At 40.6% G+C, this 72,089-nt stretch overlaps 1 protein-coding gene across 1 annotated transcript; it reads left to right on the top strand.

Moving 5' to 3' along the window:
• Positions 1-16,266: 16,266 nt before the first annotated feature.
• Positions 16,267-51,209, top strand: dab1b (DAB adaptor protein 1b; the record flags this gene model as incomplete). The annotated part of the gene is made up of 13 exons (XM_079243870.1): positions 16,267-16,336; positions 26,727-26,866; positions 34,838-34,936; positions 36,657-36,788; positions 38,781-38,900; positions 39,376-39,414; positions 40,958-41,023; positions 42,481-42,540; positions 44,487-44,534; positions 44,750-44,858; positions 45,797-46,438; positions 50,208-50,335; positions 51,147-51,209. 13 exons carry the CDS (start codon positions 16,267-16,269, stop codon positions 51,207-51,209), a joined length of 1,716 nt encoding a protein of 571 aa, XP_079099996.1.
• Positions 51,210-72,089: the final 20,880 nt, after the last annotated feature.

Raw genomic sequence — 72,089 nt, 5'->3', positions numbered from 1 at the left:
CTTTACGTAATATTGGGCATTATAGCAGCAGAATGATGGTCTGGCTACTGTGTTGTTTTTTCCTCTATGAAATGAAGAAAAATGACAAGCAAAAAAAAAAAAAGTTTTATACATTTTTTTGTTTTCAATCCACAAAAATCAGCAATATCCGAGAATTGTGAGAATTGCAATTTAAATCGAATTGGCACCCAAAGAATCAAAATCGAATCGGGACAAAATCATATCGTCACAGCCCTACAGTTAACCCTACGATGCCCGCTCACGTAATCAAACATCGCTTTAAATATTTTATTGCGTACAATTTGGGACATGTTTCTACGAGGCGAGAGGTACATCTGGACAAGTTTGCCACTTGTGCTCACGCTTAGAAAGAAAATTTACTGATGCCAATGAACCCAACATGCATGTCTTTTGGCCTGCGGGAGGAAGATGGCATAACTGGAGAAAACCCACAGACGCCATACTGAGAAACCTCATTTAAATGACTTATAACAGGCAACAACTTGTCTAATGTATCTTATAGATGCTTACAGACACGTCCTGGACTTATTTGATGACACAATGACGTCTATCATGTGCATTTCTTGAGCCACTGCTACTCAGCAGCATCCCGAGGTTGAGAGACCGCAGTGTACAACTAAGTCATCCAGGACGCTGCATGACGTTGCAAAAGTTTTGCTTTACGCTAGAAAACGCTGTTTTGAACACACAACGTCGCTGATTCAGAGCAGAGAGCAGAGAAACACAAGAAGATTACAGAGAAAAAGAGACAAAACAAGAGTCATCGTAAGATCGTCTTCTGCTGGCTGGAAAGAGCGAACAGGTCAGGTAGGATGCTAGACAGATGCTGAATTAGCCATTTATAGGAGGCGCCTGATAGGAAATGTTTCTATGCTGAAATAGCTACGTTGCATGTTCCTTATTATACCACGTAGTAAAACGGCACGCCGCGGATGTAAAAGTTTTATCGTGTAGTTTCTCAGCCTCGGGACGCTGCTGGGCGACACTAGAAATGCACATGAAAGAGTCATCAAACAATCCGGGACGTGGAGTTTTAGAGTAAAAAAGTTACTGAATACATGTTTGAGCTCCTAAATATGACATTTCCTACTATTGAGATCACAAGATGTAATTGTGTCAGACCTTCTTGTTCTTTAATGTTTTCTCTTTTTAAGTTGGATAAAATAGAGCTGACAGACTTGCCTGGTTTTGGAGGATGTGGAGTGTTTACTGGTAAATGTTACACCTGGTGCCCTGTCTCTATCAGTTGTTGTGTAGCAAATTATTCAGTTGTAAAAACCCAATTAGTTCACTTGTGTTGTTATGTTTCATTCTAAGATTGAAATTAAATCAAAATGATCCATGTTGCACACACGCTAAAGCCATAAATTCCCACATGTGATTAACACATGGTCACAAGTTAATTATTTCATTCCACTGTGTTAGTAATCCATGACCACCATTTAGTAGCATGTGTTCAGAGATTAACTTATTTTCTGTTCATGTCACCAGACGGGGTCCGTATAAAACAGCCCTCTGAGTGGTTTCCTGAACTTTTGCTTCCAATGATGCACGTTTTCCATAAAAAATGGTCAGAATTTGTTGAAATTCTATTGAGAAATTTCATTTCATTTTTATGTATTTCATTCAAAACCACATAAAAATAAATACAAAATAAGACTGCCAATTAAATATGGCTTGAATGAAAAGAAACAGAAAGAACAATCTTATGAAATCTGCCCCTTAATTTTAGAATCATCCTATGTCCATTCTTATTATACATTTTACAACATTCACATACAACATCCAGTTGTTCCAAAATTTGCATTAATTGGAAATTGCTGAGTACTTCAACCACAGAGAACAATGTGGCAGACATATTCAAAGATATTGGAAGGTTTTAAATCTCAAAAGCAGGAAGTTGTCAACACTGAAAGCGTCTTCTGGTTGCTATGCTGGTTGCTATGCTTGAGTCTATGAAGTAAATGATGTGTCTGGGACATGGACCTATGATGATTCTGCATGGTTTGCAAATAATACAAATGTATCGTTCTGGTCATAATTTACAGGACTTTTGTTTTTTATTGAAAGAACATTAGAGATCCTGGTTTGACATTAATAGACTCTCAAAAAGGAAAAAAAATCCTGTTTTTTTTTTTAGAAATTGAAAGATAATCAAGAGTTCATTAAATTATAATGTAATGATGAAACTGAAAGAGTGGCCAAAATCTGTTGTTTAGGGTATTTACACACTATAAATGAACATGGAAACTAGAGATCTCCAATATTATCGGCCAGTATCACCATTAAAATGCATTATAGGAAATTATCTGAATCGGTTTTTTCTTTTTTGATGACAAAACTGTGCAGCTACGTCTCCTCTAACTCAAAATGACAAAATATAAGAGATGTCGTGTAGAGTTTTCCAGATACTTATGTTTGTTTGGCACAACCCATTTAGAAAAAAATTGGTATTGGGTGATACCAGGTGATATCAGTACTGTAAATAAAGAGTCAGTGAAAAGAATTGTTATACTGTTATACTGGACACTGGTAAAAAATAAAATAAAATTTAACCTCCCTAATGGAAACCACATTTTTATTATATCAAGGAAAGATTCTAAGACAATAAGAATCTTGTACAAACAATAAATTAGTGATCATTTACTGATCACTTACACTTCCTTACGTATCACATTGTGTGAAAGTCCGGGGGTTGATGAATAAAACAACTATTCATGCAACAGTTCTACAAAACGGGTCATACAGATTGTTAATATAAGGCATATTATTATGCACATACTCACTCGCTGATTATTATGTCATGTTGTAAAATGACTTGGTGAATCACAAATAAAGCAAATAATTATAGACTTAAATCAATTTTTACTTTTTACACCTTTCAGAGTGTTTTTCCATCTAAAAAGATAAAGAATGATTTCAGAGATGTCTGCACATTTTCTCTGCCAAAGACCACAACAGAAATGAAAAAGAGATTTTATTGTGGAATGATGTGAATATAAACTCAAGAACTTGTGCTACAGTCTTGGGTTTCAAAAGAATTATTTCTAAGGTGATTTTTGGATGCTACAAGAGTATAATTAGTGAATTTTTTTGTGTTTTTTCATCTGATGATTCTGCCTCATAATTGTTCCACTTTGACCAACAGTTTATTAGATGCTTCCGTTTTGCTCCTTTTCTTTCTCACTCTTTTTTGTTCAACATATAGCTGTAGACGAGTAGCTTAGTTTGTTAAATAGGACAGAATTAAACATAAGCATTATGTTTCAACGTGCATTTTCAGTCACTAACATTTGTACATTTGTTGCTTATTGTGCAACTGAATAAAAATCTGATGATTTTTAAGGATTTCTTTTATACCCAATAAAGATTTTAAATATGACTTTTAGCCCGAAATGGGCTGAAAAAGTCTAAATATCTTATATTCTCTTCACATATCAGCACCTCAGTGTTCATTCTCTGCCCATAAACAGCCAAAATGAGGGGTTTCTTTCACTCAGACCCAACGTTCATCCAGCATGTAAACTGGGTCCAGAAAGGTGTCAGCGGGGTCCAACAGAGCCAATGGAGAAGGCAGATGTTCACAGTAGCACCAGATGTTCCCGCTGCGCTACACATAAACTACGTGGTTAATGTTGGACGTTGAGCAGAACTTAGATGAGGTCAGGACAATAATTCTTTCCAAGCCGAAGACTAAGGAGGACGGAGCGCCGGTTCCAGTCAGATCCTGCAGAATGAACTCAGTGAAAACAGGCTGTGTGAAAGTTCTGGGTTTATCGTTAAGTGCTGCTCGCCGTTATCGGATCCGGGTTAATTAGGAGGAACTAATGATGAACGTGGAGCGTGATTGACTAATGGGTAATTAAGATCTAATTGTTACCTATTGATTCATTCATCATTCATGGTCCTTGATTGTGAGTTATTAGTAAAACGTTAGTGTTGACGGTCACGTTGTTCCAGATTTATTCCTCATGCTTTCTCTGATAACAACGTCCATTTCTTTTTTTTTTTAACGTACTGAACTGATTTTAAATTACTCCAAATTTATTGTTATTTGTCAATTCTGTTGTTTTTTTATGTTGGTATTTTTATTTGATTTTTATTATCTTTATTAATTATTTTTTTGTTTTATTTATCAATTATTTTATTATTCATTCCTATTTTATATACAAGATTATTTTTTAAATGTATTAACTTTATAAATATTGTGTTATTGATCAAAATATTCAAATGTGACAAGTCAAAGCAAATGTATTTATATATATATATATATATATATATATATATATATATATATATATATATATATATATATATATATATATATATATATTAATTCAAACAAAAGGCAGCTGGATGTGCTGTGATGGAGGTTGCGAGTATTAAAGTATCACTGGTAGCCTGGCTTCCTTTGCTAGTCTTAATGACGAGCTGAGAGATCCATTGTGGACTTAGTGGGTCTAAAACCAGTAAAAAAAAAAAAAAAAAAGACTTTAAGCTTACTTTTAATCACACTCATTAAGAAAATCCACTCCAGCAGCCTGTGATTGTGTGTGTTTGTGTCACAGCGTGACAGAAAGCAGATAAACCAAAGCTTTACATGTTAAGAAGCTTAATTAAAGCCGTCTTGGAGACTTCAGGTAACATTTTTGTGCAAAGCAGTTTGGATGACGGTGACTTTTTATGTCACATTCCCTGCTGCAGTTCTTCCAAATCCAATCTGTGGCTTTCACAACACAAACAGTCACAACAACTCTCCGTGAAACAGTTACTCGCAGTCGAGTTTCATGAGAGAGCCGCCTGTGTGACTTCATTATATCCATGACCCATGCGCGATTGGGGAGGACACCTTTTGGATGTTTATTTAGGTCGTAGAGAGCTCATTGGGAAGAAAAAAAAAAACCTCTAATTGTCTTATTAATTACTTTCTGCGTAACATAATGATGAAACCGTAGTGTTCACAGTTCTTTGTTACTCACAAATGAAGGCAGAGGTGGCATGGCAGCAGAACAAAACCAGCTTCAACCTTTTTTCACAAACAGGCTGGAAGAGAGAGAGAGACAAAGAAAACCAGGGCAGATGAGAACAAGGGGTGAGGGGGGGGGGGGGGGGGGGGGGAGGTAACGAGGGATGAAAGAAAAGAAATGAATCATAAAGTGAATCAAAAAGAGGAAGAAAGAAAAGAAAAGCTTGGCCATGAAATGTTTGCCAGGCTTTCTGGAACCCTCCCAGTTTTCTCGCCCACCATCCCAATGTGGTGAATAGCCTGTTTAACACACCAGTTAGACACTGAGACGCAGCACAGCAACAAACCAAATCAAGAGTGAATTAAAGACTCCTCAGGGATGCGTGAGTATCATCAGAGGAGGTGCTTTGGAAAGCCAAAGTCACCAATTAGCTGTTGTGAGAGAGGTCCAGGAGTCTGGCTTTCAGGCCCCGCTCTGTGCGCCTGCTGTGATTAGAGAAATAAAAGAGGGGAATGTACCCTACCTTGTTTCTGTGCTATTGTTTGCTGTTACCATGGGGAGCTGGTGACACTTTATTAGCCCGAATATGTCTGTTAGAGCAGCGCGGCTGCCTCAGAAATGCAAACTTCCAAACTAAACACCATTGATTTTTGTGTCTTGAGACCTCTGCTGTGAGTATATTTCATTTCTGTCATGCATCCCACAGACTCATCCCCTCTTTACTCCTCTTCAGTTTGAATTGGGCCCCAGTTTTCCTGCAGCTGAGCTGGTAGGAAGGATAATGCAGGAGCACTTCAGAGGCCAGCTCCTCACTGGCCTCTTGCCTGCAGTGGCCCTAGCATGTTGCAGACACACTTAACACACACAGCTCAGAGGCCTTCGCTGACATAAATCTGCACAGCAAAGCAACTGTGTGGCAATGCTTATTTCGTTTACCAGCTGTAACTGCTGAACCTGAAGCAATGAGGCCTCTCTTTGACTCAGACAGTAAATGAGAGCGCATCAAATGCCTAAAGTTGTTTCTTTTTTTTTTTTTTTTTGGCATGCATTTTCTCTCCTTCACCGTCCCGCTTGTAAACTTTACTGTTCCATCATCAGAGGTCCTCCATCTTGTCAGAATGAGGCGAACTAATGGGCCGTGGCTGAACAGCCTGAGCTGCAGAGGCTATCAGTTCCCCATGGAGGCCCGGGGAGGCAGAGAAAAGGAGGAGAGGCCCTTTTTCTTCTGACTACCAAATTTCAGGGTTGCCATCCATGCAGAAATCAAAGAGAATTGTTTAGTTTATCGCTCCGAGTTCACATAAAACAGCCTCATTCTTCAGATTTCAGTTTTATGTTTCATGATTTGTTCACTTTTTTTTTTTTTTTCCCACTACATATATCCTGTAATTTGCTCATCTTTTAAATATTTTCTCCAATTTGATCATTTTTCGTCACGATGGAGCAACAATTCGCATGTGAGATAGATGGATCGGAGAGTTACCGCAAAGGCCCACATGCCAGTCAGACGCTCTCGAGTCGGGAATCTAATTAGTCCAACAAAAGCAAATTAACCTTATCATAGATTTAATGGCTATTAGACACTTGTAAGGCCACTTAAACGTAAAATGAACTCATGGTCGATTATGAGGCTGATAATAGCCGATGTAGAGCAGAACAAAAAGCCTAAATGAAGAATTTTACGACAGCAAAGATAAAGAGCTTTAGGTGTGAGCGGATATAGCTGTCTGCAGCCATAGGGGACACAAGGTAACACAGCAGGGTTGTTCAGAGAAAGACTGCTGGCCCAGGTTGTGACAGACGTGTCCCATTCCATAAGCTGGGAGGCATTTTGTAACAAAGATGACCAGCGCGAGGTGCCAGAGCCGGTCTGTCGAGCAAACACTCCAGCAGCCCCTGGGCCAAGCCAGCCAGACTGGAAGAGAAAGGGATGACGGTCCGTGGGACGGTGGCACCCCGCCTCCTCTGCACACGAACACAAGCTGCAGCCGACTTCTCCTTCCCGTCGGGACCAGAATGAATGGAGGTGTAATTGGCCATATCTGGTGATAGATGGCTGTTCAACCGTTGTTACTCATCAGCGGCAGGAATGCGCAGAGGCTTGCTTGTTTCACAATATGAGGTTGATTGTGCAGTCTATTAAACATTGGTCTCAGGAGGAAATCTTGCAGGAGATCAGAAGAATCTCGAGGATGATCTGATTTAAAAATCAGCACATGTTCGCTGATTGCCCATTATATCTCTGCGATGGTAAACATGCTTAAAAAAAAACTGATCACCCTTAATGAATCATCTTTTTCCTCAGAGACAGACAGGATGAGGCTCGGTGCAATTGTCATAAATTATCACCTTTTGTTTGCCCGCAACATAAAATTCAGTCATTTTTCACGTAACTGCAAACTAATCAACATGTCAAGTATATTTCTTATTAAATAGTGCATATTTGTTTTACACAATAACTAGGGACACCTCATCCTAATGTGATATTATTTGACAAGGTAGAAGCTGCTTTTTTTCCATGACTGTGCAGCTATTCTTGTGAAATAAACACTCCTTAATAAGCTTCTCGCGATGCTTTTAGATGATTGATGAGCAGCTGTACATGGGGCTTTAGTTACTTCACGCCTGGTTTTGTTCTGTAAACAGTTTTCTGCTGGGTGGCAACTCTGACACGCAGTTCGGGAAACTCAGAGCAGCGAGAGCAGCAGGACGGTGATGGAAGAAAATAAGGAGCGCGAGCAGAAACTGAATTGACTTTGCTCAAGGAGGTTTTCCTCTGCACTTCAGAGGTAGCACTAAAATGAGCAAATTAATAAATAAATGGCAGCTTTTGTTGAGAGCTTTTGACATCCCCCCCGAACAGTCGAGAGTAGCTGGAAAAAAAATGAGTGATGCTCGTTAAATGTGACCCAAATCCTAAGAGACAGTGGGAGCTGTTAAAACACGGAGCAGATTGGGGAGTCTGGGTGACCTAGATAGCATTGGTTTTGAAAAGCAGCCATACATCACATTAAATCGCTCTTCCGTCTCACACAATGAGGCATATCTTTCTCATTGGTAATGAAAATTACATTCTGATAAGGCTCTTTGTGACATGGAAAATACCTCTCCAACCACTGACACTCCAGTGCTCTGTCACGGAGTTACTCTTGGGCACATTGCTCCTTCGCCGCTGGACTTGGGTGACATTATCTGACTTACAAGCACACATGAATTGTGACACATGGACTCGACATCCAAAGTGGAAATAGTGGTGAAGAGACAGCCATCTGTTGATCAAGGAAATGAAAGAATTATGGTCCATTTGTAAGCAATAAGAGGCCTGAAGGACTCGTCCAGGAGAAGTACGGTCAACACTGTGAATGCACTCAATAGTAGTCACTGAAATCATTCTAATACATGTATAATTAGGGCTGGGCAATATGAAGACATATATTCTTTGGACGATAGAAAATGTCAATCGTTTTATATGAGGTTATATAGTTTACGCCACAATAAAGCGCTTTACTGCAGTGTTTCACGTCAAGATGTGCTTTACGGCATGCACGCTGCAATACATAAACAAACATGAAGAAATACGGTAGCAGACGTGTTTCAGAGCAGGATAATTTACTAAACGATGACTAGCCAACCAAAACTGGTGAGCTTATTCCTAAAAGAGGGGAAATTTCTGTTGCATGGATGCGGTTTGGATAGGGTTAGACCGATGTGGAACCAACAACAGACTGGCGCACCGTCCCAACAACGGACTCCGACACAACTACTGGTAACTCATTTTAGCACCTGCACAAGAATCAGGATAAAGAATACAGAATAAAGAATAAAGAACCGAGTCAACAAGTAAAAGCAGCGCCAAGTGGTGGTGAAAACGCTCGTAATAAACTCCAGACGCAAACGCTGCAATGGGTATTTACCTGTGAAACGTCATACGACCATAGTTCCCCCAGATGGAAGGAGATCACTGCTGCTGTTGACAAACACATCTGACACATTACTGATATAAAATGAGCAATATCGGGATGTTAGATTTCTGTCATATCGCCCAGTCCTACTACCAATAGTTTCCACACATTAACATCTGGATATCATCTTTAGGGAAGCAGAATTGTAGTTATTCTGCGCTGCACCCACTGCAGACCTTGAGAGTTTTGTCCTGCAGGTTTTAGGAAGTAAGTAAACTTTATTTGTACAGCGCTTTTCATAGACGCAAAGTCACAGTGGTTCACAGAAATAAAAACATAAAACACAGCAAAACGCACATTACAAATACAGAAACATCAACACCGCTGAGTCTGCTTGGAACTAAAATCCCCGCCTAAACAAGATGTCTGTAAGGGTTAGTCTGAAGGCGTCCAGGGAGCGCAGGTCCTGGGGAAGCTCACTCCAAAGACGAGGAGCAACAGCTCTGAAGATGTTTTAGGTATTTTCCTGCTTTAACACACCTGATTCTAATGAAATAGTTCTTCACAGCTCGTTCTGCACAAGCCTCCCAATGAGCTATGTGTTTGAGCTGTGTGTGTTGCAGCAGAGAAACTTCTAAAACCTGCAGGACCCTTGAAATCCAGACTCAGTGACCCCTGATTTAAAGTAACACCATACAAACCAACTTTAAAACTTTGTGCTCCTCACTCATTGTGATGGCAAAGTGACATGCATTATGTGCATTACTGGAGCTGTTGTTACCTTGCAGCATTCCAAAGCTGTGTAACAGAACTTGAGCACTTTTCATTTCCCACCAGCAGCATCTGCGGTTTATTTTATGACACCAGCAACTGCCCACGTTTTTCATGCAATTGTACGGAAACAACTGCAGATTTACATTTACAGCTTCTACACGCCCAAGCAATGTGAGGAAGCAGCAGCAACAAGAAGCTTCCTGTTGGGCTTTGCCAGCATCTGAACAAATTAAATAGTGTTTGAATACACTGCAAATACCTTGTTGTGCTCTGGATGGACTGTCTACACTGGAGCCAGATCGAATGGGGTGGTTGTGTGTGGAGCAGTGTGTGAGCTTTATCTTTTATAACCTCTATCTCAAATCATGACTAACCAGTGTTTATTGGACCACTTAAAGACACATTCCATAACTTTCTGACCCTAAAACTCCACGTCCTAGGCTTGCTTGAGCACACAGTGACATCTATGTGTTGATCTACCCAGCAGCGTCCCATACTTTTACATCGGGTCGCAATGTGACGTTGCAGCAGAGTTTCACTTCAGGGTGTAATAAGGAACTGGCTTTTTTTAACATACAACATCGCTGATTCAGCAAAAAAAAAACAAAAAAAAAACAAAACACAAGATGATTAAAAGAGAGAAAGAGACAAAACAAGAGTCATCGTAAGATCATCTTTTGCTGGCTAGAGAGAGCAAACAGGTCAGGTAGGATGCAGGATGGAGGCTGGATTAGCTGTCAAGAGGGAGAGCTTGACGGGGAAAATAGTAAAAGTTCTGCAGTGTATCTTTAAAGCTTTTTACTCTACAAACCACATTTATCCATTCACAAACTCAGAAAGCATTTTTAATCACCATATGCAGTTTTTTTTTTTTTTTTTTTTTATCTTTCATGAACACGTGCGCTTACACATCAATAACACATCAGAGGCAACATGGGATTCAACATCCCAGTACATTTCAACATGCCATCTAGAGAAGCCAAGGGATGATTCATAGACCATCAGTATACTAGACGACAGCTCTTCTATCACTCCATGTGTCCATGTTGTGGTGAAAGTGTTGCTTGTTTGGAGGAATGATGATGACAAATTAGAAGAATTGGCCTTTTGCTGTCTGTCATCTCTGCTGCTCATCACCTGACTCATTCATTCACTGCATCGAACAACCAATCAGAGTGAACGCTTTCATCATCAGACCCGACACAATTCCTCATGTTGAATCAAATGAAATTTTATATGAGTACAAAAGAATACAAGAGAAAAGCTCCAGCCTTTGAAAACCCACAAAATAAGAAAAAAAGAAAAACAAAACCTATTTAGAAGGTTTGACAGGCTGCAAATAAAAAAAAACAACCAAAGTTTATATTCTGGTCTCAACCATTTATGTTTTAAATTAACTTATTACAGACTGCTGGGATAGGCTCCAGCTTCCCCGCAACCCTTCATTGAATTAAGTTGTTAGGATAATGAATGAATGAATTAACTTATCACATAAGTTATATCTTTAAAATGTAATTTTTGCATTCAGTCAGAAGTTTCCGTTGCAGTTTTTGAATCACATTACAGGCATTATTTAGATGGGTTTCAGTGTATAGTTCATATTTGAAAGAAATAAAAAATGTAAATGGAATAAGTATGCTGGCGGCCTGTCCAGGGTATACCCTGCCTCTTGCAAAATGTTTGCTGGGATAGGCTCCAGCTTTCTGCAACCCTTAATTGGAACAAGCGGTTAAAAAAAGGATGGATGGATATTCCTGATCTTTCCAGTGAAGGAGTTATTCCCAAAAACCAATCACTCTAATCTCCCTTTGTGGATGTCCACCACAGTTGTTTTTTTTTCCTTCTACGGTCTGGCAACACTTTTTTTTTCTTTTTGTTTTTTGCTTATAACCTGTCAACAGAACATTACTTGATTCATGTTTATATTTTTATTTATTCATTTATTTTGTATCTGTATGTTGCTTGTGAAGGGAAACCAACATGTTTGCACTTCTGGTTTCTTTTTCATTTCTGTTTTACATGTTACAGGCTACCTGGTTAAAGTTATGCTTTAACTAGCTGAGATTAGTTATTAAGAATTATTTAAGCTACAATGGTAAAGCAAAGAAAGTATCACAATATGCTCTTCTAAAATTACTGGATCACTGTTGGCTCCTGCCACTATTATAAGACCAAATAAATGAATATAGATCTAGTGTTTAGCATTATTAATGCTTTGTGGCTTTTTTGTGTTTTTTGTGAAAGAAGATGGCCTAGGAAGCTAAAAACAGGTGTAAAAACAAAATGATTTTCCTTATTTTCCTGCATTTTGCATTCAAATAGACAGGCATTACAATAACTCTCAGACTCCCGTGTTTTGCTCACCTTTACTTGTTCACACTAACCAAAAAGGCATGGCGCAGCTCTTGCCACTGTGTTTTCAAGAACACCAACACAGCAGAACCAGAAACATGACACGACAATATAAAAGTGTCTCACCGACTTTTGGCTCAGAGATGCAACAACCTTCCTCGCAGTTCTGTCACTAAAAGAACAAAAGAAAAAACAAAGATTCTACTGCCCTACTTTCTACAAACTTTGTGAGATTCTGGTGTCACTTCAACACAATTTAGGTACCAGAAATAGAGTTTAGGATGTATATGCTGGTATTTTGGAGTAGAAGCAGACATCTGGAGGGATTTTTAGACTAAATGCAATGTCAGTATGAAAGAAATGTCAGTAGGAGGACTCATATGAGCATAAAGTCTATGTGGGAGGTTCAAATTTAAGCAAAAGAAAAGCTGCAAAATGTGAAAATTTGTGTTCATGTTTGTGTTCAAGTACACACGTTCAATCTCATTATGCAATGTTTCAGTGCTCAACTGAAGAGCTGTAGACTCCCCCCCCCCCCCCCCCCCCCCCCCCCCCAAAAAAAAACCACCAAAAAAAAAAAAAAAAAACATTTTTGGCAAGAAAACAGCAGTCCAGATGGAACCTATAATGCACCTTATCTTTTTCTTAATACATTACCTACTTGGTTAAGATTAGGCGGCGTATATCAATGTACTCTGCCTGGTCAAAGAGTCGCCACCTGGATTTACCAAGCAGATAGGTCGGCGCCTCCTATTAGGTATTTACTAGGGGTGGGAAAATCGAATCAAAAAATCGAAAATCTGAATTTTTTTTTTTTGCTTCACAATTTTGAAATCGATTTTTGGGTTAAAAAAAAATCGATCTTTTTTTCAAACAAAAAAAAAATCCATTATAAATTTTTTGTCAGTTTTATTGTTTTTATTGATCTTTTTACTTGTCATCTTGGGCATTATAGCAGCAGACTGATGATCTGGCTACTGTGTTGTTTTTCCCTAGCTGAAATCAAGAAAGTAGACAAGCAAAAAATAAGTTTTATACATTTATTTTGTTATTAATCTACAAAAATCAGCAATACTGAAGAATTGTGAGAATCACAATTTAAATCGAATCAGCACCCAAAAAATCAGAATCGAATCGGGACAAAAGCATAACGTCACAGCCCTAGTATTTACTGCATGGGTGCTTATCTTTAAGCTGACAACAAGTTATCTAACTGATGCTATGAGTAGCTTCTCATGTCTTAAACAACCAAGTGGAAAGATATTAATATATTATTATTATTCATATACTAAGATTAGTCAAATCATTGGTATAAAGCAGAGAAAAAATCTAAGAAGATGCAAAAGTCCAAATCTAAGAAAATTAGGTTAAGAACTGTTAATGGTATTACTAAAAACTCAATGATCACACACATGAAATGGGATTGGAAGAAAAGCCTTAGTGGTGGTGATCAGTGGTCATTTAAATGTTTGGTGAAATCAAATCAAAGAAAAACAACAGTAGAACTCAGGGCTATGTTTAATAGTAACAGTGAGAACATTTCCACATGAAAAACATGAAGGGAACTCAGGGGACTGGAACTGGACTGTTTAGCCAAAAGAAAACCATTGATCAGTGAGGCTAACCAGAGAAGAAGGATTCACTTTGGTAGGAAAAATAAAAAGTGGAGTCTGGAGCTGGAAAAAGGTCATGTGGTCTGATGAGACCAGACTTACCCTGTTCCACAATCACAGCATCAAGGTCTGAGGAGAGACAGAGAAAGTGATCCAGCTGTACAAGTTTGTGGTGGCAGCCGATGATCTGAGGTTACAGTGGTGTATGTCTATGTTCAGGTCTACGTTCAGGTCTATGGTCAGGTCTCCATCCATATTCACTCATGATGCTGCTTTACTCTTTTGGTTGTCCGTTTGCTTTTGCTTGTTTGCGTTTAGGATATAAAGGCCAATTAATGTGATTTATTCATTCAAGATTTATATGGAGAACGCTACAGTACAATTTCCAATGATGTCTTTGAATTATTATTACTTAAAGAATTGATGATGGTGCATTTCTGTCAATAAAATGTAGAATCTTCATAAATCCTCAATTTCATCTGAGAGTAAACCTGCATCCACCTCGCAGCCTCTTAATGTGGAATTTGACCTCAGAAATAGTGTTTTTGCCTGCATGAAGTGATTACAGCTCAGATATTGCTTAATAAAACAACTATTTTACTTTATATGGCTGCAGTTCATATAGGAGAATAATTTTAAACCATTGGGCCTACTACTTACTTACATTCCCCCCAATGTTTTTAAGGTGGAATTTGACCTCAGAGATAGTGTTTTTGCCTGCCATAAAGTGATTACAGCTCAGATATTGGTTAATAAAAGAACTATTTTACTTTGAATGGCCACAGTTAAGAAAATCCTTTTAAACAGTTTTTGGGCCAACTATTTACTTACATCCACCACCATATCTTTTTAAGGTGGAATTTGACCCCAGAAACAGTGTTTTTGCCTGCCATAAAAGGATTACAGCTCAGATATTGCTTAATAAAACAACTCTTTTATTTTCCCTATGGCTATGCTATTGTGCAACTTCTGTTGCTGTCGCATGGCACTACAACCAATAATTGAGCGTTTCAGTGACTGAGCAAGTACAACATGAGTTTTTCTTGATCCGCCTCGAAGTCCACCATAAAATGAACATATTCACCAAGGTTTTTCATTCATTCATTCATTCATTATTCTAACCGCTTTGTCCGAGGAGGGGCTGCAGCGAAGCTAGAGCCTATCCAAGTAGTTTTTGGGCGAAAGGCTCTGAACACCCTGGACAGCTCGCCAGTCCATCGCAGGGCACCAGGGTGTTTCATTGTTGGCAAAATCTCCCAACTTTTCATCCTTCATGCTTTATCAGTCCCATGGTACCTCTTTGAAAATGCCCAAATTTCCTCCAATCAAATGTCTTGGAGACAAATGATCTGAGAGCGTGATGCACAACACTACTCTTTATATGCAGAAAAAAGTCTCCAGAGTGTATTTTAACAAGTTATTTCAATGAAAAATGATGATGTGGGTCCCTTCTATGTGCTGTTCAAAAATAAGACGGCTCAAAGAATCAACTCTTACTAGTAAACTAAAAAAAACTGCTGATGGGGAGCAGTGACTTCATTAAAAAGGCAGGACTTTATTTTGATGGGGTCGCCATGTCAACCAAACAGTTTAATGGAAAGACAGCCTGACGTGAAACAAGCATTCAGAAGATTTTTGTGTAAATTCTTGTCTTTATTTAGTTGTTATTCTTTGTTTTGGCACTGTGTTGAGTTGCTCATTTAAATGTGTGATAAAAATGGATAATTGTTCTTTCAGTAATGTAAAAAAATACAGATTTGCTTTGCATGCACAGAAGCTCCAGTCATGCTTTACTGTTCTGTATTTACTCGCAAACAGTACATAAAACAGGAGCATTAAATATTTCACCAGAGGTCTTCTTCAAGGGTGGGCTCCGAACAGCGAGCATTTGCGGCGTTCTCATTAAGGATTTATGATCCAGAAGAGATAATAACATCTTTGTTGATTTGTTAAATTGGTCTCTGCCATTTGCACATGTTAAATTAATGTTGTAATGAGCGAATGAGGGTCATGCATCATTTGCATTTTTAACCACCTCCAACTTAACATTTATCATCCCTGTCTCCTTCGCCTTGCAGTGCTCCATGCAACTGACTGTGATGGGATCTCAAACTGCATCTGAAGCACTCTACCAAAGAAGAAGATCAACTTCTGACCTACTGTGAAGAACAATATTTGATTCAATCAATGCCGCAGGTCTCCCCCGCGGGGAATCGCTGCTGAACAATAGGTGAACCCTCAGAAAAGAGCAACAGTGGACCATGTGAGACTTGACCTTCATAGAGAGAACTCAGGTACACTCCAGAGGATGTCAAATCAGATCTGAAGCCGCTCTCGAGAGGATCGCCCAGCTCACGTTTTAGTCGCCTTTTCATGTTTTGTTTAGTGTTACTTAAAAGACTATGGGCCAGCAGTGACAGCGCCTAGTTATCAATGCTGGATCTTCATTTATTGAGGAGTACCAGACATCTCAGCATGGAATTAAAAGAGATTTTTCTCATCAGAGAGTGACTGTGAGAAACACAGGAGAGTGGGGGGGCTGTGATTTGGACACTGGGGAGCTGGGAGGATTAGCTAGTGTGCTGCTAACCCATGGTGGATCTGCTGTGAGCAGGACAAGGGACTCAGAGGTGGAGGATGTCAGCAGAGGCCGAGCTCCAGTCGGGTGTCAAAACCAGCCAGCGAAGGGAGTCCAGGAGGATCAAAGGTCAGATTCACACCAATTGCACTGTCACAACGTGATTTCATCGTAAATGCGTGTTTAATATTAGACTCATATGTTCTGGAGTTTGTGTCCTGAGTCTGATGTTTAATAATTAAAAAGAAAAACTCCAAAAACCAACCAGACACGTCAGGGGGAAAATAAAAGTATCAGCTTTTTTTATGTTTGGCAGGCAGCAAACAGAACTCTGAGCTTTGTTTGGAAGGAGAGAAAAAACACTCGACAACATAAAGAGAGGCTTCGCTCAGTCGGGCCTGGTGAGATGTACCTCGTCTCATTGCGGGGATCCAGATGTAGTAGCAGCTATTCAACGTAGCCCCAGGGTTTAGGAGTCACGGACAGGGTCATTCACACCCTGTCACACTGATGAACAGCATAAGTGATGCAACAGGATGAAGCACTGGGAGATTGAATTGGGATTGAATCGACTGAGAGTAGGAAAGAAGAGGACATAGAAGAGAGCATGGGATGTAATGGCAGGCTGACACAAGTGGGGAACAAGTGGAAGCTTTCCTTTTAGCCCACCCCCTCTTCATCCCTCATCTCTCCCATCTATGAAAATAAAAGCTACTCCAGCCAGTCCAGTAAATCTGGCTTCTGCAGGCTGGCTGTGATGAGGCCATGAGGCCAGGTCCTCTGTGGCTGTTTCACTGACTCTGTTGGATTGTCCTGATAAATGACCCGACTGGAGGAGGGCTCATCGATTTGAGCTAAGTGGAGGGGGCGCGCAGGGCGAGGGGCAGTTACTGCGCCACCAGACGGCTCATCAGAGGGTGCTATCAGCACATAGTATCAGTCCCTGCTTTAACATGTTAATCACGTGCTGCTGTGACCATTGTCACAGTTGTGAAGATGCTATTTAGAGCCATATAAATGGAAATTCGGCAACATGGTGCATGGCTTCAGCCAGGTATTAGGTGAAGGACACGATCATGATAGTATTCTGACGGGAACGCTGCCCTTCAGGTTTATTATATTTCATGCAGTTGTATTGATGTTGTGAGTCAAGTCATTTCTATTCATTTGAATTCTTTCTGCTGCTGTGTGAAACTTAAAACACCGATATAAACAGTGCTATCATAATAAAGTTATTACATTTTATTATTATAGTCATGATTATGATCATTCTTTATCTGATTCTGGTTCTCATTAAATAACTCAGTTTGTATTTATGCTGGTGACAAAAAGATATAATTGGGATCATTTTAATAATAAGGCATTGTTTTGTTAAATATAAACATAAAATTATAAAATAAATAAATTTATATATATATATATATATATATATATATATATATATATATATATATATATATATATATATATATTTATATTTATATGTATATATATATATATATATATATATATATATATATATATATATATATATATATATATATATATATATATATAAATTTAATTTGACTATTAAGTAGTACTGCTGTAGTAAAATGATTGTTAAGTAGAAATACTGTAGTAAATGACTGTTAAGTAGTACTACTGTAGTAAATGACTATTAAGTAGTACTACTGTAGTAAATGACTATTAAGTAGTACTGCTGTAGTAAATGACTGTTAAGTAGTACTACTGTAGTAAATGAATGTTAAGTAGTACTACTGTAGTAAATGACTGTTAAGTAGTACTACTGTAGTAAAATGACTGTTAAGTAGTACTACTGTAGTAAATGACTATTAAGTAGTACTGCTGTAGTAAATGACTGTTAAGTAGTACTACTGTAGTAAATGAATGTTAAGTAGTACTACTGTAGTAAATGACTGTTAAGTAGTACTACTGTAGTAAAATGACTGTTAAGTAGTACTACTGTAGTAAATGACTATTAAGTAGTACTACTGTAGTAAATGACTATTAAGTAGTACTGCTGTAGTAAATGACTGTTAAGTAGTACTACTGTAGTAAATGAATGTTAAGTAGTACTACTGTAGTAAATGACTGTTAAGTAGTACTACTGTAGTAAAATGACTGTTAAGTAGTACTACTGTAGTAAATGACTATTAAGTAGTACTGCTGTAGTAAAATGATTGTTAAGTAGAAATACTGTAGTAAGTGACTATTAAGTAGTACTACTGTAGTAAAATGTCTGTTAAGTAGTACTACTGTAGTAAATGAATGTTAAGTAGTACTACTGTAGTAAATGACTGTTAAGTAGTACTACTGTAGTAAATAACTATTAAGTAGTACTGCTGTAGTAAATGTTAAGTAGTACTACTGTAGTAAATGACTATTAAGTAGTACTGCTGTAGTAAATGTTAAGTAGTACTGCTGTAGTAAATGACTATTAAGTAGTACTGCTGTAGGAAATTCCTGTTAAGTAGTACTACTGTAGTAAATGACTGTTAAGTAGTACTACTGTAGTAAAATGTCTGTTAAGTAGTACTGCTGTAGTAAAATGATTGTTAAGTAGAAATACTGTAGTAAATGACTATTAAGTAGAAATACTGTAGTAAATGACTATTAAGTAGTACTGCTGTAGGAAATTCCTGTTAAGTAGTACTACTGTAGTAAATGACTGTTAGTAGTACTACTGTAGTAAAATGTCTGTTAAGTAGTACTACTGTAGTAAATGAATGTTAAGTAGTACTACTGTAGTAAATTACTGTTAAGTAGTACTACTGTAGTAAATGACTATTAAGTAGTACTGCTGTAGTAAATGTTAAGTAGTACTGCTGTAGTAAATGACTATTAAGTAGTACTGCTGTAGGAAATGACTGTTAAGTAGTACTACTGTAGTAAATGACTGTTAAGTAGTACTACTGTAGTAAAATGTCTGTTAAGTAGTACTACTGTAGTAAATGAATGTTAAGTAGTACTGCTGTAGTAAATGTCTGTTAAGTAGTACTACTGTAGTAAATGACTATTAAGTAGTCCTGCTGTAGTAAATGACTGTTAAGTAGTACTACTGTAGTATATTACTGTTAAGTAGTACTACTGTAGTAAATGACTGTTAAGTAGTACTGCTGTAGTAAATGACTGTTAAGTAGTACTGCTGTAGTAAATGACTATTAAGTAGTACTGCTGTAGTAAATGACTGTTAAGTAGTACTACTGTAGTATATTACTGTTAAGTAGTACTACTGTAGTAAATGACTGTTAAGTAGTACTGCTGTAGTAAATGACTGTTAAGTAGTACTACTGTAGTATATTACTGTTAAGTAGTACTACTGTAGTAAATGACTATTAAGTAGTACTGCTGTAGTAAATGACTGTTAAGTAGTACTACTGTAGTATATTACTGTTAAGTAGTACTACTGTAGTAAATGACTGTTAAGTAGTACTGCTGTAGTAAATGACTGTTAAGTAGTACTACTGTAGTATATTACTGTTAAGTAGTACTACTGTAGTAAATGACTATTAAGTAGTACTGCTGTAGTAAATGACTGTTAAGTAGTACTACTGTAGTATATTACTGTTAAGTAGTACTGCTGTAGTAAATGACTGTTAAGTAGTATTACTGTAGTATATTACTGTTAAGTAGTACTACTGTAGTATATTACTGTTAAGTAGTATTACTGTAGTATATTACTGTTAAGTAGTACTACTGTAGTATATTACTGTTAAGTAGTACTACTGTCGTCACTCAACTTTGCTTCAGTTTGTAACATTCCAGACGCGATCGTTTTTTTCTCCACCTTTCCTCTCTTTCAAAGTACGTCCACTTTAATGTAAACACAGAAGCAAGTGAAGAACGTGACATGTGGCGTGACGTTGTGGGTTACAGCAAGCGTTGTGCGTCTAAACCGCTCTTAACAATACATTTCTTCTTAGGCAGCATTTTTTATTTTCTTTATTAAAATCAATAAATATAAGTTGTAATATGTGGTGAAGAGGTAGGAGGGTATACTGATTGCTGAAGAAAGCTGGTAAAAGTCCCAGTATGCACTATACGCTGTAAAAAGTAGTCCCAGTACGCAAAGGGATACCGCTGCATACCGGCCCACTTAAAGCACTGTCGCTGGGGACAGGTGGGACAGGGAAATAAGCAGTGCCCAGGTGGGCTGAAGAAGGCTGAAAGGTGATCAGATGCATGAATGGCACAGTGAAAACACAGACACACTGACCACTTCAAATGCAATTTAAAACTATACATACATGTGTAATTTAGCATTAGCCAATTGGAAAATTGCAGTCCTGGTACTTGCCTGGTTGACCAACGATGTAACGTCATCCGGCAGGTAAGAGCCATTCATGTTCATGAGACTGGCCTCACCAAAATCCTTCCATCCCCATCTCACCCATAAAACAACCTGATTGGATTAGCAACTGAAACCTTCTCATTCCTGGTCTTACATCACTACATCATTGTTAGATGTGTTGTTTCTGTGGGATGGGCTTTTCTGCTCAGTTTTTCTATCCTCTTTAAATCAAATTAAACTCTTAGGCACATGTGATGAAAGCTGGTCATGTAAAGTGATTATAGATCTGCTGGCTTGAATTTTGTTTTGGGGTTGTCACAGCACTTTTTGTTGCCTTCACAAGTTAATGGGAGAAAAAAAAATCCGACGTCACTGCAGAGAAGTCGGCCATGTAAAGCTAAAGCTCCCCTCTACTCATCCACAGAATTGCTTTACATGCATCACTTTGCTTTATCTCCATAGCAACTGTTGCTCTCCCAATGTAATCTGTGCACATAAAATGATTCATTTCAAGAAGACAGACATGCAGTGGAAGGCATGTCTGATAATGAGGACATACTGAAGTAATGTGGGTTGGTGAAGGTGAGCAGCATTTATACATTGGCCCTTTTTATGCTGTTTGTTCAAGGTGGGAGTGAAGCTCCTGCTCTGAATATGGCCATATGGTGAGGTACGGAGACCGCATGGGGAGTTATTGTTTATATATCTCTGCAAAGGAAGTGAGCATAAAGTCAAATCACCATGCAGTGCAAGGCAAATGTATTTGTTTAACATTTCAGAGCATTTCATGTGGAAGACAGTTTAAAGTGCTTTACATAAAACATCAAAGTATTACAATAGCATTCAAAAAGTACATAAAAGAATACAAACAGAAGAAAAAATAATATTAAAACTTAATTAAAAGGGTGTGCAAAGATCATAATACTATTCATCTTATAATTAGTGAAATAACCAAATTTAATTAAAATGACTAAAAGAAAGCAACGGTGTGGATAAGTGAAAAGAAATAATGCAGGTTTCATATGTGGGTGCATGAGAAAAGAAATGTTTTTAGCCTGGATTTTACAGTGGTGAGAGTTTAATCTCCACTGTTCCACATGTTTGCATTAAACAGCTAAATGCTGCTTCTCCATGTTCAGTCTGGACTCTGGTCTGGTCTCTGGTCTGGACTCTGGTCTGGTCTCTGGTCTGGTCTCTGGTCTGGTCTCTGGTCTGGTCTCTGGTCTGGTCTCTGGTCTGGACTCTGGTCTGGTCTCTGGTCTGGTCTCTGGTCTGGACTCTGGTCTGGTCTCTGGTCTGGTCTCTGGTCTGGACTCTGGTCTGGACTCTGGTCTGGTCTCTGGTCTGGACTAGTTGACCTGAGTCTCTGGATCTAAGAACTCTGATTGGTTTATAATCTCTGAACATATAACAGGCGTATTTTAGGGCTTAAACTGTTCTGCCATTTGTAGGCTAATCAGTTGGATTGTAAAATCTATCCAGTGACTGACTGGAAACCAGTAAGGGCAAGCCAGCTCTGATGTCATCTCAGGCTGTTTAGTTTGAGTCCACTGAGGAAAGTTAAACTTGTTTTAAGCTTGGGGTTAAACAGGCTAAAGTGTCACATGACTGAGAGAAAACCTTTAGAAAGTCAATTCTGCACATCTGGTCTTTAAACAGGTTGTAAAGAGCTGGAAACATGTATGAATCAGATTATTTACATTACGAATGAGATTTAAAAAAAATTTAAAAAAGAAAAATGTTTTTCTGATCAGATTAACATAAGAACAACTCTCATCCAGTCTGTCCGATGCAAGACTGAAAGATACAAAGCTGCTGTTTGGGGGTCTCCTGCCCCCCACCCTCATTGGCGATGTCCAACCCCACATTTTTCTCCCTTTGTGCCTGAAAGCAGCCATTGGTATATCTGCAGCATTGGATGGAGCGTTGCCTTTCCTGCTGAAGAAACATTTTATCCATGCATACCATAGCAGAAAATGCTTAGTTAGAACCCGCATGGGTTATTTTGACACCCTCAGTTATCCTGAAGAGGCCTGAAATCTTGGTCCCCGAACCCTAACCGTATTCCAGCCCTGAACACCACTCCACCACCACCTTGTTGATCCATCAACCATCCAGAACTCCCGCTGGACTATCCAGTGTAGCACAGTTTTTCATTAGTGAGTCTTTTTGCATTTCTAACCCCACGACAAACATTTAAGACACTCTACAGAACCTTTACCATTTTCTCTTCATGCACTCCTACTGGCGACTAATTCGGCCTCCATCTAGCAAAAGACTCTTGTTTTGTCTCTTTTTCTCTTTTTTAATCTTCCGTTTATTTGCTGAATCAGCAAGGTTGCATGTTCAAAACAACCAGTGTGTTTTCTGGTGTGAAGCGAAACTCTGCGGCACCATCACACAGCGTCCTGGATGACATAGTGTCATTTGGTTTCTCAGCCTTGGGACGCTGCTGGGCAGAAATACACATGATAGATGTCACTGTATCATTGAACAAGTCCAGAACGTGGAGTTTTCAGGTCAGAAAGTTACGTAATTCATATCTCAGACATCCTTTTTTCTTCTTCTAACCTGCTGAACCTGCATGAAACAGCTTTTGAAACAAAGCATCTTTCTGATGAAGACTCCTGATGTGTCTTTATCTGAATCACACTAGTAATAGTGTGATTAAACTAGTTTAATAGTACAATTATCTCACTGGAGTTTTTCAGAAATGTCCAATATTTTTACTCCTTTCATGGCATTTAACAATGTCACGTTTTCCATCTGCAGAAAAATCTCCTTTTTCCTAAGGTTGCATGGAAACTGTGACTTGCTTAATAATGTGGAACAAGCCCTTGAAGTCATTTCCCTTCATTTAAGCTCAAACAACTGATCAAACCTGTCTGGGATTGTTATCTGTGATCTAAACAGGCAGGAGAAACAACACAAGCTAAATCCTCCACAGACAAACCCAAATGTTTAATTGATGAACTGAAATCCTACATGCAGGATCCTTTAGAACACGGTGTACACTGCAGATGTGCACAACGTTCTTCATTAGCACAAGAAACTGCTCCAACAATCAGCCGCGATACCGAAGCCTTAATACTGTATCTCATGTCTGGGAATTTTAACGTCGGCGCTGAATGTGGCCTCATCAGCTGTTGATCATGTTTGTAAACGCATAACTGTGTGTTTGCTGAGGCTTATGGATGCTATCTTGTGCACATGAGGGGGGCAGATGGTGGGGACAGATTTGCTTCTCTCAAACATCCATTTTCTTTACAGCTTCTTAAAGTCATCACAACTCCCCCCCCTGCACTGATACCTTGTGTTTCCATGTTTAGGGATGCCCCATACATAGATACACAAAGCAAAGACTCCTATTCCGTGTTACACACATGTATAGGAGGAAGTGTGTGTGACATGCTGGTATACGGGAGCTATTAAAGGAAAGAGAAAAGGCAGACACGGATACACTCTAAGAAAGGTTCAAAGGTTAAGCTGCCTCAATGCCCAGATCTCCCCCAACAAAAAGTTTCTTCTTGCCAAGTCTTCATATCTGGAGGGGCACTCCATCTGCTGCCATCTGTGCGTTCACTGTCCCCATTCTAGTGTGGCAAGCGGATGGATTCAAGGCTCTGCATCAGCGACAAGCCCTGAAACAGTATGGAGCAGGACAAACAGTAATTGTTCTCTCCATGGTCCTGGTACACAGCCTGTGAGTCAGGTGGGAGGTTATGGTGTTTGACTTGAATCCCTCTGACATCTTGGACCTTTGTTCTCAGCTTCGGTTTAGAGGATTTCTCGATATTTGGACTCTATGCCTCCTTGAGGCTGAGTTGAAATGACAGCAAAAAAGAATGTTAGGGAATAAAGATATGAATATGTCCAGATTTTAAACAAAGGACCTCAGACCACCAGGACACCCTAATGGCTAGCATGTTGTGCCGTGCGTAAGATACGCAGCAGACCATACTTCAGGCAACCTGCTGTCAGAGAAAATATGAGTCTCAGGCTTATGGAGCAAAATCCTTTTAAGGGCTGTTCAACATCGAGTAATTGTAGATCAACAAAGCCAGAGGAATATGTGTCACCTCCCTTCACACACACCTTCCCCTTCTCGATTCCCTTCTCCCGCAGTGTGTAACAACATGAAACAGCACGCCCCACAGCTCTTTAATTTTCAAACATAGCACACTTGCTCATCTCGATCTGGACCCAGAGCACGTAGCGTACGAGTTATGACACCGAGTCAAGGCGCTCATTCTGCATGCAAGGCCCGCTTTCTTTGCATAAACCTCTAAATCTCTCCTGAAGTGTTATTGGAGGGGAAACGATAGGCTGAATGTAAAGAAACAAATGGCACAGAACATCTGGTTAGAGCTCATCTGAGAGGCTCGCGCTGCATTGGACCGATTGTGTTTAAAATGCAACTGGAGCAGCATGCATTTTACATTAGCGTATGAGTCAGTAAGATCAGGGCGGAATACATAATATTGTATGAACTCACTTTAGTTGCTATGAGAGGGTTGCTTTTAAACAATGATAATCATCACAGCAGTCTACCCTTTCCACCCTGCTGGGTTTCTTGTTTTTTGCCAGGGGGGAGGACGTCACCAATGTGCTTACTGGTCGTCCCTTTTAGGAGTTTTTTATTTTTCTTTTTAGTTATTATTATGATTTAACTCTGAATACATGTGTGCACGGCTGCTGCGAGCGTGCTAGCTTGTTTAACGTTCACAAGTGTGCAGCAGCTCAATAGAGGAGTCATTATCCACTGGCAGAGAAACAAGTCTGAATGAGACCCAGATTTCAAATTCACTTGCTTAGAGACTTTAATGACTTGAGCTTCGTCAAGCCCTCCCCCCTTTAGAGAATTGTGCCCTCATGAATAAGTGAGTGGGATGTGTTGCCAAGACAAGCACTTGTATTTGAACATTTTTTTCCCTCCATTGCCCAAGCTTTTGAATCTTCTTTTTTCATGTTCCTATGTTTTGTTTTGTTTTTTTAAATATGTATAACCTTTTTGATTTTTACTTAGAGACTGCATGAATGAGGGGGAGAAATACCATTTGGTTAGATGTAACATGGCTGGCGGTACCATGTGTTTCTGGGTGGAATAAGCTTATTTAGGTGTAATATGGTCTTGGAACGCAGCCTGACAGTCTCTGTTAGGGATGTTCTACCTTGTCGTCGTCTTGTGCACAGCTTAACCAGCCTCTAAAGTGTGCCGCTAACTGATGTAGCTACTGGCTGGTCTCATGACCTAGATACCAGGCGAGGAAGGGGCCTGAAAACTGGTGAAATTCTCCAAGGTGTCGGTAACCTTGATTTGTGTAAATGTAGCAAGAGCCTGTGTTTCTTCCTCCTTTTTTTCTTTTTGATTGACAAACCCCGCACAGATCATGTAGGCATCGCGTGCATTTTTAGAGATAGCGCTCGAGGCTCGCATCCACATAATCAAAACGGTACGTCGTCAGACAGCGCGGAGACAAAATGAGAAAGGTGTCAGTGTCAAGGAGATGTCAGGGCGGCTGCAGAGACAGAATAATCAGCAACAAGGGGGGGGGGGGAGGATGACAGCGTAAAGCCTGAGGCCATCCAGACACACACTTGTGACACCCCCTCTCCTCCCACCAACCTCCCACCACCTTCCTGCCACCACCCAACATCCATCACGCAGGGAGGGTGGGGGGCTTTGGTGGATTGTGGGTGAGCGCTGGACCGAGAGGATTCCTCTTCAAGGAAGCCATTCAAGCTGGTTTCACACCACCAATAGCACCCATGGGAACTGCAGGCAGGGGTGCAGGAGAGGAGTAATCACTGCGAAATCACCAAACCTTGCTCATTTTTTTAAAAAAAATAAAATGACCCACAATGCATTATGACTGGGATGGAGTCGTTGACGTTCGAGTTGTTTTCTCATTTAGTCCACCGGCTTTGCCCAACTTCATTTCCAATTCCAAGTTCAATTTTCTTCCTCTCTTTGCTCACTGCTGCTAATTTGCGATTCATTCTGCATTTCTCACTCCATAAATATTTATACAGAAGCACACAGCCATTGACACACACACACACACACACACACACACACACAGACTTCAAGCAAGAATAGATACGGAAGTTGGAGTATTGAGTTGAAATCACATCTTCTCATTTCCTATATCACTCTGCCTTTCGTTTTCTCTTCCTTGTATCTTGTCCTCACTTCTTTTTTTTCTACCTCCTCTTTCACCACAGGTCAGGACCGCACTGAGGCGGGGCTTATTAAGCGTTTCCGCGGAGATGGCGTGCGCTACAAGGCCAAGCTGATCGGGATAGATGAGGTGACAGCGGCGCGCGGGGACAAGCTGTGCCAGGACTCCATGATGAAGCTGAAGGTACAGACTTTGTGCGTGTGTGTGTGTGTGTGTGTGTGGACATCATTGAGCATCCCCTCATCTTCTCAGTCTGATTTGGAAAAGCCATGCTCGGGCATGACTGTATTGTCTTTTGAGTGAGTCATGGGAGCTGTCCACGCCTGTGTGTGACTCACTGAGGCTCTGTTTGAACTGACCAGATGGAACAAATGAAAGTCCAGCCATATTAACCCATAGTCTCTCATGTAAAGGGAAAAAAAAAGCTGGTCTAAGATTGGTTTTACATTCTGAACTAAATGACAACACCTCATTATTTCAATCTTCCTCTAATTGGCTGCTTTATAATTAGAGTCTCAAAGCTCTCTGCGTTTTATTCACGCAGCTTTTTAACCGCAGAGGCAAACTGGCTTCCCATTCTGAGAGCAATACATCACTTAAGAAGAAAATTAAATCCACCTCCCCCAAACTTTACCCCCAATTAGACCTGTCATCTTTCTGTTTTCTCGTGTCACTCACAGTCTATTTTTACAGCAAAGTTTGCGATGTTCCACTTGTGGCGCGCATGCCAGCCGCGATAACACGACCTAGAAAAATTACAGCCAGCCTTCTTTAAGGAATTTTGCATGTAAATTAGGTCACATTTAGCCCCACAGTGAAGCGCGAAGTCAGAAAATAATCAGGATACTGGGGATTGTGGATGACGGGTCTTGAGCTTACAGTAAATGTTTGTACTCTGATATATAATTCATGTCTTTGCAGGGTTTCCTACTCTTGTGCCTAAATGTGTGTTATAATGTTTCACACACCTTCCATCCAAAAATAACACATGTATTTTTGTTTTTTCCCACATGTTTGACCTTATTTTATGTCTTTTTATATACAGTACTTAATAATTTGGTGCCATATCGTAGATATTTTAAGGAATAATAATATTTATATTTGATATAATTGAATAGATCACAAACAAAATTAATATAAAACCAAAACTATGTGAAAGAAATTCATATTTTCCATAAGTGTATTTATGGTATGTGTGGTAGCTCTGGGAATTGGATAAAAGCACAGCATGTTTGACTCATTAAAATCATTTTAACGCATGCAGTGGAGCTCTGAAAGGATCCTGAGATGTTCTGGGAACACTGGGAGGTGTAAACTAATGCTGGAGTGTATGACAGATGACAGAAACATCACAACATTTTTACATGTGATGCCAGCGTCGTGGTAGTTCATGTTTTGTTTTGCTTCCAAGCATTACTGGGTGTAAGCACGTTTTCTACAGACTGGCAGAAAATTGACTAAGAATAGTCGACTCCGTACCATTTCCTTCTCTGCAGTACTCAGCAGAACGTTTCTTTGGCTGTCTTGGTTTTTGTCGACAGTACCCCTAAAAAAAACCTGCCTATAAGTGACATCAGACTGTCCTCCAGCTTCTTTAGTTTTTCCCTGAGGATGTGGAGGGAGCTGATCTTAGGTTTGTACATACTTTATTTTACAAAGCATGTTTGCAGATATCTGCTTGTGTTGCTCTGGCAACAACTTTGTAGTTGTTTGGTCCACTTTAAAGTTGGTCTGAACTTTAAAAAACCAAAGACTCTCCAGACATCAGATACGACTCCTTACTTCCAAGTTTCTCTATGGGTAAGGTTACATGATGTTTTTTAATTCGGAATTAACTTATTCTCTTACAGTTTGCATGAAGATAATAATTCCAAATGAACGTTTACATGAAACACGTCCTCACTTAATTCCTCTTTAGAGCGGCGGGTTGGGAAGGGCTCTGATTGGACAGAGGGTGCACGTGACGTATGACATATACTAGAAATAAACAAAGTTGGCTCCCAGCTTTTCAGTTGTAACTTGTAAAAACTACATAATAAGTGCCAGTTTTGCTGCTATTTTTGTTATAAATTTGAAATACCAGCTCAACACGAGCATAATACTTCATTTTTTGCAGCAACTGAGAAGGAAAAGAAAGATAGACCACCGAACACGGGAAGTAAAACAACGCGCGTCATCGGGACAGGACAAGGTAACGAGCATGCGCAGAACGACTGAAATTAACTTAGAGCAGAACGAAGGTTTACATGACAGAGGAATTAAATGCGACTAAATCAGCCACATCCATTGGAATTAAGTTTAATTCCGAATAAAAATTAGGATTAGGAATTAAGTGTTTACATGGTCATTTTTCATCAGTTTAAAGCCGAATTAACTTTTATTCGGAATTAAACAGGAATTAAAACTCCCATGTAAACGCACGGAATGTCACCAGCATCTGCCAGAGTTTCACTCTCCAGATATTTTATTTTCACTGTCCAGCATCGCCAAAAACACTGGAGAAGGTTTTCTGCTGCATGCATGTTGAGCGGTGCAGCAGTAGAAAAGTTCCCCCTTAAACAATACCCAGCTGCACCACGTTCTGAACAATGTTTAGACCGTTCAAACCAGTGTTGTGCTATCAGAGAAATTCCTGTTGTTGCAAAATGAAAAACCAGTTCTCAGTACGAACCAGCTGATGAACCACCCAGCCCAGTGCAAATCCAAATTTACACTTGCTATGAATTTCTTTAAAAGAGCTTCCACATAAGATGTTCATCGCTTTCCCACACATGCATACAGTCCAACATCTTTCTGAATTTTTGCTACATAAAAAAAAAACAACTTCAGTTCACTTCAGTTTAGTTCATCCCCAGTTTTAAAGCATCGCCACATGATTACAGCAAAAACAGTAATAAGGCAACTTAAGAAAAACGTATTGAGTCCAGTTTAATTGAATTCACTGGAAAGCAGATTGAAGCAAATTCATTATTCTGTTTTATTATAACAGGGTTCATATAAAACCTCATTAAATAAAGGAAAAAGCCTTGATCATAAAAACAAACAGATTTCCTCAATTATTTAGCGCAGTTCAATCCCTTTCATTAGAAAAATGGCAAATGGACTCTACTTATACTGTGCTTTTCTTGTCAGCTTTGCCACTCAAAGTACTTTAACAACATGTCACATTTGTCCATTCACACACACACATTCATACAGCTCTTCTACACTTCATATATATATATATATATATATATATATATATATATATATATATATATATATTTTAAGTGCTTTTTACACTATCACACACATCCATTCCTCGATAGACACATCAGTAAGCAACGTGGCGTTCAGTATCTTGCTACGACACGTATCAGAGCGTGTCCAGAGTGACGAAAAGCAGCAACTGGTCAGTAGAGGAAGAACGGGACCCAAAATTTGTCTTGCAGTAAATATTCCAGAATATTCTCTGCTACGTTTGTACTTCATCTTACCCGCTGAAGTATTGGAGATTTTCTGTAGAGCAGATGTGGACATGTATGTTCTCACATGCCACCGCTCTGTCAGAACATCGCGCCGGTGAGAAAGGCTCCATGTGGAAGGATGTGTGAAAGCAGCAGAAAACATTGTGGAACGTTTGCTCCTGCTGAGTTAGCTGGCTGAGTTTAATGTGTCCGTTTGCAATGATTAATTATCAGTTAATTAATTATATGAATAACAAACTGATAGTAATCAAATTGCAAAGTATTTGTAATTTAATCCTTTCATGCATGCTTTAAAAATAAAGAATACCACATTTCTTATATAAAGTATTTTACCTCTACAGACATATGCAATGATACTTTTTGTTTATTAGTGATATTTTGAATTTATTGGATTTATTCTAATGTATTCCATAACATATTTGTAAAATAAATATAATCTCTTGGTAGAAAAATTCTATAAAATATAGCAGTATCATTTCCTTTTTCTATTTATTACAAAGGCAAACTTGCATAATTACCATGTATGAATTTATGTTAAATTATGTCATATATTTACTTATTCATCAGTGAGTGGTAATGGATTGGATGACTCACTAATATTCACTCATTTACAAGTAAACCATCCTCATTCATGAATATGAAAGAAAAAAGCTTGTAAGTAGGTGTCTTCTATAGTGACCACGATGCATGAAAGGGTTACTTTTTATTGCAAACTGTCCTTTCTGCAGACCTGCAACAAAGTGTCAATGACAACATGACCAGCAGCCTTCCGTCTAGTTAGAAAGACAACACAGTGATTTCCACGGTGCAGTCTCCTTTTACATCATGCTTTGCCTTCACTACAGACAGTCCCTCGCCTGCAACCCCTCCATCACATTTCCTGCTGTGTGAGTGCATGTCTCCACTGTGTGTGTGCTTGTCTGAACAACAACTTCTACAAAAGACTGGACCACACTATTCCTTGTGTCTGAATCTCGCCAGCGTTCATGTGTGAAAGCAGCTTTAGCCTGTAGACGAGTCAGTCTGAAGGAACTTAAAGAGGTTCTTACTGGTGTTAACTCTGAGGAAGCTCAGCATCCCAGCAAAGTAAGCAACAAGAACTCAATGGACATGTGGAAGACATAGAAGCTGCGTTTCCATGATATTTTATCGCAAAATAAAAGCGACATTTGTAAGTTTTGACAAGCAACAATTGTGATTTAAGGGGTCTTACCATCGAACAGTTATTTTGTGCATTTGCCTCACGTCTCATGAAATCTCTTTACTCTAGCGAGATTTTACAAAAATTGCGGCTTATGCAAGGTAGCTTCGTAGTGTTATTTTTGGGGTTTTCCACTTGCTGCGGAGAATTTGATACAGATTTTCAAGGCTTTTCTCGCACACTTTCTTTTCTAAAACTCTGAAATTTGTTGTTGTTTGTTCCATATCGCTCCATCTTTACTGGAAATGAACTGGTCATGACCCTCCACGTCACGTCCAGGGACATGTAAATGCAAAAAAAGTGTTTCCGTTACACTTTTGTGATATAATTCTATATTGAAACATCTGAAAAATATATTTGCTTTTTTTTTTTATTGTGATAATTAGTTTTTGCACAATTCCAGGTAGGTGAAGTCATAAAAGAGAGACATAATTAATAACAAGATGTTTGCACGTACATTTTCTTTTTTGTTTGCATTTTTAGCCTTAAACGTGAAACACCCGTCGTGACAGATGAATGCCATCCTGGATCAATAAAAAGCATCTGCCACCTTTTGATTTCAGTTGCAGAAAAATATGCAGTCAAAAACTGAGGAAGAAAAAGGGCAATTTTTACACATCTTAAATATATTTGATCGATGATCACCTTCGGACCTCCCCTGATCACTGGTAACCAGTTGTTTTACTCACTATTTTCCTGTATTTATTAACTCTTCTACTATTCTTACGGTGTGTTCAGACCAAACGCGTCAAGAGCGTCAAGAGCGTCAGGTTTACATATAAAGTCTATGTGGAGGCGCATATAGGAGGCGTTGAGCTTTCTCGCGTCGCGTTTTGAGTGTCGGCGTGACATGCTGAAAATTTAAAAGTTTTTAAAGGTTGACGCGTTACGCACGTCAAAAGCCAGAGATGGAAAATCTGAACTTTTGCCGCTTGACGCGGGGCGTCGACCAATCAGAGTGATCAGCTTGCAGCTCCTGGAGCATGCCTACGATTTATCAGGTGAACCCAGACACGGGGCGGAGACGCCCTACGACAGTGTTCCTCATCGCATGCGGCTTGACTTGCGGCTCGTGAAGCAGCCACTGGCTTTCTGAAAATGCATCTAAACAAGTCATAATGATCCTCAACGCTGCATTTCTCTCCACAAACAAGAGCTGCAGGCTTGCAGAAACTTTGCTGTCCTAGCAGCCCTAACTGACCCTGTCAGAGTTGCCAGTTTTGGCTGATTTCAGCTGCACTGAACTCCGCCAAAGAGCCCCTATGTCAGTAGCTCCGTATATATATTGAAAAAGAAACACCGACATTCTGGAGGCATTATTGTATTTTCACCATATACTGTTGCATAAGAACGCCCTAACCCTAACCCTTTCACCTTTACTGCATAGTTTGACTCTCTCAATCTAAGAGCTAAAAGAGGGAAAGAGGAAAAAGAGACACTTCTCAAAAAGTAAACCTCTTTCCAAGCACACACTACATCTGAAAATAAGCCAGGCAGACATGATGCTAATTAAAACGAAATCATATTAGCATTTTGGACCAGTGTCTGTGTAGCAAACAGTGAATCCAGCAGTCAGAAAGGAGACTTTTGTTGAACATTCCTATTTAACTTTCCTTTGTCATTTTCTGGATTTTACAGAAGAAAATAATATTTTTCTCATCAGCTGAGTGTAATGCATCCAAAAGGCATAAATAAAGGAAAATACAAGGACTGTCAATATCCTAAAGCAACAATTCAAAGGCATTAAGGCTGTAGAACGTTTCCAGTGGAGCAGAATGAAAGGTGGTAGCACCGCCAAATTTAAACACCTGATCAGCATTAAATGCTTGTTGTCGCTAATTCAAACTTTAAGTTTTGTCAGAAGATTTTCAAGTTTTTGCTAAATAATGGAAGTTAAACACAGATAAAATATTAGTGATGGAAATATATGCCACATATTTTATTGCAGGTTTAATTTTCTGGAAATATTTAATTAGAATTAAGTGAAATAAATCAGTTCCTGCTGGTGAATGACTGCAACTTCATAATCTTTCTGACTTGTTACCGCTCTGACATCTCTGACTCTGTTTCTTTTGCAAGTGTGATAACTCCGAAAAGCGCAAATTCTCAGAAACAAAGATTAAATCCTCCAAACTGGTGGCATTTTGTAGATAGCAGGTGGATGAATTCCTGCTGAAAAGAGGACACATTTGCATGAACTTCCTCAGCATCTTCCCACTGACTTCCTTGTAGCTCAAATGAGTGGGAAGCCCCACAGATGAGACGTTATAGCCAGAAGGCAAACCTCATAAAGCCGAATGATGTGTCCAAGACAAGGCTTGTTCAGACATCGGCAGTGTCTTCCTTGTAACTCCAGCAGTCACAAGACACTAGCAAGTTACTGTCAATGGAGAGGTCAATAGAGACCTGTTATTACCTGGACGGGGGATAGAGGAGGGGACGGGTCTCTATTGAGCTCTCTCACACTGTCACTGGGACTAATCCGCTAAATGGAGAAGCCGATTGTGGATTGACAGTATGTATTGACTCTCATGCTTACCCGCCTCTTTCTCACTTACTTCATCTCTTTCTTATCCGTGTTGCTTTTTCTGTCATATATCCTTCTTTTATATGTTTCCCCAGAGCTTTATCCTTTCAGCGTCTCCTTTTCCCCAATGAATACGCTCTATATTTATGTATTTTAAAGGTGGATCCCTCCTACTTTAAATCCCCTGCTTGATTGGCATTTAATATTATAAGAGTAAAATATTAAAGGAGAAAGTAGACTGATGTAAAGGAGGCTGACCGCTTGTTATTAACACTGAACCTGCAGTTTTATCAGACGTACTCAGCAAAGAAGGCGAGCCTTTTCTCCTTTTATCTTCTCTCCGCTTTCTTCTCTCAGGCGTCATCCCGTGAAAGACATGTCAAGCACACAGGTCGCATCAAATGGAAACACGGTGGAAATTTTAATTGTTTCCTTTATCGGAGCTGAGAGTATAAGAAAAAGAAGCTGCTGAGATCCATGGGAAAAAACTCACTTCAAAGGCTTTGAATGGTTCTTCAGTCAGCACTATGCGAAGTTGCCGGAGTGAGCCGGTCGGTCAGCATCGCGATCTAGTCTGTCAGCAAGTCTAACCTTATTGTAGTTAGCTTGCACTTGTCACGTTGAAGTGCAGTAGACCTACTTCCAGAGGAAAAATGTGCTTGGAAAAAAAAGGAAAGAATGAAAAAAAAGTGGTGGTGATAAGAAGACTCGTTGCACAAGTCAACGTGTGAATTCCTCCGAGTGAAGCTTTGTGTAAAAGCACATGAAAGAACAACCAGTCCTATTATACCTTATGTAACTCCTGTCACCCTACACCCCCCCTAATTTTCCTCTTGAATTCTGTCTCCGTATTCCCACCTTCTGCAACCTTTTCCGACCGTCACACTCACCTGAGCCCCAACAGACAAGTCTTTCATCCTCTTTCATCTCTTCATGTCATTTGCTTTATTCTCCTGCAGGGAATGGCTTCCTCCGCACGTTCTAAAGGAGAGCACAAGCAGCGAGTCTTCCTGACGGTGTCATTCGGCGGGATCAAGATCTACTGTGAAAGATCAGGGGTGAGTAACATGTCAGCGAGCAGGCCAGCGCCAGCTGGGAACCTACAGCGTAGGACATCCAGAGGGCACACGCCCGTACGGCTCAGTTCACAACAGCTGCTTGGGCCGCCATCTTAGACGCCTGACTGGCATGGTTCACAGCTGCAGTACCGTCCTCTTCCTATCACTGCACTTAAATCTTGAATTTTTTTTTCCATCAAATATTAATTCAAATCAAGCAGTCGCACGTTTTCCACAGGCAGGTTTGGCCTTTAGCTCGTAGAAATGAAACTTGACAGCATTAAATTGCGAGTCTCGTGTTTGATATTCAGCCCTGAGTCAAGCGCTTTAACATATATCCTAGTGTGATTGAGTTATGCTGCAGGACCTACTTAAGATCACTCAGAAGCGTCTGTGCTAATGTGAGCAGTGTTGTGGTGATGCTATGAGACTGGGCTGATTCCGCCATCTCGGCTTCCACCTCCCCCTCCACATCGGCCTCAGAGGCTCGCAGTTCCATTACGGGATGATCAAGGGGTTCGACTCTCCCCCGTCCTGCGGCACAGTGTTGGCTAGATAGGCCCACTCTGCTCATCAGTGCTAACCGCTAATTAGCACTCAGTTCCACCCCTTAATGATCATTGCTGCTAATGCTAATTACAGCATGGCTCCACCTCAGCTGTCGTTAGTGCTAAAATGATAATTATGCAACAGAATTTGTCCCATGGCTGCCAACTCCAGCCCGACCACCAAGCGTCTACACCCCCCCCCCCCCCCCCCCCCTCCAAAAAAAAAGAGAAATCACACCCACCTTTGACTTTGATCATGCCTCTTTCCAAAATGACTGTCGTGATAGTGCTGTGTCTTTCCCCTCTGATTAAAAAGAACATTAAGCCTCCCGCCATGACCTACCGGCTCCCCCGGCTTTTGACAAGCTCATTTGTTGCTGCAGAAATCATGCCCCCTTAATGCTCTTCATTTTATTTACTGATTACAGGCGGTAAATAACACTTCACACTTAATATCTGTCGAGTTATTTAGGTGGAAATGAGGATCAGTCCAGCGCAGGCTTCCTCGGCAAGCATTTAGATGGAAGTACTTTATGTAAAGCTGGCACGATTCTCTACTGAATTCAGCAGACTAGTCATATTAGTTTTGTATTTTCCATTAATCTGAGGCATTACCAGTGACAGTCCCCGCTAAAAATCGGTAAATATTCAAATGAAAGCTCCTCCCTGGTGCTTAAGCTTATCTGTGCTAATAGAGGAGCAGCAGGTGGGTGTGCCTAAATGACAGCTGAATTATTCACTTTTGTATGGATGAGTGTCTTTTCTGTCAGCAACTCTTTAAGGAAAACAAATGTAGGAAAAAGGAGCATATCTCACTAATTCAGTTATTCTCCCGCTCACAGCACAAAACAAGCATCATGTACTGGATTATATCCTCCCTGACAGGCGGCGTGTTTCCGTTGCAGCTATAGTATCAGTAACATATTGTGTAAAAGAGATTTAAACATGCTTGAATCTCTCTCCTCTTTCAGACTCGCTCTATGATGGTTTGCTGCGTTTGGCTCAACCATATGTAAATATGTTTAAAGTGGGTTTGACCTACTTTGTGTGCCAGCACAGTGCACAGCACTGTGTCGTGTTTGGAGAAAAACAGAATATCAGAGCCAGCAAGATCTTGTTTTGTATTTTGCTTCTGTCGCCTGATATCACCTCTACTTTTTGCTGTTTTGTAGGTGCTTCTGCACCATCACTCGGTCCATGAGATCAGCTATATCGCCAAGGACACCAGAGACCACCGGGCCTTTGGCTATGTCTGTGGGAAGGAGGGCCACCACAGATTTGTGGCCATCAAGACTGCACAGTCTGTAAGTATTACTCAACACACACACACGATACTGTTTTTACCTGATTGTTTAGACTACATTTGGATGTGATCTGTGGATGCAAAAGAACAAAAGCAAATGTTTCCTCAGCTTCTCATAGAAGAGTGTCTGCAAGGATCTTATCTGCTCTGATCAGTGACTGAAAATACAAAATTATTCACATAAAATTATATTTTCATTCCATCCGGGTTTCTTGTGCTAAGTGTTGAGACGTGCGTGACGCCTATTTTTTATGTTTGAAAATGAAGTTTTAATGAAACATGGCACAAGTCAACATGCAGCATCAGAGGCATGTAGAGATGTTACATATTACCACATGCACTCAGTCCAACGGATGCACTACAAACAGTAAACTTACTCTGACAGTAAATGGAGTGGTTATCGTGTGTGTGTGTGTGTGTTGCATGGAAACTGGGGGGGCAGTTGACAACACCGGCACAGGCACGCAAGCTAGATTTACACTCAGACAGTGTCTGCATCAGGTTGGGCCCACATAGCTGATGCATATTGAGTGTGTGTTTATACGCAAGTACAGGGTCTGCTAATGGCAGTAGGGCTGCTATCAGCCAGTAAACTCCACAGGGCGGAGTTTTTGTTTTTGTTGTTGTTTTTGTTTTGTTTTTTTGTTTTTTTATGGTTCATTTTAGTTCCGACAAGATTTCCTGTTTTAGAATAATAGCTAATTAATTTCATTCAGCCATAGACTCTCTCTCTCTCTCTCTCTCTCTCTCTCTATAGATATATATATATATATATATATATATATATATATATATATATATATATATATATATATATATATATATATATATATATATATATATATATATATATAGTCTATGGCTGAATGAATTACACATGTATATACATATATATACACATATATATTGATGAAGGACTTAGTGAATGTCTCAGACAATGGAATCTAGAGGAACACGAGATGGAAGAACCATCATGGTAGGAACAGCCCCTCAGAGACTTCAGAGTAAACTCAGGTCTCTGAGTCAGCTAACCAGCCACTAAAGGAAAAGCCTCTGCATCGGATGTACCGCCGGCAGATCATAGAAGTGGTCGATATAAACAAGTCCTATCAATGGCTGGAGATGGCTGGACTGAAGGACAGCAGAGAGGCATTAATCATGGCAGCACCAGAGCAGACCCTGAGCACCATAGTAATCAAGGCCCAGATCTACCATACCAGGCAGGATCCCAGGTGCAGGCTATGCAAAAGAGCTCCTGAAACAATCCAGCACCTCACGGCAGGGTGCAGGATACTGGCAGAAAAAGAATACATGGAGCGCCATAACCAAGTAGCCGGCATAGTGTACAGGAACATCTGTGCAGAATATAGACTGGAGACCCCTAAGTCCCAGTGGGAATCTCCCCCCAAGGGAGGAACTTCCTGATCCAGACAGATAAAATGGTGGTGGCCAACCAACCGGACATAGTGATCATGGATAAGCAGCAGAGGAAAGCCGTATTGATTGATGTATCCATCCCAAATGATGGGAATATCAGGAAAAAGGAGCATGAAAAACTGGAGAAGTACCAAGGCTTCAAGGAAGAACTGGAGAAAGCATGGAGGGTGAAAGCAACAGTAGTACCCATAGTGATCGGAGCACAGGGGGCCGTGTCCCCCACACTGGAGAAGTGGCTCCAACAGACACCTGGCGAGACATCAGACATCTCTGTCCAGAAAAGCGCAGTTCGAGTAACAGCTAAGATACTGCATAGGGCCCTCAAGCTCCTGGGGAGATGGGAAACTAAACAGTAAACTAGCATACACACACACACACACACACACACACACACACACACACACACACACACACACACACACACACACACATATATATATATGTGTGTGTGTATGCTAAAATATTGTATTTTCACCTATATAGTAGCTGAGCCTATACTGTTTAGTTTGGGATCTTAAATGATCCTTTTCCTTCTCTTTACAAATCTTGTCTCCAGGCAGAGCCTCTCATCCTTGACTTACGTGACCTCTTCACACTCATCTATGACATTAAACAGCGAGAAGAGATGGAGAAGAAGGCCCAGAAGGACAAACAGTGTGAGCAGGCAGTCTACCAGGTAGGACTCTGAACCAATTCTTCGTGTTTTATTTATTCATTTTCTAATAGTTTCATTCCTCATTTGGAGGTGAGATCACACCATGTAATTCAGCCAGGAATTTCTTCACACCTCGCTTGTATTAACATTTTAAAACTTCCTCTTAAGTTGTAAACATCTTGTATTTGTCTGCACCATCGATTTTCTGTTTTGAACATCTATGATATAATGGAACTTAAATAGATTTAGATATTTCTTTGTTTTGTTTTGTTTTGTTTTTTTCCACAACAGTTGGATACGTGTGCCAGGACATTTGTGTTGGTATGCATGTGATATACTAAATCACTGATTCATCAAAAAAGCAGAGTGTCTGTAATTATGCTTGCTTAAAATGAAAACATGGAGATGAGTGAATTCTTTTACTTTTTATTTTTTTTATTTTTTAATGAAACAGAGAAACAAATTATGTCATCTTCCCTCTGCTCCACAAACACAGACCATTCTTGAAGATGAAGTGGACGATCCAGTTTACCAGGTAGGTCTCTGGACACTCAGAGAAGGAACCAAACACTGCTGGCTTTGATGCTTTTCTGGCTTAGCTGATTTCACTCTTAAAGCCTGAAATTAAAGAAGGAAATTAAGAGAAAAAAAAATCTATTTAATCCTTAATTTATGTTTCTTTTCCAGCCAGTAAGCTGCTTGAATTAATGATTCATAATATTGCACCATTTCAGTAATATAAAGCACCATCCTAGTGGGCAGTTTTGTTCAACCATTCAAACCATTTTGCCAATGCAGTGTTGTAAAACCATATTTTTAAGTGGATCTGTGTCTGTTCTGATTTCTTCCAAAGACATGACCCCACCCCCCACCACCACCCTTGATTGAATGTTACCCCCCCCCCCCCCCCCCCCCCCCTTCCCCCACACACAGACACCTTTTTCTCCTGCATTTATTTGGCTGAACATGTTTTTGTTTCTGTTTGCTCACACTGAATACAGACAACACTAACTCTTGCTCTGAATGCTATGTTCAGTGGTACGTCCAACTGCCTCCCAGACCACCTCTGTTCTTTGCTCTTGAAGTGTGTTTTACATAAAGTCATTTCATTAGCAGCTTTCCGTTTATGTTGATGTTGGTTGACAAAACTCCAGACTGTGGCCAGAAACTGTAATGAAATGTTTGGCTTTTTGGGAAATGTGTTTTTTTTTCTTGACAGTTTAATAAGAGGGGCAAATGAAACTTTTATGTGTGTATGTTAAATTTTAAATTGGATCCAGGTAATCAGAGCTTATCTTAGCTCATTTTAACTTAGCTTATTTTACCTTAGCTTACCTTAGCTGTTAATCAAAGGTAGCGTATATATAATAAGCGCTAAGTTATTTGCTATAGTAAGCTAACATTTAACTAGTAACTAACTAGCTGTTAACTGCATTTTAGTTAACAGTGGACATTACCATGCAGTAACAGCAACAGTTTTAGCTAGCTGATGCTATATCTTTCTAATACTTAGCTAGCATTTAGCTGCTAGCACTAGCAGCTAGCACTCTGGGTAATAAGTATTCTCAGCAGCTAAACATGCCTCCCAAATTGTCAAACCATTTTGTTCTGTTTCATTTTACAAGCATACATTATTCCTTTTTTAAACACAGACTATGATATCATGACATGCTCTTTAGCAAATTCAGTACTTTAGGTAGAGTGCAAATGTAGAGGTTGAAGGGTGACCTTAGGCTAAAACCTCCACCTTGCCTTGAACGATTGCCTGACCTGTTATACTTGTGCTCTTTCCTCTTCCCACCCACTTTCTTTCATCCTCTTTTTATCTCACTCTTTCTCTTTTCCATGCTCCTTTTTCTTGCACCCTTTTTTTATGATTTTTTTGTCATGTATTACTCAATGTCATCCTCACTCCATTTTGTTATTTTATTGTGTCCTACCAACCTTATCTTTATTTTATATGTCATTCCTTCCTTTTTTTTTTTTTTTTTTTTTGCAATCTTTCTTCCTCTCTCTCTGGCCTTCTGTTTTATTATTTTCTGCACCTCTACACCTTGCCCACTACTTCTGTTCTGTAGTACATAGTGTTTGAGGCTGGACACGAACCCCTCCATGGCCCCCAGTCAGAGGAGAGCGTTTATCAGGTACTAAGACAAGCATTGCCCCCTCTTTTTTTCCTCTACATTTTCCTTCCCTATAATAGATTATTAACAGTATGACTGTGTTATTAAGTTACAATGTGCAGATAGCTTTTAGAGAAAGGTTTTAGTGGGATTTAAGATGTTGCAGCTAAGAATAACCAGATAAATGAGAGAAATAAACTAAACACAGTTATCAGTTAATATTAGGATACTTATATTTTGTTAAAGAAGACTAATGTTTTAAAGAAAAAAGCTGTGAAAAGTAGCATATATTTGGCTATTCTGCAGTAGGTAGAAAGAGTCATCATCAAATTGCAATGAATTTCATGTGGATAGTGTTCACTCTTGTAGGATATACACTGCATTTCCTTTTGCTGCTCCATAATATGAAGTTACACCGTCTTTTAGCAGTTGAATACTTTTAAAGCAGCAGCAGTTCCTTTGAGCATTAGCAGTGATTTATTACTGATCCAACACTGTGTAAGAGAGCGACCAGTAAGCAATGAGGATGATGCAAATGAGGAAAAAAAAATATGCTGAATTATGTACAATTATCATTGCAGATAGTCAGAGTATTACAGTATAATAAGACTCAGACTACAGATTGCAAAATAAACATTAAGCTGTTAAAAATTAGAACTTATTTAATAAGATATGAAAGACCACAGCTTGAGCTGAAATTGTACATTTAATAACTTTATGGTTAAATTGATCTCAGGTTGTGTCTAAACCAGTGTCAGCAGTATTGATCAGCTGTTCAGTCTGGCTAGTTTACCCATAGCCTGTACACCAATTTCCTTTTATACATCCAACATCATGACCTTTTGATTATAGACCATTTGAAGGACCAGCAAGAACTCCTGGGACACATCGTATGGTTTAATCCTACCCCCTACCCTCCTGCTCTCTCCTCCACTCTTTTACTCCTCCTCTTTTTGCCTCTCTATATCTTGCCTTCCTCTGAAGATGAAAGATGCAAAGAGAGAGAGAGAGATTAATCACTTGCCATGCCATTTGATCTCAGAGTGAAACAAGATCAATAGACTTGGGGAAAACGTAACTGAAAGTTAAGTTGAGGGAGCAGTAGGAGAGGCGGGCAGCAGGGTTAAGAGTAACAAATACCTTCAATGGCTTAGGGAGAAATAAACACTAAAGACCAGAGTTGAGACGTTTTAATATAGTCATGAGTCAGTATAGACTGTTGTGGAAAAACAAGCCATTTCTTAATACACCTTAATGTACCTTCTTCAGTCACTGTTTTCCATCGATATTGATTTAAGCATAACTGATTCAGCGGTTCAGCTGCAGAATTTGCATCATCCCATTGAGAAAAAAAAAAAAAATCTACATTAAAACTGGTCTAGATTAAAACTGTTGTAAGCAAAAATTACATATCTAGTAAAGAAAATGAAAAGGTTGATATGTGACTTACGTTTGAATCAACGTTCGATCTAATGCAGGTGCCAACCAGTCAGCAGAAGGAAGGGATCTATGATGTCCCAAAGCGCCATTTCATGACTGTAGGTGTTTTTATTTTTATTATTTGTTTTCTTTTTCTCTTTTCTAACTCTACCACTTACAAACCTTTCTTTAAAATCCCCTAGAAGGAAGTACCTGAAGCCACGTCTGCCATTCCCCATTTACACACACTTGCTCCTGCATAGTAATCGGTGCAGTCGTGTTTTGCAGCCAGTGGGCTTGGAAAAGCGACTTTTCTAAAGCCAGGGAGAAGTTGGGCAGGATTTATGTGTGCATTTACTCTTTGTTATAATGAAGCAATTGGTCATGCTAAGTCTTGAAGGGTTAAAACAAACTCATTGGTTGACCAAACTCAGAAACATCAGCAATTTCACAGAACGTTAGACAAGCAGACTTTGTATCCAAAAATCCAATCCTGTGCAGATTCTGATGTATGTCCTGACCAGATGGGCCAGACAAAACTCTGTTTTCTGGTCCCATCTCACTGGAAGAGTGGACTGGCTACATACTGTTGATAAAAAAGAAAAAGTGGCTGCTTCATCTTCCTCAGAGGCTGAGCATGAGAGGTTTGTAGGTGGGTGTTGGGTCTAGTTGCATGTGTAGTAACAGCTACTTACACTTAAGACCAAAAAACATTATCAGAGCTTTAGCGATATTGAAAAAAATAAACTTTTCTGACCAGAAAATCGCAGAGTATTCCCTTTTTATTTCCACAAACTCAAGGTAGATTTCATCTCATTCTCGTAGGTTTTCTGAGTTCCCTACCATCATGTAGTGGCCGCGCTTTTACATCTCTAAATCACTAATAGAAACATTTATTTGAGCCCTTTTTGTCAAAATAAAAGAAAATTTCCACCCAACTTCTGAAAACAGCTGCAGCAAAGTGCTTGTCTGCTCTCCGCTGTTTGTGTGCTTGGAGCTGAGGGTATCAGACAGATAAACTGCCTCGGCCCCGTTGCTATCGCACCTAAACAGCCCATGCCAATTTAAGTAGCAGCGCTTCCATATCTCTAAGTGTTACTGCTTGTCTGTTCATTCAGTTGGAGCTTTTTGAGAGCTTTCGAGCTGCCCTGATGTGTGCCAGTGCCTGCAGAGACAGACCTCTGTGTACAATGTTTGCATTTTTTTTGTCTTTTTTTTTTTTTTTTTTGTCCCCCAAATTTGGACTCATTTTGTGCCCCTCAATGGTTTCAAAGTGCCGTGCAAAGTGTGTAATCTGTTGTGTCCCAGCCTTTTCTATGAGGACATAAACACGATGTTAGCAGCAATGCTGATTGCTGCGATTCCATTTCTTTCTTCTTTAATCGAACTTTGTTGTGTTTGTACATGTTTGCTTATGCAGTAGCATGCAAAGCCTGTGTGTTTTGTGTGAATTTCTGTGCTTATACAGTGGTTCATTGTCTGCTTGTGCATGGCGCCAGACATTCCACGCAACTTCTCCATCCCATCGTGCCTTCCATCCCCTCAAGACAGCGGGGAGTGGAGTAGGGGGTCCCATCTGCCTGTAGGGTGAGGTGGCCTCATGGTCTCGGTTGGGTGGTTCCTTCATTTATTCGATGAAATAAACACCCCTCCTTCTTTCTGCGTATATATGTGCTCACAGAGTAAAAATCAGCATGATAAAGCCGCCCAGGCTCTCATGGGGGCCTCTTATGATTGGCAGACATAAGAATATCTAATCAGAGTCTGTTTCATAGCACCCAATAGCCTTTTACCCACTCAATTATAGTGAGCCATGAAGGATTCATTTTGGATCCATTATCTGATAATGAAATGAGGAGATAGTTGTTTCTTACCCTCCGCAGCACAAACTGGCTTTATGAATAGATTTCACTCACCACACCTACCCATGCAACCACCATGCCCTATATGTGGAGAATAATTCAGGGTTTAATGACTGAAAAATCGCATCTTCTGATGTATCACTGGACTTTTTCTTTCTCTCTCTCTTTCTCTCCCTCTCTCTCTTCCGTGGTTTAACTCACAGAACATCAACCACTTTGATCTTTTCGGCGACATGTCCACTCCTCCCTCGGTGAGTGTCCAGCCCCCAAACACACATACACACACACACACACAAACCCAATTCCTCTTCAATGTTTCAAATCGATACAAGTCTCATCAGGACGTTCTTGAAGATCTAAATTAGTTGAATATCTGACACACACTGCACATCAGACACGATGTACACCACAATGACTTTTAGCTGACTTTGATAGCAGGGACATCTGTGTATGTGTTTCCTCCCAGATGCCTCCATCACCTGCCAACACTTTGGACCCGAGCAGGAGCAGCCGCCAGCAGCAACACACGCCTGCTGAGCTGTATGCCCCCTTCAGCCCCACCTCTGTGCCATCAGGTAACCTGAAACTGAAATTTTGCCTCTTTTACAGAACTGTATTCCCATCATCTGTTTTATATATTTATTTATTTATCATGTTGGATCTGGTAAAGACTAAAGTGGCATGACACTCGAGCTGCTTTCAGTCTATTCCGGCTAATATTCATCTCACATAACTGGATAAAATCTTTCCAGATTTGATGAAAAAAATCCCAAATATGGCCAGAGATGATCGTTAACCTTGAAGAAGAGCACTTCCTCTTTATTTTTCTCTTGTAGATGTCCGCCACAGTTGTTTTAGTTTTTGTTTCTTTTTTTTTGTTTGTTTGTTTCATTACCCAACTTACAGGTATATTTCTGAGTAGGACTTACAGCCACCAACAACAAGGCTTACAGCATCACCATTTGGCAACGCTATGCAGTCGAGTGTAATTGCTTTAAAAAAACAAATCCATGAAAACACTTTTTTTCTGGCATCTTTTCAAAAAGATGACTGGATTTTCTTTGCTTATGAGAAGAAACCCAACTGGTGTGTTAGCACGTGGCAATAAAAAGAATCTGTTATGGCCCTGCTACTTTACAAATAAATTAATAAATAAAGGGGACAGGCTATGTTATTTCTGTTGATGTTTTTATTTTATCAATAAGTAACAAAAACACCGGCAGGTTTGATACTAACAGGAAAACACATCACATCTCCCAGCTGAGCAACTGCTATGAATCCCCCTCTGATTGTAGTTAAACGAAATCTCTCGCTGTGAAACAAATTTTGAAAGCAATAAAAGAGTAGGATGCTGCAATTTAGAAAATCAGTGCACTTAATTTGTAACTACAAAAGGCCAAATGTATTCTTCGTTCATACCTGCATTAATCCCTGCTTCTGTTTCTGCTGTAAAATTCTTATATCCCTTCCTTCCTTCCTCCCCTTTCCCTTCTTCATCTTGTTTTTCTTTCAGGCTATATGACCATGGGACCAGTGCAGGCGGCCCAGTGGGCTCAACAGCCGTTTCCTGCCCAGGCGCAGACGTTGGCCTTCCCAGTGCAGGGGCCCCTCCAGGTGGCTCAGGTTCTCCCTGGTGGTCAGCCAGTCATCTGGAGCCAGGCCAACATTTTTCCTGCCACTCAGCAGCAGTGGGCAGCCATGGCGGCCTACATGCCGGCCCAAACGGTGGGCGTGGGGGGCCACGCTATCCCGGCTGCCATGCTCCAAGGCTTGGTACCCATCACCACCGTGTGCCCCCAAGCCTGCGACCTGTCAGCCCCCTCCTCAGCAATCACCAGTCCCCAGCACACGGCTGACCCCACACTGCTCCAGAGGCAGTTTAGCCTGGGGAAAGAAGGACTTTGTGTCGACTCAGATGCAGGCGAGGGGCCTTCGACATCAGGAGCAGCAGGTGTGGGAACCGGTGCTGCGTCAGCATCGGTGAGCAGGTGTGGCACCCCGGGCCTCGTGAGCATACTGGACACACTGGTCTGCAGTCAGCTGCCGCCACCTCAAGCTGCTGCCACCCAAGAAGAGGAAGGTAGCTGTAGTGATCTTGATCTTTCTAGGATGACACTGAGTCCAGGTACATCCACATCGCCGTCTACTGAATCTCGTAAGTGTTTCCAGTTACTGCATGATTACTGATCCAGCAACACCATCACCACATTTTCATGTTTTCATATTTTCATATCCTTGAAACCAAAAAGAAACCCTTTTAATATAAGTTGTTAACCAGATGCACTGATAAAAGATTAAATTCTGCATTGAGACTTAAATATTTCAGAATTTTGAAACATTTTCCTTGTTCATGTGTGGGTTCTGACACAGGAGAATATAAAGCTGCTGTGGACCCTTTTAGGTAATATCTGAATTCAGAGCCTGCCACATTAACGGAACAAGGCTCAAAACAGTTTTGGAAATTGGAAATGGCTACTTTCTTTGAAATTTCAGAGGGATAAATTCAAGTAAACCTTAGAAAATTTGATTTACTACATAATCCCATTTGAAGCAGACTTTATATAAGTGTCCCTCCTCTCTTTTAAGCTGCCCCTGATAGAAATATAAGCACCATTTGTCCTAATGTGCACAGTTACAGTTAATTCCTAATTTAAATCTGAACTTAATGAAAGGAAGTTTCCAAATCGAAACAGCTTGATAAATGGGTTATGTACATATATATTGCAGCAGTTCTTCAAAGATTGATGATACGGTTCAAAAGAGCCACAAATGCAACATTGACACATTTTGCATATTAATGAAGTCTATTATCCAACCAAATGGAGTAGGTTTTGCTGGTTTATTCATCAGTTGCAAGGATACAAACAAAAATCAAACTTTTCCTGCTCCCTACTTCTGCAACACAGTCCAATAAAAGATCCAGTAAAAAAAAAAGGTTAAATCAGTATGCACCCACCAAGGTGCACTCTGATCCTGTACATGTTTAGTAATAGATCAGATGGCTCATGTAACTAAACAAAAAGCAAAGACAATTAGCTATATGTACAACAGAATGTTTTTTTGTTATAGACGCCCATCAAAAATAATTTAAAATAAAATTTCATGCAGACATTTAAGTTTTGACCTCGATGTGAATGAGGATGAGTGACTTTAATTTAGTTCAGCTTTATTTGTAAAGCACCACTTCACAACAATGTCATCTCCGTTCACTTTACAAACAATCCGTTCAAGCTAATTCATAATAAATATCCTAGCTAAGAGAGAACCAACATATTGCATCTAATCTTGACTTGGATCCAATCCTCCATCCTGAGCTGCAAAAGGCAACAGTGGAAAGGCAAAAAACTCTCTTTTAATAGGAGGAAAAACCTCCAGCAGACCCCACTCAGCAGAACCCGGCTCAGGAAGGGCATACATCTGCCTGGACTGGTTGGGGTGGAGATGACAGGGAAGAGAGATGGATGCACTGCAACTTTAATCCAGGAAGATCTGCGGCAAGAGGAGAAATATTTTAATGATGCCAATACTGTCATATGTTTCTACATGGAAGATAAGGAGCAGAGAAATGAAAAGGAAGTTGTGTCAGCCATCGAATTTCATGACTAAGGTGCTATTGTGGTACTATGAGATGAGTAGTTGTTGTTTTTGGTGAAATATCTTACAACTTAGATGCTTTTAAAAAAGTTTAACTCCCACACACACACACACACACACACACACACACACACACACACATATATATATATATATATATATATATATATATATATATATATATAGTTTTGGCAGAGTTGTCATACTGAAGGTGAAAACAAATCCAAATTCAATCACAGAAAATTTCAATATATCAGTAAAAATTGTTTCTATATGTACTAATTTAAATAAAATTATGTTTTATTCTCTTAGAATGAGTATTTTATTTATACTGTATAGATACAATTATATACAGTGTGTTCTTGTGGTGGGCCACAAACATAGCAGCCTCCATATTGATGCCACCATCTTTACTACGGTGTCTTGTAATGCACAAACAACTCTGAGCTTTGAAACAACAGCATCACCTTTGCTTGCCAGGTCCTCCCGCAAATAATGCCCTAAAAGGCAAATAGACGACATGAAACATGACGTATAATGTTAATACGTTATAACGTGATAGTTTATTGTAAAAACGTGAAATGTATCACGTTATAACGTGATAGTTTATTGTAAAAACGTGAAACGTATCACGTTATAACGTGATATGTTTATTGTAAAAACGTATAACCACTTGAACGCTGGAGGGATTACATCTCTCAGCTGGCCCGGGAGCGCCTTGGGACCCCCTGCAGAGTTGGCGAATGTGGCTGGGGAGGGGGGCTTCCCTGGTTACTGCTGCGATCAGAACCCCGATATAATAAGCGGTAGAGGAGGAATGGATAGATGGCACTTGGATGCACCGATGATGTTTGCATTCATAGCAATTCTCGTGCCGCTCAAGTTTCAATTAGAAATGATGCCACGTCATGGATTGGACTCATTTTTCCTTCTGTACAGACCCATGCCTTTTAAAACTGTCCTTAAACTACGCATATTTATTACAATGGATCGAAAGTGTTCCAAAGCACCATAATTTCACAATGTCTCAACCCAAGTATGAAGAAAAACTCTATCAAGTCCTGTAAATGAGCCATTTGTGATCTCCTACCCACCCCGCACACAATTTCCTCATCTAAAGTCGAAAATGACCAAGTTCACGTTTTCAGATACATGGTATGTTTGACGTTTTTACAATAAACTTATCACGTTATAACGTGATACGTTTGACGTTTTTACAATAAACTTATCATGTTATAACGTGATACGTTTGACGTTTTTACAATAAACTTATCATGTTATAACGTGATACGTTTGACGTTTTTACAATAAACTTATCATGTTATAACGTGATACGTTTGACGTTTTTACAATAAACTTATCACGTTATAACGTAATAAGGCCCAAACCTTTTTTTATGAGGATGACAGCTCTATGCTTCCGTATTAAATCTTTAAGATCATCAAACATGTTTTAATGTAAGTGGGTCTTTGGCTTTCTCTTCTTTGCAGACTCATAATTTCAGCCACATTGGAGGGCTTTCAAACATAATAGGCCTGAGTGAGGTCATGTCACATTATTTAAAACAGATTCAAGTTACCCAAACCACTCCACCACTCAACCAATTTTTTTTCAATGAGACATTGAAACTATAAATTTCTTGCTGTGTCTCAGATCATTTTCTCGTTGAATAATCAAAGTGTACCTAAGCTGTAGGTCAAACTAGTTAACAGAGATTCTGCTTCAAGATTGTTTTGGTAGCAAGTAGAATTCATGCGTCCATCAATGTTAAGTCATCCAGGTCCTATGACAGCAAAACAGCACCAGATCATCACATTACCACCACTGTGTTTGACTGTTATTTGTTTCCTGAAATCCTCAATTATATGCCAGGTGTAATAGGATGCACAACTTTCAAAATGATCCAGTTTTGTCTTGTTGGTCCACAGGATATTTTCCCAAAAATCTTGCTGTTTGTTGTCAAATAAGAGATGGGGTCTTTCATTTCTTTTGTTTGTTTGTTTGCTTGTTTTTTGGGGTGGGGCTGTTTACTACTGTGCCACATTTTCTGTACATGTGCATAATGGCTCCCTCATTGGTATTGCTGGAGTCTCATAGCCTTAGACATTACTTTGTAGTCCCGTCCAGACCAATCAATGTCAACGTTGTTTCTCATCTGTTCTTTTTGAATATCTGAAACATTCAAGTATAACAAAAAAAGTACTTTATATATAATTATACACTTAAAAAGAACCAAAGTAAACAGAAATGATAAGCAGTAGATGTCATTTTGAAGATTTATTTACTTTTCTCTACAAATTCACCCAACATGTATTTGCCTTTGTTTGCAGCCTCCACCCCAGCCCCTCAGCAGAGCTCATCTTCAGACTGCCCCCCCTCCCAGGCCAGTGACCCCCCCACAGATCACTCCCCTGTTGACCTAGAGGGCAACTTGAGCAGTGCCAAGGAGGAACAACCAGTGAGTTCTGACCCCCCACCTCCCATTGGGCCACACTTCAATGAGATTCATAGGCCTGATTTAATTGACTGGCATGATGTTGTCATCCATTATCGTCGTACTGGAGATGTACTGCCAGCTGTGTTACACGTAATTACGCTGAGGAGGATGTTATGTGATTATAACTGTAAATGGGACTGAGTTCAACCTTTTTGGAAAAAAATGTCAAATTGATTAAACATTAAAGGTCAAACATGATTTAAGCGTGTTGATTAGATCATATGTAATAAGGTAAAAATCACATTCAGGCATAATTAGAGTTGGTGCCATTTTTCTAAATGTTAAAGCTGTAAACTGAGCAATTCCACTCTCTCTTAGGAGTCTGTTGCTGTGAGGTCGGTCACTCCGTTGCCGAGTGGAGCTACCGAGCCTGAGAATGAGACCTGCTCACAAGAAGACAGCTAGACAATGGCAGACAAGGAGACAGTGAGTATTTCATTTTAATTGTCTTTTTTATTTCTCAGAGTTATTCACCATCTGGTTTCACACTATGACACCAGTGGCTTTGCTCCTCCTCATGGCCATGCTGCTTTTCTAAACTCCTCTATCCACCTTTATTAGTTTAATATGCTCATTTGTCTGTAAATCTAATTTTCCCCATGAACTACAAACGAAGGTTTGGTTTAGTTCAGTGTGTGTGTGTGTCTGCGCTCACGTCTCCCTGCGTCATCAAGGCTGGGAAGGGACTATGTTGCCACCTGGTGGTTAGATTTATAACTACACCATCACAGCTAAGTTTTTTTTATTTTATTTTTTTTGTTTTGTCTTTTAGGGGATGGAAGCTCTCAAGACAAAGACTGAAGCTAACAAGAGAAAAGAGAAGAGAGAGAGATGACTGACAGAACACAGCAGCTCCTCTCGCAACAGAATTACACAGACTTGCTCTGTTTGTTTTGTTTTTCCAACATTTAAAGGATATTTTTGGCATTTCTGGCTATCTGAGGAGCTGCTTTTTTCCTCAACAGAGGCCACACACTGTACTGTACTGTACTGCACTGTACTGTCCTCAGCATGTCAAGCAGACTTTGGCTTTATCTTCTAATCAATTAACCTTTCAACCAGAAAGTGACCTTTAATCTCTGACTACAACCTATTACAGAGGGCGATTGTTCCGGCTGTAATAAATTAATGAGGTTATATCTGTGAGGATATGTTGGGGAAGAAGAAGAAGAAGAAAAAAAAACACTGATGCAAATTATTTTTTGGAAACTTTCAAGAGGAGAAGCATCTCACTGTATATGGCCGACTTTCAGTTTGTCGACAGCCACCAGCAAAGACTGCACAGCGGGTGGATTTGCCAAATGCTCTCACAGTGATGCTCCACCGATTCATCGATTTGCATGAACAGACTTGGTGTGGACTCAGCGGACTCGGCTGTGAGGCGCAGCTTCCTTCAAGGCCTAAAACAAATAAAATAAAAAAAACTACTTTTTTTTTTTTCTAAGCTGTGAAGTTGATGACACTGAGTCAGAACTAAATGACTCTGAGGCATCAATGTTGACATCAAAGTTTGCCAAACATCTATTTTGTAAATAAGAATCTTCCCGACCCCCCTAACCTGAGCCTCTGTGCCATAATATAGCTCTCTGCCTCTTGGATGCCAACTACCTGTGTTTCTCTCAAGCAATGCCCTACCAGCACCTCCATTTTTACATCTTTTTTTTTTTTTTCTTTTGCAGCCTTTATTTTTGTTAATCATATTTACATTTCTACTAAAAATAATGTCTTCATTTTGGTTGGTGAGAAAAGAACTGTGAATATGTGTTATATGGGGAAAAAAGCCTGTTGTACCCGTCACTATCATTTTGAACTTGAAAGAAACGAAGGGGGTTGAAACAAGAGCTACTAGTACTTCTAAAAGACATTTAGTGGCAGAGTTTCCTGCGTTTCTTAGATTTTAGATATTCTACATTTACTGACCGAGATCACGTTTACAATTTGCCTCTGAGAATCATATCTGTTTGGTTTCTTGAATAAGTGAGCAGAATCAACTCATTCTCATGAGGGGGATTAAAACTCATGCTGAAAGTCAGTAGAGTGCATTTTTGCTACCTTATTGGGTTTATTTTTAATGTCTAGTCACTGTTCTTCTTGTCAGGTCGTTGTATACAGTACACAAGTCATTGTTGTAACAAAGCACTTATCGTACGTCTGCTCCACTGAATTAAATTATCAAAAAAAAGGAAAAAAAGACAGGCTACTTTTTATGATATGATCAATAAAAATCACTATAAACTGCTAGACTTACAACAATGAAAGGTAACTGTTCCCCCTGCTTGTGTAAAACAAATGAGAAATTGTCCAAAATATTTTGTAAAGTTTATTTATGGAATTGAGAAAACTGATGAAAAAGAGAAAATGGACTTTTGTACGTCTATGACTTCCCCCTCTCTCTCCCATACACTGTATCCATGCTGCTGTTCAGTCACAAATAAAATGCCATGTGATTCCCACAGTTATCAGAGTTTTTTATTCCTGTCTGTGTTGAACTGGAGATAGGAGTCAGAGAGGCAGCCAACAGGGGCTGCCATTCTCCTACAAATACTGCAAAAAGCACTTGTGAAAGCAGAGTTTTACACCTGAAGCCGCTGGTGTTAGTTATTGATAAGGTCAGGCAATTTTCAAAGGATCGCAAGATAAATCTGAAAGGTTGTGAGATGATAAGCAGGCTAAGAAAAGAAAGCAAAGGTCTCCAGCATTTTCAGAATCCTCTGCAGCCTCCCCTTTCCATTCACTTTGCAATGCTACAAAATGGCACGTATTTTTCTTTGCTCTCTTGAGTTGATTCTTTATGAAATATCTGAGAATATTATCAGGGAAATTCTTTTTGTTTGAACTGGTAACAGGTAATACAGTATATGTCAGGCTTTCCAGCTACATTCTCATACCTTGCAGGTCCCTTCTGCTTTCAGAACTGCCTTAATTCTTGGTGTCTTCCAACAAACAAGGTGTTGGAAACATTCCTCAGAGATTTTGCTCCATATTGACATGAAACATCACACAGTTGCTGCACATCCATGCTGAGAATCTCAAAGTATAAAGGGAAATAATTTTTTGTCAACAAATTTGTCCTATTAGCTAGCTAGCTAGCATTGGAAAAATGTTAGCCGGCTAGCTAACATTTTGTTTGTGATGAACTCAGCCTTTTTGTTTGTTTTATGAAAGTTGGTCTGTCCTCCTATGTTGCATGGCAAGCCGATTTGACATTTATTCAAAGCACATGCCTCTCTTAGTTTCACATTACATTTTTTCTGGTCTAAATTTCAAGATATCTAAGAATAAGAATGTATCAGTAAGAACCAGTTTCAGGTATCTAAAAATCTTTATAATTTTTAGGTGGCCACCTTTAACATCCTTTAGCTTGCCTGTATATTTATTTCATAAAGCTTTAATTTAAGTATTCCTATTCAAAATCAACATTTCAGAATGACATTCCCCATTCATGTGTATTGGGTTTGTACTTCCAGAAATCCTAAATGACATTTGTTCCATCTAGAATAAATATTCTGGATATTTGCAATAGAATTCTTACTAGAACAAACTGGAATTTCTAGTATCCAGGACCCAGTTGTTTCTAGTCATAATCTTCATTTCAGATATCTGAAATAAAAAAAAAAACCGTTCTAGAAATCTACAAAATAAATTCTAATATCAAAAATATATTTTTACAAGTAAAACTGCCATTATATATGTGAAATACTGGTAATATGGCTTGTTAGAATTAAATTCTAGAGTGGGAAATGGGACATTATTACAATGCCCTTGGAGTGAGTGTGTGTGTGCGTGGTTGTTTGGCCCTGCGTTGGACTGGCTGTCAAGGTTGTACCCTGTCTTTCACCTACAGACTGCTGGGATAGGCTCCAGCTTCCCTGCGACCCTTCATCGGACTAAGCGGTTAGGATAATGGATGAATGAATAATTGAATTACAGATATTTGAAATACATATCCCATTAAGCTAATAAATGTTGAAAAGGCTTGCCATGGGAACGACTGACTGACTCCAGACACGTTTATATACAGTCTATGGTCTATCCAGACTAATGGGGGGGGGGACGTGTTTTGTCTTTTATAGGCGAATTATAATTGTATGACTGTTTTATATTTCAAATAAATATTTGATGGAATTATTTAATTGTGCTGACTATTTTAGACTGTTGTGGCAGTGGATCATTTATCTTAGTTTTATTACTTGTACTTTTATTACTAGTTTTCTGACTAGTACAGTATTATGGCTTTTCGACCGAGCTGGTTCCAGAGAAGGTTTGGATCCATGGCCAGACTCAGCACCAGTTCTTTGGCTATCCTGGCACCAACTCTTTGCTGGGCCAGAGTTGAGAACCGCTTTAGGTTGTGTGCGTCAGATGCTAGGGTTTCGACCACTCGTCAACAAATTAGTTTCACAAATTTTACAAAAGATTTCTGGGGACCAGAAAAAGGAGCTTGGATGCAGAAGCAATGAACGACCCAACAACCCAGGACTCTGCCTGTGACTGTGGCCTCAGCAGAGAGGAGCTTCTCAGAGCTGAAGAACATCAAGACCTACCTAAGGTCATCCATGTGACAGGATCGCTTCACTGGTCTTGAAGTACTTAGCATCAACCATGAGACGGGCAAGCAGCTGTCATATGAGGACATCATCGATGACTTTGCAAATAAAACAGGCAGGAAGCAGACATTTTGCAGAAGATACACTGTGACTGTTACTGGGAACAATGTGTGTTATGCTGAAAAGTGTAAGACTAAAATTAAGCATTATTTTAAGTGTTGGTCTGTTGGATTTTCTTATTTAAAGTAATTGTTTTTTATAAATCTGTATCTATTTCTATTTATTGACATATAGACAATTGTTTTATTTGTATCATAGTGTTTTTAAACAGTTTAACTTGCCAAGTGGCTCAACTTAAAATATTTAATTTTAACTGCAGCCTGTTTTGCTCAAGAAATGTAATAGATGGTGCCATCTAAGTAGACCATGTAAATGGTTATGAATCTCTTCATCACAGTTTGACAAAGTAGAGAAACGGCCCTGTCTGGGGGATCCCAGCTGCCACATGCAATAACTGTCATCTGCGGGTGTTTGTGACTCCTCTCCATTGCCATCACGATTTCCTCCCAAAGCTCCAAAACACTCAATAAGCCATATGTTTCGATGATTGTTTCCTCGTTCATCCCGAAAACATTCACAGAAAGGTGAAAACCGTGTTCTATGCGTCTCCTTGCTTTGTTTCAATGTCTTCTTCTTGTTACAATAACTGCAAGCATGTGCACAATAACGTACACAGACTGTCTGTCTTTTTGAAACGTGTTGAATATAGACAGCGTTTCTATCAGAAACATTGCTCTCAAGTTTGATAGACCATATTGGAAGTGTTGAATTAATATTTACATCTATTTACATTTTCTCCTCTCAACACACAGAATAGGCCGTGAACGCGCCATATTAAATATTGAAGTAGACGTATCAACTGGATGCAGATGCGCTGTTTTTGTGTACCATTAACGGATACAACCCTCAATGCGCGCTGTTAGTAAATCAGCTTGTAATTTGTTGCATGTGCAATTACTTTGCACACATTTTAGTATGTGCAAACCTTTAGTAGATCCAGGCATAAGAGTTCTATTGTATGCATAAGCCCACTGCGTTTTATCAAGTAGGAAAAACACCAAAGTGGATATCAGCTATATGACTTTGTTATTCATTTTAAAATAGAAAGTGAAATCTGGGAATGGTGCGACATCAAGTCAGCTCAATACCCCTATCTTGCCAAGTGTTAATATGACACTTTTCATCCTATGTTCATTTTCATTAGAAGAGGTCTCTGGGGGATGACTTCCATGGATGTCCAGCTCCGGTCCTCGAAGGCCACAATCCTGAAAGTTTTCCATATATCCCTGCTCCAACACACCTGATTTAAACGAATCAGTCATTGTGCAAAACCTCATAGGCCGTTGGATGGAAACCAGGTGTGTCGGTAAAGGGATTTCGGCCCTCGAAAACTGACTTTGGACACCTCTAGACTGTTCAAATATGCACTTACTGGGCAAATGGGACCAACAACTTGTCAAAAATAAAAATATGTCTGCATCTGAGCATACATAAACAGCAGAAACTGTCTTTCAAAAGCATATTTCAGCCTCAAACTGGGGAACCCGACCATCCATCCATTCTCCGCCGGGTCGTGGGGGCAGCAGAAGCTCAGAGTTTCCTATCCAAAGCCACATTTGCCAACTCTGTGAGGGGAATCCCAAGGTGTACCCAGGCCAGCTGAGAGCTATAATCCCTCCAGCATGTCCTGGGTCTTCCCCGGGGACTCCTCCCACATGTCACAAGAGATAATGAACCCACGGAACAGGTTAGCAGTTTTAACTGTTTAATTGAGCAATCACCAAATAGACCAGATGGCTGATGTCCAAGGTTCTTGGTAGACTCTGGGGAGGCAGGGAATGATCCAGGCTGGCAGACAGGACTGGCTGGGAAGATGGTTCGAGCAGACAAGGCTGGCAAGGTGGGCAAGGCAGGCAAGGCAGGCAAGGCAGGCCAGGGCTGTGGATTGTCTCAGGTGAGGTTTACACCTAGAAGAGGCAACGATCCAGCATCGACTGGTGAACAGCTTGGGTCTTATAAGCAGGTGAAGAGCATGATCCTGATTCTGCTCAGCTGTGCAGGCTTAACCACAGGCCACGCCTCCGCCAGACACCACAGAGAGCTACATCCAGGTTGGAAATCCATGACACCACAGGGACGTGCCTGGAACACTTCATCAGGGAGGCGTCCGGGAGGTATCCTGATCAGATTCCCAAGCCACCTCAACTGGCTCCTCTCAACTGGAGAAGCAGCGGCTCTACTCTGAGCCCTTCCCGGATGCCTGAGATTCTCACCCTATCTCTAAGGGAGAGCCCGGCCTGCAGTGGAAACTCATTTCAGCCGCCTAGAAACGAGGTCTCGTTCTTTCGGTCATGACCCACAGCTCATGACCATAGGTGAGGGTAGGAAAGTAGATCAACTGGTAAATCGAGAGCTTCGCCCCCTCTGGCTCAGCTCATTCTTCACCATGACAGATTGGCACAGAGTCTGCATTACTCCTGATGCCGTACCGATCCGCCTGTCAATCTCACACTCCATCCTTCCCTCACTCATGATCAAGACCCCGAGATATTTAAACTCCTCCACTTGAGGTAGGACCTCACTACCGACCCGGAGAGGGCAATTCACTCTATTCCAGCTGAGGACCATGGTCTCAGATTTGGAGGTGCTGATTCTCATCCCAGCCGCTTCAAACTCGGCAGTGAATCGCTCAAGCGAGAGCTGGAGATCATGGCCAGACGACGTAAACAGGACTACGTCATCCGCAAAAAGCAGAGACCCAATCCTGAGGCCACCAAACCGGATCCCCTCAACACCTTGGCTGTACCTAGAAATTCTGTCCTTAAAAGTTATGAAGAACAGAATCGGTGATAAAGGGCAGCCTTGGCGGAGTCCAACCCTCACCGGAAACGAATCCGACTTACTATCGGCAATGTGGACCAAGCTCTGACAACTGTCGTACAGGGACTGGACAGCTCGTACAAGGGGGTCCGGTACCCCATACTCCCGGAGTACCCCCCACAGGAGCCCCACAGGAGCTGCCAGGGGACACGGTCACACACCTTCTCCAAGTCCACAAAGCACATGTAGACTGGTTGGACAAACTCCCTTGCCCCCTCCAGGACCCCAAAGAGGGTACAGAGCTGGTCCACTGTTCCACGACCAGGACAAAAACCACACTGCTCCTCCTCAATCTGAGATTCGACTGTCTGACAGACGCTCCTCTCAGAAGCCCTGATGAGACCTTTCCAGGGAGGCTGAGGAGTGTGATCCCCCTGTAGTTGGAGCACACCCTCTGGTCCCCCTTCTTAAAAAGGGGGACCACCACCCAAGTCTGCCAATCCAGAGTCACCGTCTCCGATATCCACGCAATGTTGCACGTGTCAGCCAGGACACATCACAGGACCCAGCCCTACAGCATCTAGAGCCTAAAGGAACTCTGGGCGGATCTCATTCACCCCTGGGCCCTTGCCATCAAGGAGTTTTTTAATCACCTCAGCGACTTCAGCCCCAGAGATGGGAGAGTCCACCCCTGAGTCCCCCAGCTCTGCTTCCTCATTGGAAGTTGTTTTGGTAGGACTGAGGAGGTATTCCCTCCACCGACCCACAATGTCCCAATTTTAGGTCAGCAGCTCCCCATTGCCACTGTACACAGCATTGACGGAGTATCGCTTCCCCCCCCTGAGTTGCCGGATGGTGGACGAGAATCACCTTGAAGCCATCCGGGTGTCGTTCTCCATGGCCTCCTCCCACGCCCGCCCGAGTTTTTGCCTAGGCAGAAGTCGCATCCCGCATCGCCTGTCAATACCTATCAGCTGCTGCCAGAGTCCCACAGGCCAAGAAGACCCAATAAGAGTCCTTCTTCAGCTTGCAACACACTTCACACACATCAGACTTAATTAGCAGACTGGTGCAGAGCTTGACTTCAAACTGTACCAGTCTGCTAATTAAGTCAGTTGTGTGTCAGGTGTGTTGCAGCAGGGAAACTCTCAACACTTGTAGGATTGCGGCCCTCCAGGGCATGCCCACCCCTGTTCTATATATAGCCCTGAACAAAGACTGAAATCTACATTTCTGTTGCTGTTTGCAGATGGACAACATCAATGCTATGTTCAGTGACCTGCTTGGAGAGATGGATAATCTCTCTAAGCTGAGTTTTTTCTTCATCCTCTGAGGATTGTGTCTATTCTTTAGGCATCTGCTTAAAACAAAGGTCCCCATAATGAAATGAGTTTATCTCTGCAACCGCAAGGGGAGTTCATTCATTTGAACTCTGTCCTGATGGTTGCTCTGTTCTTGGGAGGCCCCGCCCCTCCCGTCGAGGAGGAGGTCTTGCTGTGGTTTTCAGAGACAGCTTCACCTGCAAAGGGATGGACTCTCAAACCTACTCTTCCTTTGAGTCTCAGATGTGGAAAATTGGCTCTTCACACTCGTTTTATTGTGTGCTGGTTTATCGTCCTCCTGGTCCTGCTGCTGTCTTCTTAAATGATTTTAGTGACTTTTTATCTTCAATTATAAAGTTGGAAAATGTTTTAATTCTGGGAGATTTTATGGAACTTTTAACAATGACTGAAACTTTTAATTTTGAGCAACATGTCTCCGTCCCTACACATCAAAAAGGTCATGTCCTTGATTTGGTGTTTTCACTTGGCCTTAACGTTGCCAACCTTAGTGTGGAGGATGTCCATGTGAGCGATCATAGTTGTGTTTTATTTGATCTGCTCTCTGCACCTGAGCCTGCGCCTTCTGGGGTCAGATCACAGAGACGCATTATTACTGAGAATACTGCAGGTAGTTTCTCGGCCATGTTTGATCCACAACTGTTTTTGGAATGTGACAATGTTGACAATTTTATAAATTGTTTTAACAATCACTGTGAAGAAATTTTAGATCTGGTTGCGCCTGTTAAATCTACGCTGGTGTCTCAAAAATCTGCAGTCCACTAAACTTGAGGTTCATCGATTGCACCTCCGGGAACTGGTGTCGTCTTTAAATGAAATGATAAAAACTGCCAGATCTGACTACTTTCGGCAGTTGATTATCTCAAACAAGAAGAAACCTCAAGTGCTTTTTGACACCATAAATTCTATTGTTTGTCCTGCTGCTCCTGTTATTCCTGTTTTTTGCAAAGCTGACAGCAATGACTTTCTTAAAGTGTTTCTTAGCAAAATTCAGGACATTAAGAACAGTCTTCCAGTGCTCAGTAGTTGTAACCCTGTTAATGAGCCTGTTCTCCAGGAGTGGTCCTCTTTTAAACCAGTGACGGAGGTTGAAATTTCAGCTCTGGTCATCTGATGTGCTGCCATCTAAACTCTTTTTAAAAGTGTTTGATGTCATTGGCCCCTGGGTTACTAAAGTGATCAATCTGTCACTCACCACTGATGTTTTTCCCAGTGCTTTTAAACATGCCATTGTTGAACCACTTCTTAAAAAATCAAATCTGGATGTCGCAGATCCTAAGAATTACCGACCAACATCAAAACTTCCATTCATGTCTAAAATCTTGGAGAAGGTGGTCTCCGAGCAGCTGCTGCATTTCTTGCAAAAGTATGACATTTTTTACACTTTCCAGTCTGGTTTCCGCAAACATCATTCAACGGAAACTGCACTGCTGAAAGTGTCTAGTGACATTAGGATGTCTGCAGATTCTGGGAAATGCACTGTACTTGTCTTGTTGGATCTCTCCTCGGCATTTGATACTGTCGATCATCAGATCTTGCTGACAAGACTACATGACTTGGTCGGACTGTCTGGCTCTGTCCTAGCATGGTTCTCATTTTATTTATCAGACAGGAGTTTTAGTGTCTCAGCTAACCATATTCTATCTGACTCTGCTGATCTTCTGTGTGGAGTACCACAGGGCTCTGTTTTGGGTCCAATTTTGTTTTTGCTCTATGTCCTCCCTTTAGGAAGGATTATTCAGGAGTTTGATGATGTTTCCTACCATTTATTTGCTGATGACATTCAACTGTACTGTTCTTTTAAGGCTTCGGAGATTCAGAAACTGAACTCTTTAATGAACTGTCTAGTGCAAATCAAACAATGGCTTGGCGCAAATTCCCTTGAACTTAATTCAGAAAAAACTGAGGTGTTGGTGATCGCCCCTGATGAAGCTATTCCAGGGATCAAACAGTATTTGAGTGTTCACAGCTTGTCTTGTAAGTCAAGTCTCAGAAATCTTGGAGTAATTTTTGACAAGGAAATGTCATTACAGCATCACTCAAAGCATCTCACTCGAAATTGTTTCTTTCAGCTGAGGAAAATCTCTAAACTTAGAGCAATGGTATCCAAAGGTGAGCTCGAGATGATTATCCACGCCTTTGTGTCTTCTCGTTTAGACTATTGTAACGGTTTGTTTTCTTGTCTAAACAAAAATTGTTGTATCGTCTGCAGCAGGTCCAGAATTCTACTGCGCGGTTGCTGACTCGATGCAACCGAAGGGCTCATATCACGCCAATTCTGAAAACTCTCCATTGGCTTCCTGTCTCTTTTCGTGTGAATTTCAAAATCCTGGTGCTCACTTTTAGAGCCTTGCATGGCCAGGCCCCTTCCTACTTAAGAGACTTGTTGTGTCCATATACCCCCATGCGGAGGTTGAGATTGTTGGATCAAAACTTACTCATGGTCCCTCGTTCTCATTTTAGGACCCGAGGAGACCGATCTTTTCAGGTTGTTGCGCCGAGGCTCTGGAATGATCTTCCATCCTCCCTACGTTCGCTTGAGTCTGTTGATGTGTTTAAGTGCAATCTTAAAACCTTCTTGTTTCGGCAGGCATACCCAGCTGTGTAGATTAGGGGTGTTATGACCAGCAGTTTCTGTGTCTATTTTTATATACAATGTTTTTGTTGTATCTTTTTATATGTATTTTATTTTTGTATTTTGCTTTTTTGTGAAGCACTTTGTGACTTCTGTCTGTGAAAGGTGCTATATAAATAAAATTTACTTACTTACTTACTTAATTGAATATGTTAGAGTGAAAACACTATAAATAAGGCCATAAATAAGGCCAGCAACAACACTTTCAGGCTTGCCTAAAGGAAAATAACCACTTTCAGGATTTAATTAAATACATTTTTGGAATGACGCAGCCATAGGCGTAAACTTCTATGAGATCAGAGTGCAGTATGTGAACATTATCTGTACCATAGGAAACATGACAGTCTGTCAGCTCCAACGGGACAGATGATTGGCCCAATTAGAGGTGAGGTATCCCAGATCCAGCCAATGGTGGGCGGGTGATGGCACAATCAGGTGTGTACTAAGGAGCCAGCAAATCCCCTGGTTGTTACTAAATACAAACAAGAGGCCAAGGCCTGATGCCGAAACGGTGAGCATGTTTCCAAATGCCTTTCGTTGTGACTTTAGTTATAGAGCCTTGTCTCTAATATCTGTGAAGCTTCCTGTAAGTGGTTGCTCCTAAACTGTGGAATGAGTTGTCTGCACATCAGACAATCCAGCTCATTTCCAGCTTTTAAATCGTCTCTTAAAACGCATTTTTTTCTCTTTGGTTTTCAAATCAGTTTGAGAGGCTGCTTATTGTTTTTCTGCTTTTATTGTTTAGAATTTTCTTTTTAATTCACTTATTCTATGTATTTTAAATTTTCCCCGGTTTAAATTGTTTTATCTGGTTATGTGTGCGTGTGCAGCACTTTGCCGAATTTGCATTGTTTGAAAGTACTCTATAAATAAAGATTAGTTGAGTTGAGGGTAGAAAGTTCACTGGACCAGTTGAGCTGAAATTCAGGCATCTTCAATGCCGAATGTTCCCATTAACTTGTCTTAAATGGTGTTTCTTATATATATCAATGTCTTACCTAATTTTATGACATCTTTTATGTAATTGTTTTGTGAATACATATTACTTTGGTTTAAATCTTATTGTTCTAAATATCATTTTACAGAATTATTCATTTAGTTATTTTATCTTGTATGTCTTTATTTTATCTTTTTTAACTTTTTAGCTCCAGTGTTTCTTCTTCCTCGTGGGGACCCTCCGTGTCAGGGGCTGCGCCGTTTGTCCGGCGGGGTCATTGTGGTGGGGTTGTTGGTAGAGATTCTACACTGTAGCCATATAGCTCTTGGTGTGGACCCAGGCCTGCCCTGGCCTGGGCGTTCGCTGTGGCTGTGTCTCTGTTGGTCATTTCTGGGGCAGCTCCTGACATGGACAGATTCCCCAGATGCCGTTTCCTCGCAGCAGTGTCAAGCCAGATACAGAGACAGAATCCTAAAATAGTTTTTATTTTGGCATAAATGGTCAGGGGAAGGGATGGGTTGAGTGTATTTGTGGGTAACGTGTGTGTGTGTGTGTGTGTGTGTGTGTTTTAAGTGTGAAACTGTTTTTTTTATGTTGTTAGGCACTTTGAAAAGTGCTTTATAAATAAAATTTGATTTGATTTGATTTGATTTGATTTGATTTGATTTGATTGGAAACAAGTCAGGAGAAGTGCATCAGACAAGTCACAGGATGTCTGCTTTGTGTATCTGGGTATTATCTGATTACATCCCGCAGCCTTTTGATTTGTTTTAAACTGAACATCATGCTGGATTGTAGCCTGCAGATTCTCTTTTGATAACATATAAGCAGCTCTTCACACAACTGAAGTTTGCAAAAAGAAACATTTCACTTGTACTTCCTGCAAAATCAGACATATTTTCATCATTACTGTCATTTCCAATTTCTGCATCTCATAAGAACGGGATCAATACATAATTCTGCAAACGTACTGTAACAGATTTAAATGACGTGCATGTCCTTGCTGGACAGTCCTCCACAGACCTGAGTTTGCAAGAAAAGCGTTTTGATTAAAGCAGAGAGAAACAAAAGGATCTCTTATGAGCTTGATTGAGTCCTTTTGTCTCTTTATGCCTTTAGGTTAAAGGCATAAAAAGGGTGTTTTGTATCCCAGGATAAAGGGGACTGGAGGTCTCATATAAGCTGCAGCTCCAGCATGATGACATGCCGTCTGCAGCTTGTCCAGAACTCAGCGTGTTAGCGGGGAAAAGACGGTGCGAGCACATTACCCCTGGACTGCGTTCTCTTTACTGGCTGCCAGTCTCTTTTAGAATAGTTTTAAAGTTTTACTTTTGGCTTTTAAATGTTTAAATGGTCTGACACCTTCGTCTCTGAGCTTCTGCACCGTCACCGTCCTGTTGGAGCTCTGAGATCTGAACACCAGATGCTTTTAGTGGCCCCTAAGACTGGACTCACGACTCATAGAGACACAACAGCCCCCAAACTCTGAAATGGTCTCCCTCTTTCTGGGAGGTCTGCTGGGACTTTAAGTGATTTTAAGTCTCTTTTAAAAACTCATCTTTTCACACTGGCTTTTAACTCCAGAGAGCAGAACCACTAGGCCTTTTTTTTATGTCTTATATTGTTGTTTGACTGTTGTTTTCTTTTCTTTTCTTTGACCTGTACAGTGGGCTGCATGGTGGAACAGTGGTTAGCACTGTGGCCTCACAGCTAGAAGGCCACTGGTTCAATCCTTGGCTGGAGAGGGGTTTGGTCAGTGGCTTTTCTGTGTGGAGTTTGCATGTTCTCCCTGTGTATGCATGGGTTCTCTCCAGGTACTCCAGCTTCCTCCCACCATCCAAAGACATGCATGTTAGGTTAATTGGTTACTCTAAATTGCCCTAGGAATGAGTGTGAGCATGAGTGGTTGTTCGTCTCTCTGTGTGGCCCTGTGATGGACTGGCAAGCTGTCTAGGGTGTACCCTGCCTGTCACCCAAAGCCAGCTGGGATAGGCTCCAGCTTCCCCACAACCCTGAATTGGATTAAGCGGTTTAGAAAATGGATGGATGGACCTGTACAGCACTTTGGTAACCTATGGTATGTATAAGTGCTCTATTAAAATAAAGTGCACATTAATGTTTAATTCTTGCTACAGCTCACAAACAGAACATAATGAAGTAAACAGAGAAATTCAGAGGTATTCGAGTACAAATGGCCCGCCTGGATTAAGTCGCACTTCACATCTCTTTGTTTATCTGGAGGAAAGTTTCTGGTCATGCTTTGATTTTCTGCTACTCTTCCTGGAGAACCAGGAGACAGACTGGCAGGACAAGGCAGAAACTGGGATGCAGAGGGGTGTACAAATGGAGATCAGGCATGAGGGATGCATCACTTCATCTGCCTCTTGTCTTGCCCTGATACTCCGATCCCTCTGGAAGAGGGTAAATCTGGACCCACACCATAAGACCTTCTATTGCTACAGAGTCCAGTATTTATACTCGCTTCCAAATGGAAGCTTTTTTTTGTATTTCCAGAATGTGCTGTGATGCCAGTGTTATAAATAAAGGTTCAATTAACTTTTTTTTCCAAGGATGAGAGTGCAAAGCACAGAACTTGATGTGTATGACTAGAGAAGTTCAAGCAAGCTGACTTAAGTGAGTCAGTTACCATGGTAACAGGCAACAGACAGTTAAGCATTACTTCTTGGATGATGATTTGTTATTTTGTTTGTTTGTTTTTTTTTTTATTTGTCTTTTACTTTACTTTCGCTATTTCAGACCCAGAAGGATCCACATCACAAAAACAAAAAACACACAAAAAAGAAAACACAAAAGGTATTCCACAATGGTCAGTGTCCAACATATAAAGAGGTTCGCCAGTTGTTCAACAGTCTGGAAGAGATGCTGGCATCACTGCATACAGCATTAACCAACACAGCAATTACATTCATTTCTGAATTTAGACACCCTTCAAACAAATCTATACATCAAGTTGCTTAAGACAGGAGAGCAGGTTGGTAAACCAACAGTGACAAACATACGGATCACACTAGAACTTGTTGACATTCCCAACAGCAGCCTCTTTTTGTCATTAGAAGCCACCATGAGTTTTCTCAGTCTTCCTTCTTTATATCGACACCACAGATTGGCAGTATAAAAAGGCGAACAATATGCTTTAAAAAGGGAGATCTGTTAGTGAGATGCTAAACTTACGACATAGAAGATTTGCTTGAGCATACATCTACCGCTGCTGCCTGTAAATATCTTCATCATCAGTTGGGTCATTTGCAATAACGTGGTCCAAGTACGTGACCTCACTGCACACACTAAGTACAGTGTCAGCCAGATAGAAGTCAGGAAAAAGTAAACACCTATCCTCTTCACTTCTGACTATCGTGACCTGACTTTTTTAGCGTTATATTTTATATCAAAGTCAGCACCGTATTGTGTACAGATTCTTCAGAGCTGTTGGAGAGCAGGACTGCAAGGGCTAAAGATGACTAGATCATCAGCGTACATGAGGTGATTAATCAGCGTATCACCAACTTTACAACCTGTGTTACATGTATTTAAGATCAAAGACAAGTCATTCATATACATATTAAAAAGAAAAGGAGATAACATTCTGCCCTGACAAATACCATTTGCCACATGAAAACCACTTCTAGTCAACTTTGAAAATAGTTTCTTGTGATTAACACGATCAAATGCTTTAGAAGCATCAATAAAACTGGAACATTGTGGAATTTTGTCTATTATTTTTATCTAAAATTTCCTTGAGTGCAAACATACATAAATCTGGACCATGCTTCTGTATACAACCAATTGGTTTTCAGTCAACAGAACATGTTTCACAAGTCTATTCAGTAGAATTACCTCCAACACTTCGGACATAGCACTGGCTGAAGCCATTGGTCTGTAAATATCTGAGCTATTCAGCTTTCCCACTTTGTCCTTGATAATTGGCACCAGAAGAACAGAGAGCATAGAATCGGGTAACACTCCATGAACAAGAAATCCTGTGAGGCACATAGCCGTCAGAGGACACAGTTTCTTACCAGAAAGTTTAATATGTTCAGCTGTTATACACTATTCACAAAAAGTTAGGGATGTTCAGCTTTTGGGTGAAATTTCACAACAAGCCTAAAATGCATTCAAACCTGTACAGGTGAACTTAATGTGATCTTCTCTAAGCTTTTAAATGCACATGTCCAACTGTTAAATGTTTCAATAAATTTTGCACAAGTTGCTGTTCTCTAACAAGGAGCTTAACGGCAAAAATCACGGCAGGTGTGTGATCCTTGAATTGACCAATAAATGTCCTGGTTCAATTAGAGCTGGTGTTTAAACAGTTGTCCTCATCATGCTGTTCACATTTTGACATCATGAGACCAAGACGACACCTAACAATGGAACAACAGTCCCTTGCCATTGCGATGCTTCAAACAGGACGTTCTCAGACAGAAGTGGCCACTGAGCTTGGAGTGTCACAGAGTGTCATCAGCAGGTTGCAACAGAGATATGGAGAGACTGGAAGAGTCACAGAAAGGCCTAGAAGTGGACGTCCTTTGGCCACATCCCGTGCTGATGACCGCTACATTGTGAACACTGCCCTGAGAAACCGGATGATGAATGCCACTCAACTCCAGGCACGTTTAAGAGAGGTGAGAGGCACCCAAGTGTCACGTCAGACCATTCGGAACCGTTTCCATCAGCGTGGTCTGCGTGCTAGACGACCTGCACGGGTACCTGACCACACCACCAGGCACAGGCATCATCGTCTTGCATGGGCCAGGGAGCATTTACGCTGGACGAGGAACCAGTGGGCCTCAGTGCTGTTCTCTGATGAAAGTCGATTCACACTGAGCAGAAATGATGGCCGGCAACGATGTTGGAGACGTCAGGGAGAGCGCTATGCATCAGCCACTGTTGTCACCAGGCGAGCTTTTGGTGGTGACGGTGTTACAGTGTGGGCAGGGGTGTCCACTTGGCACAGAACTGCCCTACACTTTGTGAATGGTACAGTGACAAGCCCATACTACCTGAATAACATCATTAATCCAGTGATTGTGCCCCTACATGAACAGCACAGGCCTAATTTCATCTTCATGGACGACAATGCTCCTGCTCATCGAGGCCGCATCATCAGGGAACGGCTGTTGGAGACTGGTGTACCTCAAATGGAATGGCCTGCACTCTCTCCAGACCTGAATCCCATTGAAAACCTGTGGGATCAGCTGAGCCGTCGTGTAGAGGCTCGAGACCCTGCACCCCAGAACCTCAATGACCTGAGGGCTGCCCTTCAAGAAGAGTGGGATGCCATGACTCAGCAGGCAATAAGTTGCCTTGTGAACAGCATGAGACGTCGTTGTCAAGCTGTAATTGATGCTCAAGGGCACATGACAAGATATTGAGACGTTCAAATTTTTTGTTGTGGTGTAACTACCATTGTTGTTACCTTTTGTGTTGAATGAATTTTTTGAGATGAGGAAATCAGTAGTGCATCCTTCTACTTAAATGTCTTACTTTTAAGATATTATATCACTGTAGCATGAACATATTGCATTTTCCATAAATTTCACCTGAAAGCCAAATATCCCTAACTTTTTGTGAGTAGTGTATAATCTAGACCAGATGCCTTAGTATCTTTTAGCTTCAATATTGCTTCATGAACTTCTGCTGAAGTAACAATAACGTCATCTTTAAACTCTACATTTTCCACTACAAAAGGTTACTTTTTACACAGTTTAGCATTTCATAATAATGTTTTTGCCATAACTTTGCAATTTGATCAAAACCACTTACACCATCGATGTTAGAAGGGAGAGATGCTTTACAATTATTAACATATTTTATCTCTTTCCAGAAGTCATGGAAATGATGTTTTTGCAGTTTCCTTGCCAGTGAGTCTGACCTCATCGTATTTTAATCTCTTTGTCACAATCAGCCTTGCTTCCTCCAACATTGCTGCCACACCCCTAATCAGTTCACTGCTCTCACCTGCCTCTGCCACCTGTTCACAATCCCCATCAGTTCAGCCTGCGCATATATGCAGCCTCCACCATTCACTCACTGCCAGATTGTCATTGCTCTCATGCCTGACCTTCCAGCACTCCGACCACAATTGCCTGCCTGTTACCGACCTGATCCGTCCCCGACTTCCGCTTCCTGCCTTGCCCTTGGAGCCTGCTCCCCAGTGGTTACTGGGTTTCTGTCCTGGAAGACCCCCAACCGTGAGTTGTGGATCTTCACTCACCTTGTTGTGCTAGGTGTCTACTCTGTCGGCCCAGAGGAAAGTTGCTCTGCTCTGCTCATTGGGAACCAGAGTTCAACTCCAGCACCGAACCTCACCAAGTGGCTAAAATAAAGACTGTTAACCTGCCCAGATCTCTTGTGCTGCTTTTGGGTCCTTTCTCCGATCATTTCACTCTTTTAATATAGCAAAGTGCATATTTAAATCGGGCATCAGCACGTTTTTTTCTTTTCAAACAAGGCACCTTGCTTGTTTGTTTCCTGTCACAGCCCAGCTTTGGAAAGCACTTCGGGCCTCTGCATAGAGCTTTTCTACATGATCCTTCCAACTAGGATTAGCATAGCACCCTTTATTCTCTTGTTTAGACCTACTTAAGATACCAAGAGACTCTACAATAGTTTCATATAGGGAACATAATTCCTCATAATGTTGTACATTCTTACAGTTCATGTCCTGACACAAATAGGGTATCTTTCGGAACCTTAATATCACTCAGCAATGCATCTGATTGATTATCATATTTTTTAAAGATCTCTTTTAGTCAGTTTTGACCAGTCTATTTTCCCTACATCAGCACCATTGTCCACCGGTAACAACACTGGTAGATTGTCTGTGTTCACCAACATGAGAAGAAAACTGCGTTTCTGAGGGTACAACAGCAGCACCTCTGAGGATGCCACCCCAGCGACAATATTTTACACTCCTGAAGATACAATTAGGTACTTTAGAGTGTAAACAATTTGGACAGAGATAAGCAAATCAATTTAGATGTTGTTTTGACATGGTGTTGGCATAAAGTGCTCAGAGGCAGTGAAAAGTAAAGAAAGTAAGGGAGAAAGTAAAGTGATAAAAAGGTTAGGAGGAGGAAGTCTGAGTTGGATTGGAGTGGGAAGATATTCCTCCAAGTTTGGAGGAGTTTCTTCCCATAACAGCCTGATGTCAGTTTGAGGAAGTAATTCCTCTGTGATCTTAGAAGATCTGGAGGAATTTGTGACTACATGAGTTATTCTCAGCTTCTGATGCGGTGGGATTTCGGCCTCACTGAAACATCAGAACTTCTAGATTCTGAAGTTTCCTCAGCAGATTTTCTCTAGTGTTTTCGCTCTTCTTCTTTCTCTTCTTGAGACTTCTTCAGCCTGAATAATTGTTGTAGAAAATCTGACTTTTCATCTTGCCATTGCCTCTCCTGGTCTACGAGTTCTTTCTCAGACCTCCACAAACATCTTTCCAGGGAAGCTCCAGTTTCTTCCCACTCAGCCAGGAGGCTGTTTTTGTACCGCTCCCATTGTTGTTTCTGCCTGTCAAATTCTTCCTGAGTTTTCTCCAGAGCAGACTTTATTCTAGAGGTTTCCTCCTCCTCCTGGGCTAAGCGGGTCTCAGTTTTCAATGCCCTCATCCTCTCAGCGGAGAGAGCTGCTTCCAGCTGGATGACTCTGTTGGAGACTTCTGCTTGTAGGTGATGTTTCTTCCTCAGTTCTGCATACAGAATGGCCATTTCCTTCTCAGACACAGATTTCTGAGATTTCATTTGTTGTTTTAGCTTCTGCACCTCAGGAATGAGGGTCATTTTCTCCTCAGTGAAATTCTGTTGTTCCTGGAGCTGAATCTGAATCTGGCTCAGTTCTGTCTTGGCTTTGTGTGTTTCCCGTTTCAGTACTGATAAAGAAGTTTCGGCTGATTCTCTTTTCAGTCTTTCCTCGCAGAGGTCTGTCTCCATTTGCTGCACATGCTTAGACGCTAACGACTGCACGATATTAGTTTTGTGGACCTGAAAACGCAGGTCCTTCAGCTGATTCAGCAAGTCCACGTGTTGTCTCTGCAGTGCTGAGATCTTCTCGTCTTTGGCAGCCAAGGTTTGATGAAACTGATGTTCTGGGATCATCAGTAGACCTGGGCTGTGAGTGACATTCTGTTCATCAACATGGTTCATGTTGCTAGACTGCTGACTCGTTGGGTTGTTGACCTGCAGAAGCTTCAGGATTGGATGTGGCTCTGCAGCTGGTGGTTCTGGCAATGATGGGATCAATTCAGGCTGTGGTTCTGTTGGTTGTTTTAGAACCACAGATTCTGAAGGGACCCTACAAGTGGTGTCTGATCCTGGGTTTCCAGATGTTAATGGGGGATTTTCCTGGTTTTTATACATTTTGCAGAGGTCTTTCTGAGTCCTTTCTATGTGATGGTCAAATGTTTGGCTCTCTGCCTGACAGAACTCAGACAGAGAATCAGCTTTTTCAGTCTCTGATGATGGATGACTGGATCTTTCATCTTTACGAAGAACCAACGGTTCTGTAATGACTTCCATTTGTAACTCTGATCCAAATGTTACTGGAGGAGTCTCCAGGTTTTCAGGTTCCAGAAGACACTCATGCATGGGATCAATTGGTACCTCAAAGAACGGTATCAGCGGTTTATGTCTCTCAACTTCCTTGCATTGTTGGTTCTTTTTTTGACATTCTTGTGTCCTTGTCTCCATAGAGATCATATGCAGTTCTTCATAATCAGGATGTTCCTCAGCCTGTTCATTTGCGTTTTCAGAGATTTCCGCTGCAATTTCTGATCTTGGGGTTCCAAATGTAATTTTCTGGGTTTTCTCCATGTTTTCAGGTTCCTTGCAAACATCAGTGATGGTTTTGTTGCTCTGATCTTCAGATGGTGTTGTCTGCAGATTGTTTAATAATATACCAGAGCATGACTCGCCTTTGTCCGGCACATTTGATGGCTCTTTAACCAACTTCGGTAACTGAGGAAATTCCTCAAGATAGTCGTCATAGGTTTTGCCCAATGATTCCATTTGCAAATCCCAGACAATCGCCGGTCTACTTTTCTTGCATTTCTTGCACCGCTTTTTTACACTTTGCTGTTCTGTTCCACTTGGCTCCTTGATTAACTCAACTTCTTGTGAAACAGATGTTTCACTCTCTGATGCTGGTTTGGTGGCAGTCTGTACAAACTGCTCTGCAGATGCTTGTTCACAAAGCCTTGCTGCAGGTTGGGGAATCTGGTTTGCAGCCAGTGTTTGGAAAAGACTTTCCGATTCCATCTCAGCTAAAACTTGTTCAGCTTCTCCAACGGAAGGCTGTGCAGATGATGCAGTCCTAGAACTGTTTCCAAGAATCAGTCCAAATGTAATTTTCTGGACGTTGC

This window comes from Telmatherina bonti (genome assembly GCF_933228915.1).
Source record: "Telmatherina bonti genome assembly, chromosome: 7".
Classification (NCBI taxonomy): Eukaryota; Metazoa; Chordata; class Actinopteri; order Atheriniformes; family Telmatherinidae; genus Telmatherina; species Telmatherina bonti.
Note: the sequence above shows the minus strand (reverse complement) of the source record. Positions and strands in the feature narration are given on the sequence as shown.